This window comes from Microtus oregoni, unplaced genomic scaffold (assembly GCF_018167655.1).
Source record: "Microtus oregoni isolate MIOR12 unplaced genomic scaffold, Mior012 000003F_ref0000135, whole genome shotgun sequence".
Classification (NCBI taxonomy): Eukaryota; Metazoa; Chordata; class Mammalia; order Rodentia; family Cricetidae; genus Microtus; species Microtus oregoni.
The window spans coordinates 61,053,958-61,125,653 of NW_024543062.1; the positions used below are offsets into that span (position 1 = coordinate 61,053,958).

The following is a 71,696-nucleotide window of genomic DNA, read 5'->3' on the forward strand; positions in this document are numbered from 1 at the left end:
GGGAGTGACTTAAATATCTGATGACAAGGAAACCTTCCCTGTGGGTTAAAATTATCTTTTGGAAAGCTATTACATAATAGTATGGCTATGCACTAATAAGGCCCACCTAGCAGTTCCCCTACCTAGCAGTGCCAAGGTGCTTGATATAACCGTGCAGCTTACTTTGTGAAGTGAAATAATCTCTACCCATTTAAGATGTTTCTAGATTCAAGACTAGACAACTCTTCTAAGAACACTGGACACCGATTAACACAAGGTTAGAGACAAACCATTTATTTTGATGATTATGACTCTGGACCCCAAGACAAAGAAACATGTAGTGTGCCCCACCAAAACTTCGCTGAAATACTTAACTGTGCTGAGGAGCCTGTACCATAAAAGATAATAATGAAGGGTTATTTCAGAAACAATACTTTCTAAGTGGAAAAAGGGCACACCAGATACAAGATTGAGGTCAGTGGTGCAAAAGTGGCCATGGAACTAAAGCAGAAACGAGAAAAAGATCACCCAGCCATATGAAGCAAGGAGCTCAGGGATGTCTCTTCTAGGGTGGTTATATTTAATGTCACACACTCATAATCCCAGCGTGAAGAAGGTTGAGGCCAGAATCCTTTGAGTTCCCAGGCCAACCTATATTACATAGCAAGACTCTGTCTCAAAAACAATAATTAAGATTTCTATGTATGGTGACAGACAAGGCCTCTATGAGACCTAGTTAAAGAGAAGCATCAAGATAAAAATGACTAGAATTCCTGTGAGTTAAATGAGAGAAGATCAGAAACACACAAAGGACAGGTGACACAGGATAAAGAAACAAGCCGTGGCGACATCTACAGAATCATCATGGTGAAATGAAACAGGCAGGAGCAGCCAACTGGCATACAGCCACTCTACAGTGCTCGTGCCAGGCTGGAGTCAGGGGTAGCTGGCAGGGAGGCGCTGCTGCCTGCTGAACACAGCAGCCATAAGTCTGACAAGCTAAAGAGAGACCTACTGGCTAGACTACAGAGCTGCAGTCAGGAGTTAATACAAGCTGGACAAAAAGATAACCAGCGCAATGCGGAACTATGGGGACCGTGGTAAACATACCACGTGAGAGTCTCAAGCTGAGTCTCCCTGCAAGGTCCAGAGGGACACAGGAGGACGCCCCTCTGCCACTGCCTAGTCAAGAGAAAAAGGCAGGAATATGAGAAAAGTGCTTAACCTGGCCTAATGCTACTACTGAACACAAGAATTCCCAGACAAGAGCTATCAGAGAAGAGGAGTAAAAACAACAGAATGTAGAAGGAAAGAGAGTGCCCAACAGCTATGGTGAGCACAGTATGGGTATGCCTTCCACACCCCATCACAGAACGCCCTACATGCACACCAGAGATGAAGCTGCAGCCGGCAGGCAAGGGGCTGAAGAGAGGAGACTTCTATACAGTCCCCTTTCAGTAGGGAAGACACACTGGGCGACTTTGTTTAAAGTCCTTACCCCACCTGCAACACTGCAGTGAAAGATGACCAAGGGGGACAGGGAAAACTGTCTTCATCTCTACCAGCAAGAAACACGGGCTACTATTCCATGCTACTGCACAGAAACACGGGCTACTATCCTGTGCTAGTGCATAGAAACATGAAATACTATTCTGCATTTTATTTTATAGTGCATTTTCATTTGAACCTTTAATATTTTCTTTGGCACTTTAGCTGCTTAGTTTTTGTTTTAGCTTCTGTCTCATCCAAACAGACTTCTACGGCTTTTCTTTTCCTTCTTTCCTTCTTCTCTGCACCTATTCTAGAACATGTTCTCCACTGTTTCTTATCACTCTCTGCGCCTACTCTAGAACACGTTCTCCACTGTTTCTTATCACTCTCGGCACCTACTCTAGAACATGTTCTCCAACTGTTTCTTATCACTCTCTGCGCCTACTCTAGAACACGTTCTCCACTGTTTCTTATCACTCTCACCCACACTTACCTCCTTTTCAAACTTAACTCTATGTTTTCCTTTCCCTTTCCTGTTACTTCTTAATTATTTATTTCCTCTCTTTTTATTTCTTAATTTTTCTCAACTCAAAAAAAGCCTATTCATTGTGTTTTTCCAAGTCAGCACTGTAGTGCCACTGTCTCTGAACCCTACTGGGAGCACAGGGGAGGGCCAAGTGTCCACTCCTGCAAGTTCACACCCAGACTGCTGCCAACTCTGCACCTGCTGCTGTAGTCAGCATCCCTTTCAAATTGTCCAGGAAACATAAGCACCAGCAAAAACAGCTTGCCCGGGGACTTGCAAAACATCAAAAGAGGGTGGAGAAAGTGAAAAGGAAAAACCAGGGCCACAGTCACACCAACAGAAGCGCAAAACACAACAAAGAAACAGCAAATATAAGAAAACGGCCACAAGACCACAGTTCCCCCAAACAAGAAACCAAGGGCTATGACAGATGAAAGGCTGGAAAACATGGTTCAGGGTCCTGCTTTGTAAAGAATTAATAACTACACAGGAGCCTCAAACAAGCAGATGCACGAAGTGAGAGAATCAGTTAGATTCTAGAAATCAGCTACAACAGAAAGCTAATGAAACAGATGGACAGGTGATCAATGTGGATAACAAACTTAGAAAAATAGGGAAACTTCGGCACCTGATTCCGAGCAGCCAAATAGAAATGCTGGGATCAAAGAGACCATCAATCAAAGGAAAATCACTGTGAAAAGGACCAACAAACAAAACCATGCTGCCAAGGAAAGATCAAGACTATCAAGGGATGGACAAAATGAAGATGATAATTCATTCAGATAAACAAAAGAAAAGTTGGTCAGCATGACCAAAACCCAGGACATGTTTACGAGACTAAGCCCAAGAATCCTCAAGAAAGAAGAAAAAGTTGAGGTGAAATCTAAAGGTGTAGTTCCTTTGATGCAATTACAGTAGCAAATTTCCCATAGTTCCTTCAATGCAATTACAGTAGCAAATTTCCCAATCCTCTAGAAGAAATGGATGGACAAACATAAGAGGGATTTAGAGCCCCAAATAGGAAGAATAGATTATAGTCAACCCTTCAAAACAAAGGAACTGTATTATAACGCTAAGGGGGAAATGCCAACCCACCTGCAGAGGCAAACACAATAGAGTAACGTCAGGTCTATCACTAGCAACACTAGGAACTAGGAAGCATGGGATATGGCAAGCGCTGAAAATACACATCTGCCAATCAAGATGGCTACATCCAATAAAGCCAGCCCTTGAAACTGAAGAAGAAATAAGGACATTTGCAAATAAAAGCAGTTCATGACCACTATGCCGGCAGTGTAGAAAATATTTAAGGCTGGCGAATGGACCAGCTGTCAAGTGTGTCCCGCTCTTCCAAAGGATCTAAGTTCAACACACTGCTAGCAGCTTACAACAGCCTATAACTCTAGCCCCAGGGCATCTGACACCCTCTCCTGGCCTCCACATGTATGGAATATACTCTCACACACATACACACATTGATATTTTCTAAATCTTGAAAAAAATTTAAAAATAGCATATTAAAAGAAAATCCTATTCACAAAAACAAAGGAAAGAATGATTTTTAGGCAATGAGTAGATGAACCAGGGAGAGCTAGGAAAGAATCCATCCCATCCAACACAGTAAGCCAGGAAACCTCCAACAGTAACATGAGACAAAGAACTAACCGTAGAATAGCCCAACCAACCAGAACAACTAGCAAAGTCACAGGCACTAACAAATGTCTCTCATTTGACACAAATGGCCTACGTGGCCCCTTTAAAGATTTAAAGGCTATCTGAACGCATTGAAAAGCAAAGGGCAGCTTTCTGTTATCGCCAAGAAACACATGCACTGTGAGATCAGAATATCAGAGGCAACTCAGGAAGCAAATGTCAGCTGTCTGAAAACTTCCTTAGCTGGTCTGATAGCCACTAAGGCTGGCCTCAAGCCAGCTAGTCCAGGGAAGCAATAAAGAAAGTCACTATGTCACTATCTTGGTGATTCTCAACCTGCGAGTCACAACCCATCTGGGGTCACATGTCAGATAGCCTGCATATCAGATAATTACATTAGGATTCATCACAGTAGCAAGGTTACAGCTTTGAAGTAGCAACAAAATAATCTTATGGTTGGGCGGGTCATCACAACATGAGGAAGTGTATTAAAGCATTAATTAATTAAATTAAAGCATTGTCAAAGCATTCAAAAGGTTGAGACTCACTGTACTGTATGTTAATAAAGCAAATAACCCATAAGAAGGTATAAAACACAAACACATATACATATGTGTATATATTATACGTGTGTGTGTGCACCAGATATAGGGTTTGTAATTTCATAAAGCAAACACTAAAGCGCTTGAAAAGTCTGATGTAATAACAGAGAAGACTTCAATGCTCCATTCTCATCTTCAGCTACTTCATCCAAACTAGAAATTAACAGAGAAATTCCAGAGCTAACCGCACTTAACACCTATCTACAAAATTCCCACTTTCCAGTGAGAGTGCAATGGTGGCCTCTTTGCGGTGTTGGAGATTGACCCTCATGACTTCATGCATTCAAGGGAATCACTCGACTATTGAGCTACAGATTCAGCCAATGACTACTATTGATTGGCTGGCTGATTTATATGTCCCTGTGGAAAGGACAATGAGTCACAAAGTCGGGGGTGGAGAGGTGCCTGAAGTGGCGGCCCTGCATTTGATCAGATTCAGGCCTAAGAGTTTGGATCTCTCTCGTCATTCCTACCTGGCAGAGTACAGACTTGTAATTCTTTTGTTTAAGATTTATTTTTTATTTTATATGGTTTGGTCCTATGCAGGCCTCATACATGCTGCCGGTCTCTGTGAGTTCGTATGGAGTCAGTCGTGTTGTATCTGGAAGATACTGTCTCCTTGGAGTCATCCACCCCCTCTGGCTCTCACACTCTTTCTGCCTTCTGCCTAACTCCCTGCACCCTGAGGGGAGGGGACTGATGGAGCCATCCCATTCAGGACTCAGTGTTCCAAGGTCTCCCTGCACCCTGAGGGGAGGGGACTGATGGAGCCATCCCATTCAGGACTCAGTGTTCCAAGGTCTCTCGCTCTCAACAAGTCGCACAGCTGTGGGTCTCTGTGTTAGGTGGCATCAGCAGCAGGAAGAGGCTTCTCTGAGAAGGCTGAGCACAACCTCAAGATATCCAGCAGAGTGTCGTCGGGAGTCACTTAGTTCCAGGGTTCCATTAGTAGGACAACAGGATCTGTTTTTCCCCCGGGCCCATGTTCACTCTAGTCTCGGGTCCCTGGCCCCCAGAGCAGTGCCAGGTACAGGCGCCCTCTCACGAAAGGGGCCTTCATTCCAGTCAGATACTGGTCGGTTACTCCCCCGGTGTTTATGTGCCCGGTACAGGCGCCCTCTCGTGAAAGGGGTCTTCATTCCAGTCATACTGGTCGGTTACTCCCCCGGTGTTTATGTGCCCGGTACAGGCGCCCTCTCACGAAAGGGGTCTTCATTCCAGTCATACTGGTCGGTTACTCCCACGGTGTTTATGCCGCTGTCATACCAGCCTATCAGGCAGGCAGGCCACCACTGCGGATCAGAAGGTTTGCAGATGGCCGACTCTCCACCCGCAACATACGGTAACTCTTGCTCTTCCCCTCATACGAGTTCTTAAAGGGAATCTGCATAGGTTGCACATGTTAAATGCTCTGCTTTCATTCAGCCCTGACTGACAGGCTCAGCCAGCAAATTCCAGAACTTCATACACACGCAGAAATTACATACCAACTATCTATAATACACACTTACAGCCACACCATCTACTCGCAATACACATCATGTACCACAGAACACACATCACATGCCCACATACCACACCACACCCATTTACATATGCCACGCTGCTCATTTGCACAGGACACTGGCTTCACATGTCCACGATGCACTGACACCCACACTCTCACTCCCACCATCACGCTTCGTACATTCATTCCTATTCTCCCTCCTTTCTCCCCCTCCCCCCATTCCTTCCTCTTGCCTGCCCCAGGACTCCAAGGCAATCGCAGCCAACCGAGAGCCCAGCTAGCTGCCTGGCCGGTGAAGGCCACTGGGAAGAGCTCTCTAAGTAGGAAGTGTCAACACTGATCCTAGCTGAAGCTGACCTGGGTTAGCCACTCTAACCAGAAGCCTGAGGCTGCCCTCAGACAGCAGGCCAACTTGCTGGCCGAAGGCTATCACATGCCAGTTGCTCTGAGCTAGAAGAGACCGGGAGAGAGATGGCCAGGGCAGGGCAGGGCACAGCAGGGCAGGCTGCTCACGCCCACATGTTTCCTCTTTCTTCTTCCTCTGCACCTGCTCTGAGCTCACATTCAATCTCCAGGGCTGAGGAAGTGATTGCATCGTGTTTTGGAGAGCATGTGACAGCTCTGGTGTGTGGGGGTGACTGGGGAGTGGCGTGCAGTCAGCCATCAAGGAGCCTGAAATAGGATGGGCACAAGGCTGGAGAGCCTAGACCAGGGGCCCTGGGCACTGTGGTTAACCAATGAAGCAGCCCTGAAGGAAAACCTGGGAACCCCCCACAGCTTTGCACATCTCCATGTTAAAGGGCTTTAATAGCATTGCCACAGCAGCGATTTCTGCTGTGCACCAGGCAAGACCAGTGACTGTCCCCACGTTATTATCAGTGAGAACACCGGCTCAGGGCTCAGGGACGCTTGCCCAAGGCTAAAACGTGTCAAGTCTGGGCAAACCCTCAGGCATTCTGCCTTGAATCCAAAGTTGTTTTCATGAGCTTTCACGGACTCGGCTTCTCTCTTCCCTTCATCAATGGCCTTATTCTTGTCACTAGGTGTCCTGAAGACTGGCTCTCCCAGGCTGCTGGGACGCCAGGCGGAGTTGCTATGTGACTTGTCACACCTGACTCTTAGCATTGCCCTTCTCTTACCGGTCAGTGGAGTGTGCCTCTGTGAGAGGGAAGACCATTTTGGAGACCGCTGTGGGAGAATAAGGGACGAAGTACAGCTGGGGCACTGGGCAGGCTGTGGCTAAGACCCCCGAGGAATGATTATCTGCCTGGTGGGGTGCCTGAGGCTGTGCTATCCCACTTTCATTTATTCTCTAGAAAGAGTGCAGAGAAAAATAATGAATTGCTCAAAATCTGTGGTTAATATCACTACAAATAGTAAGGTGTTCACAAGTATTCTTCGGAGGAATTAACTGACAGCCCCTTAAGACTTCAAGCAGCCGAGCTTCGGCCCACAAAGCCTTTGTTGTCGGGAGAGAACTGGAGATGAGTCTGTGTTATCCTGAAGACAGAGAAACAATAAATGACTTTAGTCCAGGAACCAGTCAATGCAAAGGAATCCTGGGAGGCCTCGCTGAGAAAGGTGTCAAAGCCCGGTAGCTGCCCAGAGTCCTGAGTTTCTTAGAGACCCTTTGAACACTAGTCACCCATTTTTATGAAATACATGTTTTCTCAACACTCGATTTCCGCTGTGGTTTGCTGATATTTTTTTTTTAGACAAAGGCCAGTTAGCAAACAGGACAGATTATCATTTCCTCATTTTTAAACCCCTACCCCTCAGGGGGGCCAGACTCTCTTTCAAGTACCCGACTGTAGAAGGCTCTCCCAGGTGATCGCTGCCCAGGCGATTGTTGTGTCTCTGCTTACTCCAGGGGCTCCTGTATGGAATCTGGCCTCCAAGGAACCATGTGCCTTTGGCTCTGGTTACTTTGCTTCCTGCCAGGTGAGTACTGTGGGGGGTGGGGGGTGGGGGGACACTCCCGGCTAATTACCAGGTTTGAATTAACCAGGGCTAATTCGCCGCCAGCCACCTCCAGCCCTAATGTTTCTGCAAGGATTGAGTTGTAGCCTGAGCAAGAGCAGGCCCTTGGAGACAGTGAAGTCCTGGCCCCTCCCAACTCGCATAGCATTCTTCCCAACTCCCATCCAGGGCAGCTGCTAGGTTTTCGAAGGCTGAAGGTGTCACGTATCCTAAATAGTCCCGTATGAGATCTGAAAATAGGTGTCTCCTAGGTTTGATCTTCTTACATCTATTTTCTCTTTCCTTTGATCTTTCTTTTCTTTTGTACGCTTGAATTGACAGCTATTGAGTTCAAATGAAGACTGCCTAACCTACTCCCTAAACTTCATAGCTCAGTTTACAACCTCCTACCCAGCACCCCCTTAAACAGTCACCAAGATATGGAGCTCAATGTGCCTGAAGCCTTGCCTGAGAGACTTCACTGCGCCATACAAACCAGCTATCCCATCTGTCCTAACCATCTCTAACATTATACTGTCATCCAATGGTTCCAACACCTACTCTTATCTTCTAAATGCACCACACTCCGTTGTATCTTCCAACCAAACAGGCTCTTCTTTGAACAAATGCTACAGATCCCTGCTCTCGTGCCCTCGGTCTGGCTGTCCCTGCTACGGGAACACCATCCCTCCCAGTTTACAGTTCACTGTTTCTTCCCATACCTACTTACCTCTTGTTCGTCAGCGCCTTCTGAGTCCAGTCAGTCACATCATAATTTGGCTCAGTGTGCTTATATCTTACTTGGTCCATCAATAACATCCTCTTTGTGAGAGCTAAGCTTTGTTGAGGATCTAATTGGATTAAGAAACGTGCAGGTATTAGTCAGGCCTACCATTGGATGTGGTGGTGAGGATGTTTCCAGAGAAAGTTAACTGAGGGAGAAGCTCTACCTTGCCTGTGGATTGGACCATGGGCTGACTTCACTGACAATAACAACAGGAAAGAGAGGAAGCTGCTGAGCACTGGGATTCACCTTCCTTGTTGATCCCCCACACCATCCCACCCTGTGATATAATCCAGCAGCTTCATGCTTCTGCTACCATAGCTTCCATCCCATGGCGGTCTCTACCAGCTCTTAACCTTCCTCACGCTGCCACCCTTTAATACAGTTCCTCCTGCTGTGGTGACCCCCAACCATAAAATTATTTTCATGCTATTTCATAACTGTAAATTTGCTACTGATATGAATGGTAGTGTAAATATCTGTGTTTTCTGACACACTTAGATGACCCCTGTGAAAGGGCCATTCAACCTCTAAAGGGGTCGCAGCCCACAGATTGAGAACCACTGGTCTACGCCCTCAAACTGTGAGCCCATGCAGACCTTTCCTTACTGAAGTTTCTTCCTGTTGCAACAATAAGAAAAGTAACTAATCCAGGAACTTTATGTCAAGATGTGGGACCCCTGCTTGAGACATCTGACCTGGGGCTTATAGGCCTTCAGAACTCATTTTCAGGAGGCGTCTTGAAACAGGAATGGTTAAAGAAGGTCTAGAACGCTGTAAGCAGAAGTTAATTCGAGTATTCTGGTGTGAGCGCATAAGACCAGAGTCTCTCACACAGGAGAACAAGGACTCCATCAGAACTTGGAGTAGGAGCATTCGTGTTATAACACGGTGAAGAATCTGTCTGCATTCTGTTTGGACCTCCATACGCTGAATGACCCTGAACTCAAATGGACTAAGTTGTTTCACAGGAGAACTGTAAAGGTGGCGTAGCATTCACTCCGTGGCGTGGTTATGGCTCCCTGTGTTTACCCAGATTTACAGTGAGAAAGAACAGAAATGTGTGGCAAATGCTCCGCTCGGCAAAGAAAGGAGTGCGAACTCAGTTAAAGACGCAAATAGAGCGAAGAAGTGTGGTTCATTAAGAGATTGGTACAGTTAGGGGCTGTCTTAGCTAGGGTTTCTATTGCTGCAGTGAAACACCATGACCAAAAGGCAAGTTGGTGAGGAAAGGGTTTATTTGGCTTGCACTTCCATGTCATTGTTCATCACTGAAGGAAGTCAGGACAGGAACTCATCAGGGCAGGAACCTGGATGCAGGAGCTGATGCAGAGGCCGTGGAGGGTGCTGCTTACAGGCTTACTCCCATAGCCAGTAAGCTTGCTCAACTTCTTTTCTTATGGAACCCAGGACTACCACCCAAGGGATAGCAACACCCAGAAAGAGCTGGGCCCTCCCCCCATTAATCACTAATTAAGAATATGCCCCCACAGGCTTGCCTGAAGCCCAATTTGGAAGAATTTTCTTTTTTTTCTTCCATTTACTTTTCTTTAAAAAATTACTTTTCATTTTACATACTAACCCCATTTCCCCTCCCTCTCCTTCTCCAACCCGGCCCCCCTCCTCCCCTTCCCATCCCCAACCCACTCTTCAGAGGGGGTAAGGACTTCCTTGGGGATTCAACAAGGTCTGGGATACTAACTTGAGGCAGGACCAAGCCCCTCTCCCCGTATCAAGGCTGAACAAGGCATCTCACCATAGGGAATGGGCTCCAAAAGCCAGTTCATGCACCTGGGATAGGTCCTGGTGTGACTGCCAGCCCTCCCCCCCCCCCAACAGATCAAGCCACATAACTGTCACCCCCATTCAGGGGATCCACTTTGGGCCCATGTAGGTTCCCAAGCTCTCAGGCTGTCAGGAATCTGTGAGCTCCCACTAGCTCGGGTTAGCTATTTCTGTAGTTATCCCCATCATGATCTTGACCCGGCCCCTTGCTCATATGATTCCTCCTCCCTCTCTTTAGCTGAAGTCCAGAAGCTCAAGGAAGCATTTTCTTAATTGAGGTTTCCCTCCTTTGAGGTGACTTTAGCTTGTGTCAAGTGGACATAAGACATCAACCCATCACAAGGGGAAACTTCCAAATCTGCAACGGGACAATAGAAAAGATGGCTTGAGCTTGGTAATTCACCTCTCGAACTAGAGGGTGTAGTGATAAAAACCCAGCACGTATGTGGGCTTCAGAGGGTGACTTTGGAGACACTTCACACCTTCTACCTACTAAAGGCAGGGTCGCTCGTATTGTATCTGCTGCTATGCTACATACTTTAAGATAGTTGGCCTGTGAGTTTCCAGGCAGTTCTTTTCTCTCTGCCTCCTGTCTCACCATAGGAATGAGAGGATTACAGATGCATATCTGAGATTTTGCATGGGTTCCAAAGACCGAACTTGGATTGTCAAGCTAGCAGTTCACCCATTGAGCCCTCTCCTTGGACCTCCAGCAATTTATTCTTGATTCACTAGCATGAGGATGGGTTTGGTCTTCAGCCCTTGGATGGTAGCATTATTTGCCAAGGCAGAAAACTCTTTTATGAGCGAGCAGGATTAGGAAGAGTTCTCTTCTGGCTGTTGTTAGATATTATCTTAAGTAGTCCAAGGGCCAGAGCCAGTTTGGATCTCAGAGGCAGTAACAAGACTAGAAGCAAACATGTGCTGAGCTAAAACTTTACCAGCACCTGTATTTAAAGGGCCCTAGAATAAATGAGTTAGTGCAGAAAGAGCAGGGAAGACACAGGAAGAATTGGTCAGGTACCGAGCTATGTGTGAGTCCACCATTGAGGGGTAGGTGGAGATGACTAAGCAAGCGAGGAGCCAGCATGCAAACAGCTATGGCAGTATAGCATCAGGGGGTCACAAAAAGGGGTCCTAGAAGGGAGACTCGGATGGGTCAAACAAATGCTGCCAAGGGGACCAGTAAGATGGGGACAAATAAGCGATCAACAGAGACAGCCACAAAGACAGTTGTCTTGACGTGGATGAGAGCAGTGTCAGTGGACTTTTAGAGACCAAATTTTGGTTGAATTTGATCAAATAGAAATTGAAGGAGTGGATATGAATTTGCTGAGACATTTGAGAAAGGAAACAGAAAAGAGCAAACAGCAGGGTTTTCAAGGTGCCACTATCAGGGCTTGTGTGTGAGCTGTTGCGGTGCTGAAGAGAATTCAGCGGATGATGCAGCAGAAAGGGGGATCATTGCAGACAGACATTCTAAATCAAGAGAAGGGTAGAGACTCGGGTTGCAGTGGAAGGAGTGCCCTGGGAAAGGAAAAGAGGGCTGTTTTCCGCGGCAGAACTGAAATCAGGCAACAGGCCTATTCACGTGCAGGTTGCTGTCGATGGGAATGGGACGCCGAGTGGAAAGTTCTCATACTTTTAAATGTCTTAATACGTTTGTTTGGTTTGGTTTTGTACATTTGAGGCATGTACCACAGCATGCGTATGGAGGTCGGGGACAACCTGAAGGAGTCAGTGCTCTTTCTCCATCACGGGGGCATTAGGAACCAAAATTGCCAGGGTTGTCAGCTTGTGCCTTCACCCACTGAGCCATCCTACCAGCCCTCTCATCCTTTTTAAAGAAATTTAGAATTTCACAGTCGGGGCGGGTAGGTAGGGAAAACGCTGGCCACGAAAGCATGAGACCCTGAGCTCAGAGCCACAGCAGGCACATAAAAAGCCAGGTTCAGCGGCTCACACCTAGGAGCCAGAGCTGGGGAACCTGAGGCAAAAGGATGCCCAGGATTGCTGGTGAATGGGTGAGCTACAGGTCCAGGTAGAGAGAGCGCCTGCCCCACAAATACACACTCGTAGCCTATATCCCTTTTGATAGCACACAAATCGCAAGCAGTTGTCTTCCTCCTTTCGAGCATTCTGCTCCTGAGTGGGTTGAATCCCACTGCTGCCTAGAGAATCTCTGGAGTGGCCTCAGCCCTCCAGGCCTGACCTTATTCACCTTGCTCCGCACTGTGAGGAAGCTACAGAGCATCATTCACGTCTCAAATGTGTGTTTTCACCCAGCTGTATACTGACAGTGACTTTTCAGACTACGTCTCTCCCTCTCTTCGATCGCCAGCAATTTAGTCACCAAAATCAAGATTGCAAACTAGATGCCATTTAATTGCCTCTCCAACATTAATACCATATCAGTAGGTTCCCTTAGACGCCTTCTCCCACCTCAGACGCACGTATGTTCATAACCACACGTACGCACTCCCACGCATGCCTACCCTGCTTTGGCTCCCACGAGTTCTCCACACTAGTGATGAATATCACCTTTTTTGTTGCCCTTCATGCCCGTTGGCTCAGGGTGCAGCTTGGATACCACTTCTCTCAAAGCCTTACTCCTAGGACAGCATCCCCTTGGCAGCCTGAATCAGGTGCTCCTGCGTGCTCCCTTTGGGGAGCCCTGAGCGCTCTCTCTCCTGGAATCTGTTCCATGTGCTGTAGAAGCAGTCTGTTGGGATGACTTACCCACATGATTAATCTATGACGGAGGGATGCCCATGAAAGGCATCCGATGGCTCCATGGTTTAATAGAGTTGGAGGGGGGACTGGGTAGAAGAAAGGATTTGAGGAAAAGGGGATCTTGAAAGGGTAAGTGTCACTTTTCTCACCCCCCTACTGAAGTCACTTGGGGGCTGTGTGTCACTGGGCATCATTCTAGGCATACTGTTTCTCTTTGGAGTAGGCACTGTGGTTGTGTCTAAGTCCTTACAGTCTCAGGTTTAATAATGAGGCTGATGCTGACGACACGGGATGGGCACAGAGTAAGCCTGAAAGAGAACAGGACCTTGAAGAACCTGAGCACGTGTCAACAGGCAGAGGTCATCCTAGAGCTGAGCCTGGCTAACGCAGGGATAGGCTAGATCTAGGGAAGCGTGTGAGGATGTCTGGGGTTGGCACTAGGTTTGGAGAGATGCCTGAGGTTGAGGGTGTGGCTGAAGTTGAGACACATCTGGATATAGAGTTTTTTCTGCATTGATTTCTTCTCCCTACAGTATCTGGGACGCTGAAGGTCCTCCCGGAAGTACAGCTGGATGCCGAGTGGGGTGGATCCATTATCATCAAGTGCCCACTCCCTGACCCTCAAACAGGTGTGAGGATGTACCTGTGCCGGGAGATGACTGACCCCAGGATATGTGCCACTGTGGTATCCAACAGCTTCGTCAGGGAGGGGTATGAAAGACGAGCCGCCCTGCTGCCATGGCCGGATCCAAAGTATTTCCGAGTGGAGTTGAGGCGGCTGACCGAAAGTGACAATGGAGTCTATGCTTGCGGTGTGGGTGGACACACAGACCGGGGCAAGACCCAGAGAATCACCCTGAAAGTCCATCCTGGTAGGTGCTTAGGAAACATTCCCAGCTGAGAAAACAGGCAATTTTCTAACTGTGACTGGCCCGTGCCGTGTTAGGCAGCCCAGTGACAATGCAGATCGACACAGCCTAAGACCAACACCCCAGCCTAGAACCTTCTATCCACAGGGGACAATGGGATAAAATGGGTGTTGCCTGTCCTACCCAGGGCATGAGTGGAGAGGCAGACATTAGGCTGAGGGAACCAGAAGAAGGTCCGTGATGATCCTATGTACTTATGAAAAGTCTCGGATGAATGGAAAGGAGAAAGACTCCCTGATCAAACCATATCCAGTTCACACTGTTACTATACTACGGTCGGGCCCTTCATGTCTTCTTACCCCTGACTTTTCCTCTTTTCAGTAACTTCCTAACACGCACACGACTGGTTCAACATTTTATAATCCCAATAGCCCGATGGTCTTATAGGGAATGCTGGGTGGGCTCTTGGGAAAGACCGGTTCCTTGGGGCGGGGGAGGGGGACATGTTCAGTGTCTTTTCTGCTTGTCTCAGGGGACCCTGCTCATCTCCTGAAGGCCTCGCCCGAGTCAGTGTCTACTTGAACCTCCAGTCCTTTCTCCTCCCTGGTGATCACCAGTGTGTATCCCTCTTGCCTCCAATAGTATATGATCCATTCTGGGAAGAAGAGCCTCCCCCTGAGCTTCCACCGTGGTTTCACAGATTTCTGCAGGAGCAGATTTCTAGCCGGCTCCATGAGGTTGAACATGTCACTTCTTCTGAATCCATATCCGAAGGTCAGTCCTTCAAATCAAGATCTACAGAAGAGGGATTTATTTTTTTATTTTTTTATTTATTTTTTAGTTCAAAGAGTGGCTGGCAAAGCGAACATGCTTTCTTTGTCCCTGCCTTAAGAGAGGGCCTTCATTCTCCAACTAGGACACCAGGCCCTAGTTGCAGGAGTCTCATATCACCACCAGGTGGCACCAAACCAAAGTAACAAAGTGCCCAATTGACAAATGCCAGCTCCTTTTTCAAAGTCCCGGTAGGGCAGCTGGTTCCTAGCTGGAGGTCATTATACTTCCTGCTACCTGTAGGGCTGTCTTCTGCCTGCTGGTAGCTAGTGGTTTTAACAACTCTATTTGACACTTAAAAGATGACTGTCACGCTAAGGTTTCCATGGTGTGTCAGCATATACCAGATCAGTTAGACACACTAATTGAACATCATTACACTAGGAGACCCTGCTGGGGCCAAGAGAAACAGTGTAACTGGGCAGATCATAGATCAGTGAGTGTGACTGACAAGGATGGGATGGAAGAGAATAAATGAGCATAGAAAAGCAAGAGACGCCCCACCCCACACCCCCAGCCCCCCACTCAGTACATGGTAAGTGCTTCTGCCTGTGAAGTCAGGAAAGGCTGGTCGGAGAAAATGATATTTGAAAGAAGCATGCATGAAAATTTTCTGTGTATATGGCATGCTATAAAGGCATTCCAGGCCATGAGGACTGCGAGGACAAAGGTAGCATGTATGGGCAAAAGGGGCAAAATGACTGAGCGAGGAAGATACTCCTGCAGACTGGAGAACATAGCTGATCACCACTGTTACCTTTCCCTACTCTCTCTTGAAGTGACCACACCAGGTCCCAGGACCAAGGCCCCTCCAGCTCACCAGCCCTCCAGCACCGTTCCAGTCACCCAACATCCCAGAGTTTCCAGAACATCTTCCATGACAGCTGCTAAGTCCCCAGCCCTCCTGCCAGCTCCCACAGCCTCAAAGACCTCAGCTCAGCCTGCACTCCGGCCCCTAGCGGCCAGCTACAGCCATCACACCAGTCTCCAGGGGCAAAGGTAAGAGTCTGTGTTTAGGGCCTGGCTGCAAAGAGCCTTGGAGTCAGCTTGCCCCCTTCTCGTCTTTGTCTCCAGGAGTCCCCCGAGAAATGCTGTTTTTGAGTGTGCTATGAAAATGCATTAGTTTCGTTTACAAAGATGGGCTTGCCAACAGCCATTTCTGACCTTATAGAAAGGCTTGGGTCTTTCAATCATACAGATTCATTCAGGTCTGTTCTAATGAATAACTAAATGAGAAGAACTTTTAATTAATTTAATTAAAATTAATTACCAATTAATAAATATTAAAATTACGCTCATCTTTTTTCCTTTCCTTTTTAATGCCGCTAACACACTTTAAATTCCTTATTTAGGTCCTAAATATCGGACCTAAATGAACCACTAGGGGGCAGCCTTATAACAAATCCCCAAGAAAACCCACAAGTATTTTATAGTCTGAGCGAAGATGAACTCCCAGAATCATTCGAATCCTATAAGCGAGGGAACTGGGGCAATGAAGTCTAAGTGGTTTCAGTGAAAACGGGACTCTTGATTCCTATTTCAGAAATCCACGTTAATAAACAGTTTCTAAATGTCAACTACATGCCTGGCACCATGCAGTGTCCTAAGACGTTAAAAAGATAAAAGACTCCAGGTCTGGCTAATGCAAGTCGGCCCGTGAAAAGGTTTCTAGCGGCGGGAACAGGAGCTGTTATAGAAAGTCCTATAGACCAGGCACCTTCAATTCTTTATATCTCCTTTGTTTTATAGCCCTAACAAATTTGTGGCAGGTTTTATGGTTCCCATTTATAAGGAAATATGGCTCAGGGAAATTAAGACTCGCTCAAGACTACATAACCAGTAAAATGCGGAACTTGATTTGAACCCAAGACTCCTGACCCCATAAACAAATCTCCTTGGTGGGGTGATGGAGGGGGTTTTGTTCACAAAGGGTCAACTTTTGAGTCATCTCCAAAACGGGTGACCACACTGGCTGAGTCTTTACGTTTCTTTTCCTCATTTACCTTCTCTGTCTTCCTTTCCCTTTTCCCCCCTGGCCAAGAACACCCCACCACAACCCACAGTATGAGAGAGAAGACCAAGGGCTGCACATCCCCGTCCTAGAATTTCACATCCTGATTCCGGCCTTCCTGGGCTTTCTTTTGCTGGTTCTTTTGGGACTGATGGTAAAAAGAGCCGTTCAAAGAAGGAAAGGTAAGCAGCTTGAGGCTCTGGGTTTTGGTTGGAAGAGCTGAGATACCAAAACAGAGCAGAGCATTCAGATCCAGCTTGAACTCCCAGGGACCGTGGATGGGAGATGGAGCCTAGGAGGGCTTTGCCCTTCCTCCTGCGCTCTGCACCCTGGGCATCTATGCATAGGTCACACACTGCCAGACACCAAAGAGATGTGCAGTTAGGGGGAAGGAGATGCAGGTGGCCACCGGCATCTGATGCCATCCATGTCCTTTTCTCTTTCCGGTGACTCCCTGAAGCCTTTTCCAGGCGCGTGGGCAGAGTGGCAATGAGGATTCGAGGCCGGGAGGCGTCCCGCCAGTTCCCCGCACAGCGCCCGGGTGCCCCGCAGAGACCACGCTCGCAGAACAACGTCTATAGCGCCTGCCCGCGGCGTGCGCCGATACCCGACCGAGTGGGTGAGCGCACGCACGCGTGAAGCGTGGAGACTGGCTCCAGCAGGGCGCAGGGGACAGGTAGCGGCCAGGCTTGGAGATGCCCAGCACTCACCGCTTTCTTCTTCCCCGTAGGCCCAACAGAGACTCCACTCCTCAGTACCCCAGCCTCAGCACCCCCAGCCCCACCGCAGGTAAGCTCCGCCCACCCCAGCCAGTGATCGGTGCTCAGTAGGGCAAGCGTGCCCCTCTAGTCCCCAGTACACCAATTGGTTGTATCCGGTTCCTAGGTTGAAGCCCTCAGGAGAACTCTGGTTACCTTACTTACCTGGGCAAGCATTTCTCTTGGGATAAATGGATGCTGGGTGGCTTTAGTCAAGTAAAGAATGATAAAAGATGAGTCACCCTGCAGCGACCGTAGTGTAAAAGAGACACTTAGGTTTCTAGAAGGCTAGAGGGGGTGGAAGGTACCCCGACAGTTTTAACTCAGTGTGAGGGAGAACATTCTGGAAAACTCATTTAAAATGAGAGGCGGTAATGTGGCCATCAGACTTTATCCAAAGTGACTGGACAGAGATGCAGCTGTTCAAACAGAACAGTGTGTCCTTTTGTTTTTCCAAATTAAAGAAAATATTCTTTAAGTATTCACAACGTCTAAAACAGTGGGGTTTGTAGTCAGAAAAATATTAATAAGGGCACTGTGTGTGTGTGTTAATTAGTGATAATTAATTAAATACAACAGACCTAAAAAACGCAGAGCCCAGGACACAGAGGCCATGTCTTCCTCTAAAGTCAAGGTTCAAACCAGAGGGACCAGAAGAAGTGGCTTAACCCAGGACACCAACCCAGGGATATTTGCTCTAACAGCCCCCACAAACTTCCATGTCCATGGTCAGTATTCAGTCGCCAGACCAAATCCTTATTTCTACCCAGAGGGAAAACGGCTGTTTATGACCATGACCCTGAATTTTCATATCTCACTTCCACTCACCTCCCATTAGCTGTCTGCCTTCAAAGGAGGTTATGAATGCCATGCCTGGTTGGCAATATATTGATTAAATGATCACGTGTCTGGCTAAAATGGGAAGAAACCTGTAGTCACCTCCAACCTCTTGAATGTGTCCTCTCACCCACATAAACCCCCCAAGAATCCCCAAGGCTTGGGGGTGACTGGCCCAGCAGAGTCTGTCTTCTCTTCCTGTGGATATGCCCTATGGTCATTACAGAACTTGTACCCTGTCGGAGTCTTGACATAGCCTTGTCTTCTGAGAACTAGCTGCCATGAAGGAGAAGTCCTAAAGCTTCTGCCTGGCAGAGAGAAGCACCCTAGTGCCCACATGATCTGCAATCTCCCTTCCTCGGCTGCCCAGCCCTTTTCTGGAATGCGGTCTTGTGCCATGTCATGGCCTCTCCAAGTCCTTGCAGAGGTCTAAGAAATGACTCACCCTACCTCTGAATAGTTGCCGGAGAAGGTGCATATTTTTCCTACATGTCATATCCCTCTGTCCCCAAGGGGAGACTTCTGCAGGTGGGCCTCCTTCACACCATATGATTTCAGTCTGAACCCCATGTAAAGCATATCCTGCCCACGTTAGAATGAAGTAGTTTCCAGTTATTTGGGGGTGAGACTGCACCCTGAAAAACCCTGGGACTGGCCCACTCAATGGAGTTCAGCCAATTCTGCGACGTTACCACCTGGAACTCGGCAACCATGCCTATGTCGTTCCATTCCCTGCAGCGGATATCCACCTAAACAGATGCTAAAATCACGCAGCCAGAGCTACTGACACTCCTTTGGTTGTTCCCAGGTACTTGAAGCCCCCTGGCCTCACACCCCACCTCTGAAGACAAGCTGTGAGTACGTGATGTTGGGCCACCAGCCTGCTGTCAACGTGGAAGACAGTGATCCAGACGATTACATCAACATTCCTGGCCCATGTCATCTCCCCAGCTGTCCCCCAAGGCCCAGATCTTCGTGCCAATGAGTCCTGCCTGTCTGCTGATATCCAGCACCCTTTCTATTTGTTTATAGAAACCCTGTTACCTCCCATGTCCCACACCCCAACTTGAGTCTCACCTGATTATCTGAACGCCTTGAGAATGGTCCTATTACAATTTAATTTTCACCCCATTGACACCCCCTGCACTCATCGGGAGCACTCTGGGCATACAGAGCATTCATTTGTCATGACGGCACCTGTCCCTTCTGTGCCACCTAACATCCTAGGGGACCTACAAGATGCTTCATCACTATTGGTCACATGGTCTTTGCTGCCTTACTCCTAGCTCATGTGGCATCAGACTGGAACATAAGCCTGGATGGTCTTCCCAGACAACCAAAGGGCATAATGAGCTTCTACTTTTCTTGAGTCCCATGTCAAGGGCAACTTATTTGATATGATGACTTATTCTAAATTTTTAGAACTAAGTTTTCATTAGTGTTAGAGACACCACACACACACACACACACACACACACACAGCACACACGAATCCTCTTTAACTCCCCATCGCTTGGTATAAATAACCTGACTCCAGCATCTCTCTCTTTCAGAAAGTCTTGGCTATCTCCTATCTTCTTCTGTATCTTAGCACCTTCACTTTGATCTTAGCCAAACTATCACCTCTCTCTGCTTTCAGAAATACAGCCATTTCCTTGACAATTCCAGACAGCTCATAGCAAGGCATGGGAGCAAAGCACCCAGGGGGATCCCACGAGGTCAGAACTCTGCACTAGCACTTCCAGCATGGAAGAAGAGACATCCCACCCGCACATGCTTCTTGTCTGATGCTTAGAGCAAGGGTAGAGTCAGGCACTTCTGGAATTGACATCAGCTGCAGAGTTCAGGCATAGCATGAGGCAGGAGAATGCCAGTTCTTGCATTTGAGAAGAAGGCCTTTCCCAGATACACAACACAAGCTCCCTGAACACTTTCCTAGAAATTAAATGAAGTGGCTACCTGTGTCAAGCTGCTTTTCTTTATGAGGAATAGCATCACAGATTGAACACTGCATCCAGGTATGAAGTCACTCTCAGCTTGACACATCATATTAAACAGATAAGGAAAGAATGGTATCATAAGAAAAGAGGGGTACTTGGAGAAATCGGGGAGTGGGGTGGATGGGGAATCAAGGAAAAGGTGAAGTTTTGGGATGAATCGGCTCTGTTTTAGCCCACATTGTAGCTTTCATCATTTAGTCTTCAAATTAGTGTCTTTTGGTGGAGCAATAACTGTAGATGGAAGTCTCTGTCCTGCCTGGTCCCATAGCTGTTCAGTCACAAAGAAACACACAGAGGCTTATTATTAGCTAGCTCTTACAACTTAATTAACCCATAATTCTTATCTACGTTTAGGTACGTGGCTAGGTACCTTTTCTCAATGAGGCATTCTCATCTCGCTTCCTCTGCATCTCACTGACTACTGCATCTCTGTCTTCCCTCTTCCCAGAATTCTCCTAGTCTGGTCGCCCTGACTTTACTTCCTGCCTGGCTACGGGTCAATCGGTGTTTTATTGAGCCAATACGAGAGACAGATCTTTACAGTGTACAAGAGCATTCTCCCACAGTAAATGACTCAGAGGTTAAGAGCAGTGGCAGCAATTCCAGAGGACCTGGGTTGGATCCTCAGTACCCACATGGCAGCTTACAACTATCTTTAGCTCTAGTCCCAGGGGATCAACATACAGGCAGGCATAACACCCATACACATGATGATAAATAAAATCCCAAGTCAGTGCCTTCCTTTCCACCCCAGCACTAAAGTCGACTCAACATCACTCATTGTTCCCCAACAATTCAAAACAGACAAAAATAAATAAATAGAAGCAACCCAGTTTAAATATTTATTGAGCATCCATCCACTGCCCCCATGCTGTAGCCAGATCACAGGAAATACCGTGGAAGCATGGGGCACTACATTCTGCTGCTTTCGTGGAGTGTCCAAGTTCACAAATAAATATGGTTACCACCGAAACATAACAGTGATTTAAATAAAGTTGTAATAAATATGCGAATCCGCCTTGTGGATCAGTTACAGCATTCAAAGGCACCTTCTATGACTGTCATGTGGACTGCTGAGGAAGGAAGTCTAAAGGGAAGCCTGAGCCAACCATGGAGTCAGTCTGTGTCCAAGGGTCTGAGGTCTGAGCATGGGTATAAACAATGGCTTGAAACGACACGGAGGACGAACGAGGACATCATCCTGACAGACAGTCAGAGCTGGTAGAATTTCTGCATCCAGGTCAGGAGAATGTCCACTTCCCCAAAGGCTTTCACCAAAGCTGCTTCTGTGTCCATCTGCAGTAAATGGAGAGAAAGGGGTCAGGGATATTGACTTCAAGAATAGTTTCCTTCCAGCCTGGCTTGCCTGAAAGGGACCTGACTGCAAATTAGCTGAATCACCTGGGGAATGGCCTCTGATAAATGCATCCACCCTTCACTTGTACCCCATCCATGTGTATTTTGTTTCCAGGGTGAGGAAAAGGGGCTGTTGAGTAGTGGGTAAGGAGCCAGAGAAGAACACAAACCTTGAACATAGAACCATGGGATGCCACCTATGGAAGATGTGGTGAGCTCACTGGGCGGATAAGCATGCTTTTGTACATGCCACCATGGATTTTAGACTGGTGTATCTGCTCTCCCATAAAGTGATCAAAACCAAGCATGTTTTCTTTGAGGGTGAGGGTACTAGGCTTGAGATTTGGATTTTCTTTTGTGTGTTAATCTAGAAAGATATAATGTAATCCTCTATATGTTTTATTCAAAATGAGACCGTTTGAACATTGCAGAAACGATGTGTTGGAAAGTCAGTTATCCACCTTCTTTCTCAACTCTGACATTAGGTACCTGTAAAACTTTCTTTTAAGGGAAGTCCTCAATAGTGAACAATCTTGTAAGGAAAAACAATAGCATTTCTGTTTGAAAACTAACAGGAGAGGACACTAAGAGAGACTTACATAGATCTCATCTACATGGGAAGTAGAAAAAGACAAGATCTTCTGAGTAAATTGGGAGCATGGGGACCTTGGGGGAGAGTTGGAGGGAGTAGGGTAGAGGCAGGGAGGAGAGCAGAGAAAAATGTAGAGCTCAATAAGAATCAAAAAAAAAACCCACTAACAGGAAAAGAAATCACTTCTGCAAAGCAGATGCTTATTTTTGCAAATATACGTGTCTCCCTCCCAGGTCAGGTAGGTCTGGGACTAGCCCAGAGGAGGCACCTGCATTCAAGTCTGCATTTGGTCTCTGGGGCACTCCCCTGTGACAGTTCAAGCTTGCCTGCTTCTGTTGGGTGGGCCCAGTTCCAGCTGCTAGCCTCACCTGTTTGTATGCTCTGCGGAACAGCAGAAACCGCCGGCGTGCGCTTCCGCTGATGGGAAGCATGTCGTTGTCCTTCTGCGGATCAGCAAGAAACATTCCTAAGGTTAGAGAAGAGTGGAGGTTCGCCCCTCCAGCTCTTCCCGGTGCTATCAGGGTGGGGCTCCCAGATCCTGTGAGGTCTGCACTGAGTCCCAACATAGGACAGGCTGTACCTTTCTTCCCACCAAATCTCTACAGTAGAAACGTCATCCCCATTTCACAGACGACAAAACTGAAGCCCAGAGAAGTGGAGCACCTTGCATGGGTTATCTCTCTGATCAGAGCAGATGGAGACCTGAACCTATAACCCTTTTCCGTGACACCCAGGACTTGGTGCTGGGAATGGAAGGATTGGATGGGGGAGGGGCGGATTCTCAAGCCCACCATTTCCCAGGCTCCAGTCCTGATCTACTCACACTAGGCTGCAGTTTTGACGTGATGGCAATAAAGTTGTTGGCCAGAGTGGAGAACTCCTTCAAGAGCTTTAATTTAGCTATTTTGCTGTAGTAGTTTTTGAAAACGGTGTCCAGGTAGAACTTCAGCAGACTGTGGGCAAGGTAACAACTCTCAGCATCCTGGGGAAGAACCAAATCGTTGAGGCATCTGCCAACCCTAACCCTAAAGAGAAAACCCATGTGCCACTCAAAGCAAGATGAATGCCATAGGGTCTCCTTGGAAACGATGGTGGCACTAGACAGATCTGAAGAAATGGCGAGAGTCTTGTAGAACAAGTGATTCATAGCAGGATCCCAGACCCCAGGAAGAAGATGCCCGCCCAAGGTGACTCAGCCATTCTAGATGCTAGCCTGGTTCCCAGGACTCCTGGCTCACCACCCAGACGATATTCCCTTCCTTTTCTACTGTATGACCTCATTAACGCGATGGATCCTGAAAGGCATTTGGACCGGACTTTGTGATTGAGACAGGAAAATGACTGGAAGGAGAAGAGTGAGACACCTGATGCCCTTGAACCCAGCAAGTGCTGTCTGGCCCTTTCTGCTCCCCGAAGCTTGGTGCCCTCAGGGAGCATTCCGTGCATGTCATAGACTGTCTGGAGCACTGGTTCTCAACCTTCCTAACGCAGCAATTCTTTAACACAGTTCCTCGTGTGGTGACCCCCAACCACAACATTATCGTTGCCACTTCATAACAGGAATTTTTGCTACTCTTACGAATTGTCATTAAATATCTGTGTTTCCTGGTGGTCTTAGGCAACCCCTGTGAAAGGGCCATTTGACTCCCAAAGAGGACACAACCTGTAGATTGAGAACCACTGGTCTATGCATATGGTAAGAAGATAGTAGCAGGTGAGAGAAAAGGATGGAGGTGAATTGCCGACTGACTTCAGTAAATGCCCGCTGTATTTCCATAAGCAAAAGAAAGATGGCTGGCAAGGGCCTGACTCAGTGGAAAATGATGCTTATCAACCCCAACCCCCACCCTTTCGCCTACCAACAGAGTAGTAACACCAAATAGAGACCACCCTGCCTCATGTCCTGCCCTGTCCTGTGTAGGGTCACCTCAGAGTAGAAGGGAAGGGCTCCCATCAGCCCCTCTTAGAGAGCTATCCCATTCCCCACTATCTGATTACCGAGACATCCTGAAGAACCTGAGGCTTCAGCAGCCGGATACTTGTGATGCCATCCTGAGTTTGCTTTGGGAACAGAAAGAAAAGATGTCTCCAGGTTAGGGATCTGCGTGTAGGAACCAATCGTGCTAATACACTGTTCCCCAACTCCAAACTCTATCCCATCTGTGAGCTTCGGAGGCCAGAGGGAGCAGAGGAGGACCCAGGAAGGGACATAATGAGCTCGCTCCTGGGGAGGTGGTACAGGTCCTGTCTACAGAAAACCACTAAGCTTACTCATCCCAAAGGGGCATATGTACCCCCAGGGGTCCTTAGAGCCTGACCACAAACTTGAAAAGAAACCTTTGCTTCCTTTAGTCCTATGAGACACAGGAAATGGAGCCTTTCAGGGAGCCACAAAGGGTAAGGTTCATCTCCGTAGTTCACATGGGAACAGGTGGCTGAACCTAGGAGCTGCCTCTTACTCTTGGAGGACTCTCCAAAACCCAGAGCCTCTCACCCTGCTCTTTAAACTTGAGCCAGACTCACCCAGGATGAAGAAGAATCACTCAGGGTCCCTTTTACGCCCTTTGGACTCTGATTCTTTGACTGGTGGCTGGCCACAATGACTGGGCCTCAGGTTCCTCATGTATGGCACTAGGCATATGGAGCCTCCTGACCTCATCAGGGTTCTCTTTGTTTGTTGTTTTGTGCTTTTGAAACAGGGTTTCTCTGTGTATCCTTGGCTGTCCTGGAACTCACTTAGTAGACCAAACTGGCCTCAAACTCACAGAGATCTGCCTGCGGCTGCCTCCCAACTGCTGAGATTAAAGATGTGCGCTACCACCGCCCAGCTCATCAGGGTTCTTATGTATGAAACCGAGAGCTGGAAAGGGATCCATTGTCCTGAAAAGATACCCCCTATAGGGGGAGCACCATGAAAGGATCCAGGGCTAGCCTCTACTTACCACAGCATTCTTCACAGCCCGGAAGGCCTCCCACAGTTCTGGGAGAACGACCCCTTCAACTCGGCAAGGCCCAAATCGGAACTCATGACCCTGGAGCCCTGGCACTTGGTTCCAGAGAAGAAGGATGAGGGTCAGACAGGACAGAGTCTGTAGAGCTGAGCTCATCTGGGTAGAGGAAAGGGCAGGTGCTTCTGCTGAAGGAAAGGAGGCGTTATCCTGAGCCAACCTCTGACCCGGAACCCACACCCCCAAACAACGTTCCCAGAGGTGATACAGCCGCCCTTAGGAGCACACAAATGGGATGCCTGGGGCTAGAAAAATGCTGTGGTTTGCATGTTTCCACCAAACTCATATTTAGATCCGCTCCCTCCTGTGAGGTACATAGAGGCAGGACCTTTAAGAGGATGAGGTTACCACATCTTTGTCTTCTTGAGTGAATTCATGATAGTGTGGATTACTGGTCTATGGGATAGCTAGCATTCAAGTGAGTTTTGTAAAAGCCAGCTCAGCTCTGCCTTGCCTGTGCCTTCTTGTCCCATGATACCAGACACTGTCTGGGACTGAGTATGCAGGCTGTGCTTTGGGATTATCAACCAAAAGGGTTGAGGAAATGTCACCCCGACATTAAATTTGCCAGAACTCTGAGACAAGCATCTTTTCTTTATAAACTATTCAGTGTCTGACGTTCCATTAGAACAACAGAACAGGTCCTAAGACAGGTGGGTTTCCAGGTAAGAACACAGCAAGCCATGTAGGATGCCCCGGAGTGGAGCAAGGGTCTTGCTACCCTCCAGCTCATAGCTGCTGGCGGTGCTACCTCTCTGCCCTCCATCACCGTGTTCATCCACCTCCACACCTGCATCTCCTTCCTTCTCTATCCCAGTCCTCCCGGCCACCAACAGAAATGGGACCAAGAGGAAGGAAGAAGAATTTGGCCAAGAGCACAAGAGACCCCAGACTCAGGAGAAGAAAGAGCTCACTTCATCCTTTGGTTTCTAGGACCCGATTTTGAGTCCTAGAGCAGCTTCTACAGATCTATTTCTTCGTCAGGAGGCAAGCAGCCTTCACCCCGTAACACAAGGTAGCCCAGGGTTGTTAACAGAGGCCCACAGGGAGAGGCACAGGAGGCAAGTCTGGGTCACACGCTTAAGTCTGCCACCTCAGTTGGCAGACGCGCTCCTAAGAACTGATCTTTCCAGTAAGCGAAATCAGAAGAAAGGGCATGAGTTCCAGGTGAGTCATTCTCAAAATGCTTCTCTGAAGGGCCCGTTAGGAATGACTGTGTGGCAGCCCCTCAAGCGGGAGTCAGCGCCGTGCCTCCATGACTACCACAGAAAACTGTTTGCCGTGCCCCCCTGGCTCTTTGCTTCTCTTCTCTCCCCTCTTTACTCCTCTGCCCCATTTTCTACAACCATATAGGAGCCGTCTTAGTCATGTCCTTGCCTGACACCTGAAGAAACTGTCTCCCAACCCCAGAAGGGCAGAGAGGGCAGAGAATAAATACCTGGGATAGGGAACAGGTGCCCAAGGCCAGAGCCCATTGTCAAAAATCTTCCCATTCTCTTCTAAGTGCTATAGGCTTCCCAACTCCTCTTGAAGTCCATCTCTGGGTCTCTTATCCCCCTGGCCTTCCTCCCATACAACCCCAATCCTCCTTGGTGTAAGCTGGAATAATCAACTCCTCATTCCGTTATTTCAAGAGGTCGGTATCTGCCAATCAGCCCTTAAGCCGGCATTCCCAAAAAAAAGGCCACAGCCTAAAGCTTCAGAGCAAAGGCTACGGGCAGCCCCCACGGCTCACCTCAGGTCCTGAAGTGATGCTAGAGGCTGCTGATGAAAGTGGCTGGTTCTTTTTGTGGTGGAAAAGTTGGGCAAGCTCCTCAGCATTCATCGGTAGAGGATATCCTTGTAGGTAGCAAGCTCCCGTCTCAGTTGTGTATGCAGGCAAGGGAGCTTGGAGAACTGTATATAAGGGGTCTGGCAGGCAGGGGCGGGGGCAGAGAGGAATGCAGAGGAAGGGAAATTGGTCATGCTTCCCCAGAGAATTACTTCACCACCTAGTCACCCTTTGCTGGGAGACAAGGAGGGAAGTGCAGACACCAGTCCCTCAGGTGACCTCACTGTCTGGGAGCAGAGGCAGTCACTTTCCTAGCATCTCTGAACTGTAGTTCCTACAGCTACAAATTTTTATTTTTAAAGATTCCAAATTATGCCCAGTGTTACATGCATGTCATCCCAGCACTTGGGAGGTAGAGGCAGGAAGATCAGAAGTTCAAATTCATTCTTGGCTACATAGTCCATTTAAGACCTGTCTGAGTACTTGAGCTCCTAGTAAAATAAACAGAAGCAACAACAAAAACAAAACAAACAAACAAACAAAATAGTCTATCTGATCTACTTTCCCAGAGAAAAGGTGTGAGGAGAAAATGTAAAAGCAATACAAAAGTACTCTGTATATTCTCTATACATGGAAACTGTAGTGATATTTCATTTGTTTTTTAATAAATAAAGTTATTTATTTATTAAAGTTCAGGAGTAAAAAAGCTGCACTGATCAGCTTTACAGACCAGGTAGTAGTGCATGCCTTTAATCCCAGCCCTAGAGAGGAATATAAGACGGGAGGAGATAGCTCTCAGACACAGTCTCATTCTGAGATTCCTGGAGGCAGGATCGCCATTTCAAACTGAAGTAGAGGTGAGAGCCAGTGGCTGGCTGCTTTGCTTTTCTGACCTTCAGGCTGAACCCCGATTTCTGTCTCTGGGTTTTTGTTACTCATGCAACAGTAAACTTTGCATTACTATGCAGATTACCAGTCTGTTATACTATATACTATCAAATTCATTCAGCAATTATGCTCTATCTGTGTTGGAGCAATAGCCCGGAGACCAAGGCTAGCCCATAAATACCTTTCTTTAATCCTCAGGGCCAGGCATCTTAGGAGTTTCCTGACTTGCATCCACCCAGTCTCCGGGGTTACAATTGCCCTGAGTATATCTCTCCTTAAGCACTAGGAAAAATAGTAATGTATGCAGGGACAGGCCCACAAATTTGGGGACCCTAGTACCCCGATAAGCTAGCCTAGGCCTAGGGTGAATGATGGAAGTACCAGTGTAAGCAAGAGACCTGACCGTGTCTCTTCCACGCTCACAACAAGGGCATCGCCGAGGTTATGCATCTCCAAAGGCGTACCCAGAACTTGGGCATGTAGAACGGCTGACTGAAAACACACACGGAGCAAGAAAAGCACAACCAGGTTGGCCACAGAAGCCTGGGGTATACAGGTGTGTCGTGGGAACTGAAACTGTCCCTGAGAGCTGTGCAGACTGAGAAGACCGGGGTAGGGGGGCGGTGATTAAATTGGTTTAACACTTCCTATAGGTTTTTGCCCCTGTCCTGGAGGAACACAGTCTGGGAACCAGTGGGCTAAGAAGTCAAAGGTTGGCCATCCGCAGGCCGAGGACAGATCCAGCATGTCACTGCTCAACTACAAGCAGCTCGCGTCTTGAAAATAGCTTTACGCTTCTTAGATCAATGGCAAGAGGAACCAGAAGAAAAATTTTATTTTGTGACAGTTGAAAAACAAAGTGATATTCAGATTTCAAGTATGTGTGAGCAGGTCACAGTTACACCTTGACGGGCTGCTTTGGAATCGCAGCAGAGGTTACACGGCAGCGAGTGAGACCGTGAGAGCCACAAGGCTTAAAACATCCACTCTGCGGCCCTTTGCGGAAGTTCACCACACCCTGCTAGAAATCACCCTCTGCACGGTCCAAACATCTCCTTAGGCCCGGTCCAGGCAAAAGACATGGACAGTAAAGTAACAGACAAGAGGTGGAATGCCATCCGCTCAGAGGGAAGAAAGGACAGGACGTGGCATGGACCGTTGACAGAGCGGGAGGATGGTCTCCTGCTGTGTGTGCCAGCAGCAGCCTTCTCTTCACGGCACACACTGCTCTGCTCTATTGGCATTCTTGACCAGCAGCCTGCTCTCTGTTGCTCTGAGTCCTCTTGTTTCTGGAGACGCTGAGTGTCACATTCCTGTCAAAAGAATTCAATAACCATGCCCTAGTTGTAATAGGACATAGATCTCAGAACTTAAGGCTAGCCCGTAGTTACCTTTCCATCCATCCCTACATCATTCCTAAAACCTACTTTCTGCTTTTGGGGAAAAAAAAAAAAACAGGTTAAGGAGTAGGGCAAGAGGCCAAGGGGAGGAGAGAGCAACTAGGCAGCGAAGGCAGGAAGCTGAGAGGCAAGGACCTCAGCTTAGCTGCAGCTCTAAGCGTCTGCTGACGGACTGAGAACTGACTGAGGAGCTAGGCTGGTTCCAGGGCAGGCAGGAACAGTGCCAGAAGGCTGATGATCCTGGCACGGCTCTGTCTGAGGAAGGGAGCACGAAACTGTGACAGTCTGCTCTCGGGTGAGCCTCTCACCATGCTGCCCTAAAAAGGAAGATGAGAAGAGAAAACAGAAGCCCTGGCCCAGATCCCTGGATTCTGACTACAGGCTCCATCGGTAGCAGAGCTGGCTTCCTATGCAAGCTGTTCAGGTGTTCCCTCAGCCTTGTCTTCATCTTCATAACAGAGGCCCCAGTGGGCCATGGGGACAGAGTGGCACACAGTTCTGCCCCAGAGTATGGTCCATGAGCAAGCACTAACTCTGTTGATTGAGTGCCAAGCCTTCCCCAAAGCTACTGAATCGGAGTGTTCATTTTAAGAGATGCCTAAGGTGGCTCTCATTACATTGTGAGACGTGGATTCATAAAGCACCCGAGGGGCTTCTCCCAGTGCAATCCACATGGAAAACATTTAGGACCCAGGGGGTCCAAGTTGAAGGAGAAAGAGCTAAAACAGGAGTTCTTGGTGGATGGTTTTGTCACCAGGCAACTGTGGGCAGCGTTTGGGAACACTTTTGGGTGTCCTGACGATGGGCACTACTGACATGCAGTGGGCTGGACTGGAATGCCACTGAGCTCCTGCCGTGCTCATCTCTGCCGTCTCCGGGGAGACTCATGTCATCCAAGACATGAGCAGTGCTGTCGTGTAGCGCTCAGTAGAGGGCAGATTCCACACTTACGCAGATTTCATTCCCCCCTTGAAACTCCTCTAAAGGATCTCAGCCACGCTGGAGCTGAGTTTCTCTCTGCTTCAGGAGGAAATGGAAAGCTTACTAAACCTGAATTGCCCCTTCCTAAGGGGTTGGAAAATACCCAGCAATAGAGGAGCAATGAGCATGTTAGTTATAATTTCTTGAAGGCCAAAAGATAGGAGAGAGTCATGACATCACTTTTCTTCCAACGAATTGAGCTTAATCTTTATTTTAAGAGATGTTTATCTCCCCACGGTGGGGAAAACCCATGCCGTAATGATGTGGGACACCTGGGCATTCCATGAGTCCTTTGCCCTAGCAGCGGAACCAGTGAGAGAGGGCCAGTCTACCCCCCCTCTCCTCCTCTCCTCTCTTTCTAAATAGAGTTTCACTAGGCTCCCCAGACTGGCCTTAAATTATTGATGTTTCTGCCTCAGGTTCCTAAATGCCTGAATTAATATGATACAGTTGTGTGACATGCTCAGAAAAGGCAAAGCTACAGGGGCAGAGAGCAGGCTAGCTGCTGCCCATGACTGGGGTGGGAGCAGAGCGAGTGTGGGCAATGGGAGTGAATGGTAAAGCACACACTGTTCGCGTAGGGGATAACCAAGTGTTCTCAGGCAGTGGTCCTCAGCCTTCCTAACACCACGACCCCTTAGTACAGTTCTTCATGCTATGGTGACCCTTCAGCCATAAAATTGTTTTGTTACTACTTCATAACTGTAAGTTTGCTACTGCTTTGAATCGTAATGTAAGTAATATGATATCCAGATGGTCTGAGGTGACTCCTGTGAAGGGTTGTTTGATCCTCAAAGGGTAGTGATCGAGAATTACTGTTCTAAAGTTATAGCGTGGTGATGATTGCTCAACTCTAAATATATTTTAAAGCTATCAGATCCTATGCTGTAGCAGGTGACCACAGGGATCACCTTCAAGTTTGCTTTTTCTAAAGAATAGGAAAGAATGAAGGGAGGGAGGGAGAGGAGGCCTCAATGGTAATAAGATGTAGCTCATTCTCATAGTCACTAAGGTCAGTCCCAAAATGCTACCCTTTTCCTTGTGTCCCATCCATCCTCCCCACCTACAAGTTACTTACTAGACTTACAGAAAGCATTGCTTTCCCCTTGCCTTGCGCTCCCATGACAACAACGGTCTGTTCTTGTGTCATCAACGCCATCCTTCAACCCTGAATTTTATCCATCGCAGAATTCCCTTCTGGTACATGACAGGAGTTTAGTCCGCACTGTTGGATAAGGGGATGTCATATGACTGATGTGACGTCATTCCTTCTCTTCTCTGGCACACAACTCTTAAAATCCTTGAAATGACAATTGTCTTTTTTATGCTACTAAGACAGGCTTTAGGATAGAGTCTACTTGCTGTGGAAGCAACCAGGTCTCTAGAGAAGTGAAGTTCAACCCCCTGCCCTATGCACACACCTCTAGGTAGGAAGAGAGGCTGACGATTGAGTTCCTCACTGAGGGCCTATGGCTCAATCCTTCTTAGGGACTCAGAGTTAGGCACACTCCCAGATAGGCAGATAGAGAGAGAGGCCATGGCTAGGTAATAAAGGTGACAAACTTCCGATTGGCTGGCTTCTTCCTCACTCTCCTGACCTGAGACAAAAGCCTGGCAGCTTAAAACAAAGGCATTGTGGGCTTTTTCTTCTACCAATAGGCCACTTCTAACGGACTGACCCAACAAGTTCAAAGCCCAATCAGGATACACAGCTGGGCGGTGGTGGCGCACGCCTTTAATCCCATCATTCAGGATGCAGAAGAGGCAGGAGGATCTCTGTTAGTTTGAGGTCAGTCCGGTCTACAGAGTGAGTACCAGGACAGCCAGGGATACATAATGAAACCCTGTCTCAAAAAATCAAAAACAAACAAAGATACATCTACACAACAGTTGTGAGCCCATCAGCCATCCTGTCTTTCTTCAAACTGACAAACCCTAAATTGGGGGAGGAAGACGCTTCTGAGACTTTATAACCCGAGCCTTGGAGAAGAGGCTGCATTTTTGATCCCCCAGCCCCCATCTGCTTTGTGGAGGGTCTTCTCCTCCATGTGTCTGTTGGATGCATGTATTCCCCCAACACACAACAGATGCCTTTCTTCAGCCGCTGATTCTCTTGCTCCTGTTTGCCTTGTGAAAATGTCTTTGCTGCTACCTTCCTTTTAAATCTTTAACTGGCAGAGAAAACAAATCCATTCAAGACCCCAGGCGACAACACTTCATGCCTATGCAATGAAAACCCCAAAGGGCAGGGTTCAGGAAATTTCCTGGTGGCACCAGAAGGCAGTGTGCTCAGGCAGGCTGTGGAGGCTCTGTGAGCCTTGGCTCATGCCTCCTCCCCTCGTGTTTCTTCCACTTGGCAGTTACTGAATAAATAAGCTGTTTTCCTGATTTCTACGGGTGTTTCAAGACTAAGACAGAGGTCATAATAAGAACCTTCAATTTTCTAGTTGTTTGCTCGGAAGCAGAGTGGTAGCCTGGACTTGCAATTAACGGTTGAAGTGAGGATGGTCCCCCCACACATACCCTGCCACCCCATCAGGGGGACCTACCTTGAGAAGGTTAGTGTTCACTGTCTACCTCACGAGAACTCTACTCACCTAGGAGGCCAGCCTCCAGGCACACCTGTGAGGGTTGAGTCACCCTCTGGACACACCTGTGAGAGAGTATCTTGTTTGGGTTAATTCAGGTGGGACGACATTGATGAGTTCCCAGTCAGCCTGGGAAACAGTACAACTATGTCTCCAATCTTAACTAACTCCATATTTTCAAGGATGCCTCTTAAGATTTCTTATCCACATGAATGTGTGATGGACATTTCACTCATTCCCACATGTTTACATGTTTCCTCTTTTTAGATGGGCAGGAAAAACTATACACCGCCATTTCATTGGCGTTAGTTATGGCAGCGTGATGGCGAGACCAACGAAGGACTGGAAAGGTGTGCCATGCCAGCTGAAGCCCATGCACAACTCCTCTGATCTCTCATGCCTGCTCTTATTGAGTTGGTATCCCATGCTCCCTCATCAGCCTCCCACGCTGATATCTGTCACATGGCTAAGAAAAGTAAGACATGATTTTGTTGTATTAAGCTCCTGAACAAGGTTAGGGATAGCTCCTGCTGCAAAGTTGCCCTAAACTAACTACTGAAGAAAGGATATCAGAAAGGAGACAGACAGAAGCACTCCTAAAGCATCTCAATGGATTTCAACACCACCACTGGGAAACAAATTTAGATGGCTATAAACAATGCCACAGCCTGCTCCTACAGGGGACGTGGCTCTGTTGTAGGCAAACCTGTATTTCTGTGTGCTATTAACATAGATTGGTGTGAGTCAGAGATTCTCAATTCCCTCTTTAATGGCAGACACTGGTTTCTCCCGGAGCACAGTGCCTGGTGGTGCATTCAGCAGCATGAGGTCACAGAGCGTATGCCTTGATCTAGCAATTGCCTGGGCGGTTCACTCAGGGCCACAGAGTGGGTACAGCAGCTCCACAGCTGTTAGCAGAAGACTGAGAGCTGAGCCCCAGAAGAGCCTTTGACTCATGGTGAGAGGGACAAAGGGACACACTTAAAGAGGCCTTGGATGATAACAGAGGCTTAGCTCAGTCAACAGAGAGAGACTCTTAAAACAGACAAAGAAAACTGGCTAAGGCTCAGCAGGTCTGTTCTTGCCCCAGAATAAGAGAAACTAAAGATCCTGCCCTGAAAAGCTTGCATGTGAGGCTTGAAATGCAGCCTTCTCGTGGATTCGTAGCCAATATGGTTCCCATTTTCTTTTGGCTCCTGAGCTTTAGCTTTTGTCCATAGCTCTGTGACCAGGCACAGGAAATCAAAGAAAGGATGAGAAACGAAACAACCATGGATGGGGCTTTCTCTATGCAGATTTCATCTTCCAGAGAAAGTCCTCTTGTAGAACCCCTTTAGCCAGGAAAAGGAAGAAAGGGTGCTTTCCTCCGCTGGGTCTGTCCTGCCTGGAAAAGTGACCACCCCTCGCCCCAGGCCCTGGGGATGGCGCCACAGCACACTGGATCTAGTTGCTTCATCTGCTCAAGTGAGTGTTTTCCCACAATAAAGCAGAGATGCTGCTGCTGATGGTGGCGGCGGCGGTGGTGGTGGTGGTGGTGGTGGTGGTGGTGGCGGCGGCGGCTAGGGTAACTTGAATGGCCCTGTTTCTGTAGCCTGTGATTAAATTTAGAGTTGAAGGCTGAAGAACTGATTTAGTGGTTAAGAGCACTTGCTGCTCTTCTAACTCTGACTTTAGGATCTCCAACATCCTCTTTTAGCCTTCCCAGGTGCATGCATGTGCATGTGCGCGCGTGTGCATGTGCACACACACACACACACACACACACACACACACACACACACAAAGAGAAATATTTTTTAATTAGAAATGAAAAATTTCCAGTCTCTGTGGTCCATCTATTCTTTTAAATACATCAGGCTTATGCGGAATTTCCTGGAGAATTCCCAAAGGTGTGATCCTCATAAATCCATGAACCTGCCTGTGCTTCAGGGCCAGTGCCCCAGTGATGGTGAAAACAGGCTGCACTCTTCAGCTTCACACCTGATCAGCTTCACACCTGATGCAGACTCAGTGCCTCAGAGTCGGCGAACCAGCTTTCCCCACTTACACTCAGCGCTCACATGTGGCACTATGAAGTTGGGGTTGGTGTGGTGGTTTAAATAAGAATGACCCTCTTAGGCTCAGATATTTGAACACTTAGTTACCTAGGAGTGGAACTCTTTGATAGGATTAGAAGGGTCAGGGGGTATGGCCTTGTTGGAGGAAGTGTGTCGCTGAGGGTGGGCTTTGTGGTTTTTAAAAGCCCACACCCTGCCCAGTGTTTCTCTCTATCTCTGTGTGTGTGTGGGGGGGGGGGGTATGCTCATGCTTGCGCGTGTGTGCATCTGTTTGTGTGCCTGTAGACCAGGATGCATCTCTCAACTACTACTGTACACCATGCCTGCTGCCAGGCTCCCCACCATGATGATAATGAACTAAGCCTCTGAAACTGTAAGCCAGCCCTCAATTTAAAGGTTTCCTTTCATAGAATTGCCTTCATCATGATGTCTCTCCCCACAGCAATAGGACAGTGATTAAGATCCTCAGTAACCATGGCATTGGTTCCTATTACTGGATCAAGACCACAGTGCCAAATTTGTTTCCCTTTCATGGTAATTCATCCTTGAAGATTAAGGTTGTCACCAAGCGCCTTTCAGTCTGGCCCCTCTCCACGTCTATGAGCCATGTCTGTGGGTGCCTGAACCCTAGGTGTGACAGATTTCAAGTTCTTTGGTTGCATTGTAACCCAGAGGAAGTAAATGACAGCGTTGCCTCCCTTGCTGGCAAGGTAGGGAGGGTGGGTGGGACTCTCTGCTCTACTCCAATAAACCAGCAGTTATGCAACACTTTACAAAATACATCTTACAATGTGATAGTCACTGAAGCCCTGTGAGATAGATTAGACGGATTATCTCTGTCTGTTTGGATTCTGAAGCCAAAGCAAGGTTTAGTTACTATCCTAAACCCATAGAACAAAAACTACCTAAAACAGTAACTACCTGGAATAAATCCTATTTGAGGTTCAGTCTTCATATTTGGAAAATCTCAGAGCTATCTATATTGGTATCTGAACATATATGTATATATAGATTATAGATAGATCAATAGAGATACATTTTTAAATTTAGTATGTGTGTTTGTGTATGTGTGTGTATGCATGTGCGTGGAGGTCAGAGAATAGTTTGTGGGTTTGTTTCTCTTCTTCCACCATGCGAGTTCTTAGGATCGAACTCAAGTTCCTTAGGCTTGGTGACAAGCATCTTAACCCACTAAGCCATCTTGCAGGCTCACAAAGATAAAATCTAAGCTCAGCTTGATCTTCTACAGCAAACCAGTTTTTGCCTCTGGAGAAGGTCAGGAGATGGGGAACCATAAGTCACCTTATTCTACAGCCTGAGACTATCCAGAGCTCATTTTCTCATCCTACTACAGTTGGCCTACTTCCAAGTCATTACTCCTGGGGCTTAGGTCGTTAGGGTCTCCTGAAGCCCAGCCAGGAGGTTGTCAGGGCTCTTCTTCAGTAGGTTCTGAATATGTTGTGTATTTGTTGTCTTAGGTCTGTCAATTCTTAGAAAGGTCTCTGTAGCTTCTCAGTCTCCTAAAATTGTATTCGCTTTTGTGAATTTAAACTGCATTCCTATGGGAAAGGTGGTCCCCGGTGCAAGGCTCAGTTTGTTCTCTGGCATTCCCTCCTCTTTTTCACCAGTGTCAAGATAACACACACATACCCCACAGCTTAGCCATTCCTTTATGGGTGTGCACGTAGGTTGTTTCTGATAATTCATGATCTAAAATGAAATTTAAATAAGCAACCAGGTGCAAGTCTTTGCATAGACATGCACTTTGTTTTCTCTTGGATAAATACCTAGAAAGTGGGTGATCAGGCGTGTGGAAGAGGCTTGCTTGACTTTTAAGAAAGTGCCTGGAATATGCGCTATATTGGTAACTTATGGCATGCTGTTGAAGCCCCTTGAAAGCAGACTATAAGAGCAAGGAGGACCCCCTTGTCACAGACTCCAGAATCTTTAACTCTAGTGATGTCCTGGGTCAGGTTAGCCACCTCCACCTGTTAACAAGAAGAGAGAAGAACAAAACAGCCCTAGGGTGCAGACGCTGTGTCCCTGAGAACAGCTAAAAAGTAAAACACTGCCAGCAGGGGTTACTAAGGTTTGTCCCAGATATAAAATGCTCACTGTGGGGGGGAAGGGCAGCAATGGAAGCAGAAAGCTCATTGCCTGGAGGCCAGGGAGGCCCCCTACCCAGGGCAGTCTTCACAGGAACTCTCAATTCTGGTTCTGCTGGGTGTTTGGAAGCTCCCATTGCTTTCCACTGGCTCCCTCACTTGGGCTACTCCAGTTCCTCTACTGAGTGTTGAATTGCCATGAATTGGATGGTGTTTGGTTCTCTTTTGCTTCCTTCTGTCTGCTATTTGTTAAATATACTTTTACTTTTGCTTGCCACAAACTTAACAACTTAATATACATTCAAGACCGAAAACATGGCCATTATTGTACAGAACGTCAAACTACTTTTTGAAGCCATTGTATTTGCTTCACATCCCCCAACACAGTGAAGGGTTACTTCTGTTCTTCCACACCACACCCACTCAACACTTGGGATAGTCTCTTCCTTCCTTCCTTCCTTCCTTCCTTCCTTCCTTCCTTCCTTCAACAGAACCTCACACTGTTTGAGCTGGCTACCCTCTCACCTCAGCCTTCAAGGACAGGGACTGCAGGCCGATGCCGCTGTCCCCAGTGCAGACAGTCTTAATTCTGTTTTAAGGGCAGTGCTGCGTCATCTGTCTCACTGTTAAGTTCGCAGTTACGCAAATGGGAGCAATGGTGAGCGCCTCTTGTGCGCCTTTCTGGCACCTCTTTATCTATTTGGGGTTTTGTTCAAACCTTTTGCCTAATTTTTATTGCACTGTTTTCTTATCGTCAAATTCTGACTGTTCTGGACTTCTAGGATGTAAGTTTCTTCAGATAGAAAGTGTTCAAAGAGGGCCTAAGCTCTTTCAGATAGAGGGCTTCCAAATATGTTCTCTGGACAATGAATTTTCTTTTCATTTTTTAAAAATGGTTCTTTTTTTTTTTTTGGTTTTTCGAGACAGGGTTTCTCTGTGGCTTTGGAGCCTGTCCTGGAACTAGCTCTGTAGACCAGGCTGGTCTCGAACTCACAGAGATCCACCTGCCTCTGCCTCCCGAGTGCTGGGATTAAAGATGGTTCTTGCCGGGCGGTGGTGGCGCACACCTTTAATCCCAGCACTCGGGAGGCAGAGGCAGGCAGATCTCTGGGAGTTCGAGGCCAGCCTGGTCTACAAGAGCTAGTTCCAGGACAGGAACCAAAAGCTACGGAGAAACCATGTCTCGAAAAATCAAAAAAAAAAAAAAAAGATGGTTCTTAATGAGCAGCCAAAAACAAAAACAAAACCGAAAGACAAAACAAAACAAAAACCTTTGATGAAGTCCAGATTACAGATGTGTTTTTTCATGGCCGGTGATTTCAGTGTCATGTCTGAGGACATTAAGCAATTCAAAGTCCACAAAGGTTATCAAAACATCCAAGTGTCATTTAGCGAGGCTTACAGTCGTAGGATGTCCACTTAGTCCATTGCGATGAAGTTTTAAAGAATGGAGTACAGGCCTTTCCCCGACTTGCTCGTCTGTCCTGGGCTCTGTCTGGCCTCACGCTTGTTTCACCTTGTCTTGCTTGTTAGCATTTTGTAAAAGTTCGAGGTCAGATAGTATTAATCCTTTCATTTTCTTATTTTCCAAATCCCAATATTTCATACAATTATGATCTGTTCTGTTATGTTCCATGGTAAGTGTTTTATTGTTGTTTGTTTCTTGGTTTGGGTTGTTTGCTTTCCAGGCAAGGTTTCTCTGTGTAACAGCCCAGACTGTCCTACAACTCACTCTGTAGACCAGGCTGGCCTTGAACTCACAGAGATCCGCCTGCCTCTGCCTCCCAAATGCTGGGATTAAAGGCTTGCGCCACCTCTGCCTGGCTACTTTATTCATCCTGTCTGAGGAGACTTGCGGGATTTTCACTGTCATTGTAATGCACTGTATAGATCACCCTGGGCCATTCTGGTGTCTTAACACTGTGGAGTCTTCTCGCTCATGAACGTGGCAGACTCTCCTCCTCGGCTCTGCCTCTTATTTCTCCCGTAATTGCTCACAGCTTTCAGCACAGCTCTCAGGCTTTGAAAGAGAGATCAGCAGCCGAAGAGGCAGCTGTGAAAGCCTGAGGACTGGAGTTCCAATCCCCAGAGCCTACAAGATGCCTGGTGGGTATTGCTTTCCACCTGTAATTCTAGCCTGGAAGGTGGACACAGGGGATCCCCAGGGCAAACTGACTCACAAGACAAGCCACGCACCAGCAAGTTCCAACTTCACTGAGAGACCCTGCCTCAAAGAACAAGGTGGAAGAGCAAGCAAGGAAGATCCCCAACACCAGCCTGGGGTCTCCACACACATGCATACACACACAGCCCCACATGTCTGAGCCCACACATGTGCAGACATGCATACTCACATACGTGTGTACCACACATAGAAAGATGAAAAAATAGATCCTTCAAACTTAAAAGTTTTTAAAAGATTTATTTATTTATTTTATGGGCATATGTGTTTGTCTGTGTGAGTCTATGCATAACCCCATTAGGCCAGAAGGCATATGATCCCTTGGAACTGGGGTTACAGGTGACTGTGAGCCCCCATGTGAGTGCTAGGAACTGTTCACAGGTGTAGTAATATAAGCGGCGGGGCTGCGTCCCCAGCACCCCGGCTGCCTGGCTAGCTTATGCTCTGAAATAATTACATGGACATTGTATTCTTTTAAACACTGCTTGGCCCATTTCTATCTAGCCTCTTCTCGGCTAACTCTCGCACCTGGACTAGCCCATTTCTAGTGTAGCCCACGAGGTGGCTTACCAGGGAGATTCTAGCCTACGTCCATCCTGGGTTGGAGCTTCATCGCGTGTGCCTCAGAGAGCAGAGCTCTCGCGTCCACCCTGGAGATGGGAGCATGTCGTCTCTGCTCCAGAGCAGAGCTGTGGAGTCTGAGCTCACTTCCTCTTCCTCCCAGCATTCTGTTCTGTTTACTCCTCCCACCTATGTTTTAACCTATGAGGGCCAAGCAGTTTATTGCTTAACCAATGAAATCAACAGATTGATATATGACACTCCCACATCACCGAGGTCCTCTACAAGAGTAGTAAGAGCTCTAAACAAACCACTGAGATTTATCTCTAGCCCCACTATTTTAATTTAATTTAAGTGTGTGTGTGTGTGTGTGTGTGTGTGTGTGTGTGAATTTGAACAACCCTGAGTGCAGTGCCCAAAGAGACCAGAAGAGGACATCAGATGCCCTGATGCTAGAGTCAGGCAGTTGTGAGCCACCCACCCGATTCAGAGTCTGGGAAGGGAACCTGGTCCCCTGCAAGAATAGTATGTATTCTTAACCACTGAGCCGTCGCTCCAGCCCTGTTCTTTCAAAAGTTATCTTCAAGTATTTCAAGTCTTGGTATTACTATAATTAGCAATTTTTGTTTAACTTCGGTTCCATTAGGGTGCTGTTGAGATGTAGAAACACAGTTGGGTTTTGTATCTGCTTTGTAAGTTCTGTCTTCTCACCAAGACTTCTTATACTAGCAGCTTGTGGTGGCTTTCGTTGGCCAGTCCGACCTAGATAAGAAGTCCTTCACAGACACGGAGAGCAGCCCATGTTTCTAATCTGGATGGCGTTAGTTCATTCTTGAATGAATTGAGGTTACATTTACTGGAAGCACCAGGACTTTAACTGCAGCCCCACCTCTGCCACAGCTTACTGTGCAGCCTTTGACAAGCCACTTTCCCTCTCTGAAACTCGGCTGCTCTCTGAACTGATCAGCACGTTCTCTGTGCTGGGTTAGTAAGACAGAGAACACGCTCTGAGTGGCACTGGGCTCCCCTGACTCATGCCTCCTGGCCTCTGAGCGTGCTGCATCTTCGCCTTCCCGTTAAGGGTTGAGTCACTCCTCTCATGAGAGCTGAGGTGAGTGTGTCACCTGTGTTCTCCTGGCCTTCCAGCGAAACAGGGAGTGGCCGTAGCTCATCACGCCTTTGCCCTTTGCTGTGCCGCCTGCCGTGGGAGAAGCCCAATCTGCGGAGCAAAGCGGAGTTCCCAGCAGAGGTCCAGCTACGCAACAAACAACAAACAAAATGGAATTTGGTTTTGTTTGTTTGTTTTTACATCTTAATTTTTTATTTAAACACTGTCCCCTCTCTTACTTTTGGATTGAGTAGTTTCTGACAACATAGTATTGGGTGAGGTGTGCTAAGACGGGTGGAGCAGGGAATATTTAGAACCTGAGGAAAAAACACAGTCTGTTCCTCTAGGAACCAAAGGTTCCAGCTAGGAAATGAAGGTCTTGTCCAACTACATGGAGGCGAACACACACAAGTCAGAGCAAATTAGGCTGGAAAGGCCTGACTCTGGAAAAAGAATTCGGACTGCCACAAAGTCATGGTGGAAACGAGGAACAGAGCGGGTCCTTTCTATTGTTAGAAACACGAATCTCTGGCCCTCTTTTCTAGGTGGGAGATGTTATGCCTTCTGAAAAGGAGCCCGTCTCTCACCAGAGGGAAAGTGAATCCAGGCTTCCCGGCATCCAGAGCAAGAGGCCATCCGTTTGGCCCTCCTGATCATATACACCCATTCCAGGAGCAGAACCACACAGGCTTCTCTGGGCTACGAAAGGGAAGATAGCAGCAGACTCTTCTGCTGCCCTGAGACGTGGTGAAGCCAGCGTGTGGAAACAAATCCAGAACCACCTATATGATACTACTGCTTCCACGTTGATAGAGTTCTGTAGAAATATTTCCAACAGCAACAAAAACAAACTCCCAGGTGAAGACAGGGAGAGGCCCTTTCAGAGCTTGCTCCCGTTTCCTGTGTCTTGCAGAGACTCCAGAGTGGGCAGAAGTGTGGGGAGTTTTGTTGTGGACAAGATGGACACCATCAGCTGTGCTCTGGTTTGAGGCAATTGGCCTGGGGAGGCTGTAGGGATCTAGGCCTAAACCAGGCATCCTGTGGGATTGATTGGGGATTACGTATTAGGATTTCTGGGTCAGTTATTAATAAATTGGTCATTTGGAGCCAATTGCTTGCAAGGGTTATTGCTTCCTGAGTTTGTTGCTGGAGAGCACAAGCTACCTAAATAGCAGGAAATCTGACTGAAGGTTAGCGGTAGGCGACTCCTCAGGCTGAAGATGCCGAGCTGGTTTCCTGGGGTGACTGCTGCAGGCTGCAGGTCAGAGTTTGGTTTTGATGTATGGTCTAGCTACCATTTGTATATCAATTTCTCATCAGAGAATAAAGCAGAGAGGGGATGTGGTTCATCCACAACCTAGCAGTTCATTGTGGCCAGAGCTGGTAGGTCATTCCGAGTTAAGCATATTTCTCCTGCAATCTGCAGAGAAACCCACTGCAATTTTGCTTGTTGAGGAAGCATGTCTAGAAAGGGAGGAGACCGAAATTCAACAGAGATGCTATACAGATAGGTTTCACCGGGAAATCAATGGGTAGTTTCACACCCCGGCAGAGCCACCGTCGGGTCAAGTGCTGTCTCCGTCCTGGTCATTTCACCCACCCACCAAAGTGACTCTTCTCTACCTCCTGTCTGCAGGCGTACTTTACCCGTCACCGGTGGCCATGTGAACTTGGACTGTAGGTATCAGGAGGCAGTTCTCTACCCCCTGCCTGCAGCCATACCTTAGCCCCATCATCAGTGGCCGTGTGAAGGAAATCAGGCCGCCTTCGGCTCTGCTGCCTGTGAGCATCCCTGACACATCTTCACTTGTAGATGGTGATGAGCCTGCCTTCCTCACCGGGCTACTCTAAGAAGCACGTAACACGATATATATGAAGTTCCCAATACCGAGCCTCCCATAAGTACTTAATGACAACACTCGTTTTGGCTAGAGTAGTCCCCTCCCTCTGTTCTAAGTCTTCCATTGGATAACCGAAGCTACCATTATTATGACCCTTTATACAGTCCTTCTGTTTTCGTGGGAGACTGTTTTCAGGGCTGTCCTCTCTCCACATGGACATTCAACTCCATGGACATCCAACTCCCTTATATAAAATGACATAGTGCTTACACACAACCTACACATCCTTCTGTGTACCTTAGCCATCTGTAGATTACTCATAATGTTTAATATGATACAAAAGCTATGTGAATAGCTGGGAGACTGTTAGGGAATGAAGAAGAAAAATATCTATGCAGGTTCAATACAGATGTGATTTTTTTCAATTTTTTTTAATCCAGAACTGGTTGAATTTGCATGTATAGAACCCTCAGACAGAAGACTGGCTACATTACATTTTCTTCTATACACATATACATACATACACACCTATGTTAAAGCTTAATGGATAAATTGGGCATCATAAAAGACTAGCAGCCGTAACAACACACTATAACTAAAGTCATGGATCATTGCTTTCAGAATTTCTAACTTAACATTTTCAGACCATGGTTTACTCAACTGCACAAAGAAGAATTGAGAACGGGGAGGGCACTGATTCCTCCATTGCAGCTTAGGGAACCCCTGTGAGCCCCTCATTAGTGTGTGTCCTCCAGTAGCTCACCTTCCTGGAGTTCTCCCTCAAGCCCTAATCCACTGCTGAATTTCTCATTTGTACCATATAAGCCAAGTACAACCATACGAAGAACCCAGTGAAGATGGATGGATCCTGTGGAGAGAATGAGAATTCGGTCATGTAAACTCAACCAAGAACGGGATGAAGAGGGAGAGGAAGGGGTGAGAAGGGAGAATAAGAGAGAATGAATATTTAAAAATCATTTTCTATGGTTGTGAGGATAAGTGTGATTATAATTTTCTTCTTTATATTTATCTCCATTTTTCCAATTTTCTCTATTGGCTAGTTGTTACTTATATAAAAAATTTTAATTCTTAAAAGTCTGTCAAGGCAGAAATTGGAGGCAGAAATTGGATTGGGAGGATCAACATAGTAAAAATGGCAATTCTACCAAAGGCAATTTATAGATTCAATGCAATCCCCATCAAGATCCCATCAAAATTCTTCACAGATCTGGAGAAGACAATAATCAACTTTATATGGAAAAACAAAAAACCCAGGATAGCCAAAACAATCCTATACAATAAAGGATCTTCTGGAGGCATTACCATCCCTGACTTCAAACTTTATTACAGAGCTACAGTAATGAAAACAGTGTAGTACTGGCATAAAAACAGAGAAGTCGACCAATGGAATCGTATAGAAGACCCGGATTTTATCCCACAAACCTATGAACACCTCATTTTCGATAAAGGAGCTAAAAGTATGCAATGGAAGAAAGAAAGCATCTTCAACAAATGGTGCTGGCACAACTGGATGTCAACCTGTAGAAGAATGAAAATAGACCCATATCTCTCACCGTGCACAAAACTCAAGTCCAAATGGATTAAAGACCTCAATATCAGTCCGAACACACTGAACCTGATAGAAGAGAAAGTGGGAAATACCCTACAACAGATGGGCACAGGAGATCGCTTCCTATGTGTAACCCCAGAAGCACAGACATTAAGGGCAACATTGAATAAATGGGACCTACTTAAACTGAGAAGCTTCTGTAAAGCAAAGGACACTGTCACTAAGACACAAAGGCAACCTACTGACTGGGAGAAGATCTTCACCAACCCCGCAACAGACAAAGGTCTGATCTCCAAAATATATAGAGAACTCAAGAAACTAGACTTTAAAATGCTAATTAACCCACTTAAAAAATGGGGCACTGAACTGAACAGAGAATTCTCAACAGAAGAAGTTCAAATGGCCAAAAGACACTTAAGGTCGTGCTCAACTTCCTTAGCAATCAGGGAAATGCAAATCAAAACAACTTTGAGATATCATCTTACACCTGTCAGAATGGCTAAACTCAAAAACACCAAGGATAACCTTTGCTGGAGAGGCTGTGGAAGAACGGGTACCCTCATCCATTGCTGGTGGGAATGCAATCTTGTGCAACCACTGTGGAAGTCAGTGTTTCGGTTTCTCAGGAAATTCGGGATCAACTTACCCCTGGACCCAGCAATACCACTCTTGGGAATATACCCAAGAGATGCTCTATCAAATGACAAAAGCATTTGTTCAACTATGTTCATAGCAGTATTATTTGTAATAGCCAGAACCTGGAAACAACCTAGATGCCCTTCAATGGAAGAATGGATGAAGAAAGTATGGAATATATACACGCTAGAGTACTACGCTGCGGTAAAAAACAATGACTTCTCGAATTTTGCATGCAAATGGATGGAAATAGAAAACACTATCCTGAGTGAGGTGTCCCAGACCCAAAAAGATGAATATGGGATGTACTCACTCATAATTGGTTTCTAGCCATAAATAAGGACCAAGGAGTCTACAATAGGTGAACCTAAAGAAGCTAAGGAAGAAGGTGAACCGAAGGAAAAACATATAGTTGTCCTCTTCGCTAAGGGAAGTAGACCAAATTTCCGGGGAGAAAATGGGATCTTGGGGGGGGTGGGATGGGGGTAAGGGGAGATGGGGAGAGAAAAGGTAGAAGGGAAGGAGGGGGGACCTGGGAAACGGGAGAATTGGGATAAAGGAAAGGTGGATAGGGGAGCACGGAACCACAATTCTTAGTTAAGGGAGCCACTTTAGGGTGGGCAAGCAACTTGACCCTAGAGGGGCTCCCTAGTGCCCAAGATGAGGTTCCCAGTTAGTTCCTTGGGCAGCGGAGGATTGGGAACCTGAAATGACCCTATCCTAGAGCAATACTGACGAATATCTTGCATATCATCATAGAATCTTCATCTGGTGATGGATAGAGATCGAGACAGTGACCCACACAGGAGCACTGGACTGAGCTCCCAAGGTCCCAAGGAGGAGCAGAAGGAGGGAGAACATGAGCAAAGAATTCGGGACCACGAGGCGTGCATCCACCCACTGAGACAGAGGAGCTGATCTACGGGGAGCTCACCAAGGCCAGCTGGACTGTGACCGAAAAAGCATGGGATAAAACCGGACTCTCTGAACATGGCGAACAATGAGGGCTGATGAGACACCAAGGACAATGGCATGGGGTTTTGATCCTACTTAATGTGCTGGCTTTGTGGGAGCCTAGCCAGTTTGGATGTTCACCTTCCTAGATATGGACGGAGGGGGGAGGACCTAGGACTTAACACAGGGCAGGGAACCCGGACTGCTCTGTGGACTGGAGAGGGAGGGGGAGAGGAGTGGGGGGAGGGGGAGAAGGGTGGGAGGAGGGGGAGAAGGGTGGGAGGAGGGGGAGAAGGGTGGGAGGAGGGGGAGAAGGGTGGGAGGAGGGGGAGAAGGGTGGGAGGAGGGGGAGAAGGGTGGGAGGAGGGGGAGAAGGGTGGGAGGAGGGGAAGGGAAATGGGAGGCTGGGAAGAGGTGGAAACTTGTTTTTTGTTTATGTTTTTTTTTCTTCTTTTCGCAATAAAAAAATCATTTTCTATGGTTGTGAGGATAAGTGTGATTATAATTTTCTTCTTTATATTTATCTCCATTTTTCCAATTTTCTCTATTGGCTAGTTGTTACTTATATAAAAAATTTTAATTCTTAAAAGTCTGTCAAGGCAGAAATTGGAGGCAATAAAAACAGGCAACAGTAGACTCCAAGGAGCCAAGCTGACTTGGGACACCGAACATTACAAAACTAGAGGACACCGTTCTGAGGGAGGGGAAAGAAAGAAAGGACCCGTGCCAGGTCAGAAGCTAGCTCCTGGGACCAGGAAAGCTCAGCCTGAAGAGCACTTGGAAAGAAAACATTTTGATTAAACAAAGACACAAAGACAAAGACTTGATCCAGCAACAAACTAGCCTGAATGACTGGAGAAAATCCAAATGGGAGGGCCCCGGGAGATGACTCGTACCCTTCCCTGGGAAGACTCTGGAGCAATAATACATACACATGTTCTAAACCTTTGTCCTAGAACCTGAGCCCACTAAAATTAGTGACATAATCAAGGTACCTGATACAAGAGTGTCAACAACCAAGGGTAAGAAAAAAAAAATAGAAATGCCCAGAGGGCAGTGCTCAGGGCTGGAGAGCTGGGACCCAGAAGGCTCAAGCCCCTCATTCCGTGTCATTCACTGAGGTCAATCACAGGATTGGAGGTGGCAATGAATTAGGACATGGAGCTGGAGATGGATCAACAGAAGAAAGAAGAAAGGAGCCCAGATCCTCACCCATCTTCCTTCCGAGGGAGCTAGAGGATCCTGTGTGAAACTGAGATTCAAGATCACCCTCAATAGTTTCCCTCTCTCGGGGTATTTCCAGCTTCAGGCAGCTATCACTCAAAGAAAACTTTATTTAGAAATACATACGGGCCAAGGCATCCCTAGCCAGAAGATATGCACATCTGAGTTTGGGAAGTTGTGTTGGAATGCTCAGTAATTGTGAGACACTTAACGTTTCCTGTCTGATATCATCTTCCAAAAGTAATTTCATATCTTATGTCTTCTCCCAAAATTCATACCAAGAAGCCTTTGGCTCACTTGACTCATTAGGCTTCAGCAGTAAGTATGCCCTTAATTAAACATGAACTCCCATAGCCGCTCTTCCGGAATTTAAAGGACTCATTTATTATATGAAAATACAGCACTTGTTCTGGGCAGGTTATAAATATAATCTTTTTAATGTTTTATGTTTAAATACAAAATAGATAGAAGTTCAGTAGAAAATAAATACAATATTAATAAATAAATACAATCATCAGTAGAAAAGACAGAAAATTTTACAAAACTACAATGTAAGATAATATTGGGGACACACAAAGGCATCCACATAAGGAAACCAATAATATATAAATAACATACACTGTGACCAGCAATAAATTATATGACAAAGAGGTGGTGTTTGAGGTCATGTCCTCATCATACTTAAGACCAACACTCTTGGGTTCCAGTGTTCTCAGCAGCATCTGGGACCATGTCTTCCTGGTAAGGAGGACTGGGACTCTTGGGTACCAGTGTTCTCAGCAGCCTCATCACTTCATCCATGTCATCTCCTCCATCCATCTCAGAAGGATGCCTATTTCCCCCAACGCCTTTACTACCGCGGCCTGAAACTCAAGCTGAAGGAAGGGAAGAGTAGATGCCTGCTGTCAGATATGCAAAAGACATTTGCCCAAGGACAATCCTCCCTCCTATCATCAGGTCAGCTGGGCTAGTGACAAGAGCATTCTTTTCAAGATGAAAAGACTGCAAGAGGTGACAGCATATCAAATTTTCACAGAAGGAAGGAAGACTACTGAGCCCACTGCTCTGGTCTTACACAGGGAATGGAGGCTCAGAGAAAACTTGACTCAGACAGACCAAAATAATAAGGCCATTTCCTCAAGAATTGTGTGTGTGTGTGTGTGTGTGTTTGTGTGTGTGTGTCTATGTGCATGTCTGTGCTGTCTGTGAGTGTTCCCTACTGTGCATACTTAGATCTAATAAATATTGACATGCCAAGCACTGGACCAGTTCAGAAGTAAATGGCAATCCTTGCCCATAAGGAATTCTTGGTTGAGGACGGGAACAAGCGGGAGCAGTAACTGAGATGCAGCCTGATGACTGACTGGATGATAGGAGTAAGAGGGAGACAGCCCTGAGAGAAGCATCCGCTACCTTTCTGGAGGTAATGCCTAGGCTGAATCCTGAACGGGGAAGAGGGAGAGAAGGAGGAGGAGGAGGAAGAAGAAGTCAGTGAGGAGTTGACTTAGGATTTCTAGGCAGATGTGCAAAAGTATCAATGTGAGAAACAGGACAGATGGGTATATATGATATTGTAAGTGAGTGGTTTTGAAGGTATGCATGTGTGCGCATAGTGAAAAATATTGTTTCTCATTTATGTCCCTCAGAAGATCCAGGTGTCTCTGGATAGACATTTTTTTCTTCACTGGTAGGGCATCATGTAGAGAGAGCATCCTTCTAGAAATGGTACCTGAGACGACAGTGAACTATTAACCTGCTTTTTATCAACGTGAATATACCTCCCACGTATCTATAGTCTCAGTTCCAAAAACACACCTACCACAGTCCCTACAAAAGTGGGGCATACCTCTGTGAAGTGACTCAGAATCTGGTTGTATTTCTTCATTGCTTCTTCCCCACAATGGCATGCCATACGGGAATGCTGAAAAGGACCCAAAGAATGGTAAGGTTTGTTTTTTACCTTTTACTGTGTATGGCACTTTCATACATATAGATATGTGTGCCACATTCATGCCATGCCAGTGGAGGCCAGAAGAGGGTGTCAGGTTTCTAAGACTGGAGTTAACAGAGAGTTACAAGCCACCATGTGATTGGTGGGAATCCAGCGTGGGTCCTCTGTCAGTGCTCTTAACTACTGAGTCATCTCTCTGTTTCTAATTTTATTTTAAAACTTGGCTTTTCTACCCTTGCTTGGCATAAGCAGAGAATTTGGTTTGTTACCTATAATCCTGTAAACAGTCATTTCTACATTTCTGTAGGAAAGTTTCTTCGTGGGTCATCATTTGAAGGAGCTTCTGCTTCCTGTGCCCCACTGGCTTCCTACCAAAGCGCCTGTCTAGGAGGCTCCAGAGCAAACCCAGTCCCTTATGGAAAGGATGCAATTCTAACACAACCCAAGATCTCGTCCAATAACCTATTGACTGACCACCTGAGCACAAAAATGCCCTAGTAAGATTGTAGAATGCATTACCATAGGGGGGAAATCTCATTTCATGGATACTAGATAATAATTATAGACATCACACAACCAGCATTTTATATTTCTTCAGACTTTTTAAAGTGGTTTTTTTTTGTTTTTGTTTTTTGTTTTTTGGTTTTTCGAGACAGGGTTTCTCTGCGGCTTTGGAGCCTGTCCTGGAACTAGCTCTGTAGACCAGGCTGGTCTCGAACTCACAGAGATCCGCCTGCCTCTGCCTCCCGAGTGCTGGGATTAAAGGCGTGTGCCACTATCACCCGGCTTAAAGTGCTTTTTGAATAGAACATGTATTCGATAAAATGGAGTACTTCTGAAGAATTACATAGTTCAACACTTTTTTGTTTGGTTGGTTCAGTTTGGTGTTCTGTTTTATTTGTGATGCTGGATTCAACTTCTCTACCCAGTCAACGGAATAGGAAAACAAAGCTTGGTTGCTACGTGGTTTAAACTATGTACCCAAGGTCTACTCACGCAGATCGAGAGGTCCTTCTTGATGATCAGAAAAGAATTAGCGAGGCTGCTGGTCTTTCGGAGGATGTGATGGTCAGGGTTCTGATAGAATTTGAATACTCGGTCCAGATAGAATCTCACTAAGTGGCGGAGGAGACAGCATCTCTCCGAATGCTGCAAAGAGCATCCAAGAAGTGAATGAATGAGAAGGAAGACAAGACCAGGCCTGATGGAGGAGCTCTGGCTTTATCTCCTCCCCAGAGTTCCCCAGATCAAGTCCATACCTCTGTGTCTTGCAGAGACTCAGTTTTTCTTAAGATTCTGATGTCTATGTTTTCATCTTCGGCTTGCTAAATAGGAGAAAGGACAAGAAAAGACAGGTCATTGGCTGCTGCCAGGGTTTTAGCTATCACAACCTTTTGCCTATCCTCCACTAGGGACACATGAGAGGCATTTTTAAACTATTAAGTACAGGCATCTCTTGGAAATACATTGTCCAGGACTGGAGTCTCTCCTGTTTCCATTAACACACTATCAGAGATACCGAGAAGACAGACAGACAAAGGAGGAAGAGGACAAACAGACAGGAAATATGGATCCCTCCTTTACGTACCACACTATCCTGAATCTCAGAAAAATCCTTTTGTATTGCCTGGAGGTTTGCAGTGATCGCACAGCTTCCCAAATGGAGAGTCTTGAGCCCAGTCACAGGAGTCCAAAGGAGAAAACCCACAGCGGAGAACAGAACAAAGGCAAAACTGAAACCTCTCATCTTCTACCTAGATCCTGGAAAGCAGAGGTGGAAATTCAAAGAGATCAGAACTATTGGCTGCTCCAGTCAATCCAGCAAGAATCGGTCGGCACCAGGTGTCCCCTGGGTGGGAACTAGACAGCCTTCCCAGACTGCAAGCAATGCTAGGTGCTCACACAGCGTCCCAAGAAAAGCTGCTTCAGACAGAAGCCGTCCCGGACCTTCTGGGCCTAGGTGCCCGGTAGTACCACAGGTCATGGCTCCTTTATTGTGTCACCTTCCCCGTTCTGCAGTCACTGCCAGCAGGGAAGGCCTGGAGCAGCAGACACTTGCATCGACAGACGATGACATTACAGAAGAGATGTCAAAACTTGTTTGAGGGAATTGACGCAGACACCCGCCCCTTCCAGAAAGCCATTGCAACTCCTTTTGTGGTCCCCTTAGACCTACAGGGGAAAACAGTTTCACAGAAGCTGTGACCATGCCACCAAAAATACCTAGGGGAAAATTATCTAGACTTTATAGACACCCACGGGGCAGAGAGCCTGGCTCTATCATGATCAGAGTGCTTAAGTGAGCATAATATACTCACTGAGGCCCTGAAGCCAAAATACAAAGTCAATTATTTTGCAACAGCCCTACAGCCCATGAAAGGCAAGAACTGATGGGCAACTGTTAGGGTTCCGCCTCAAGGTCTCCTTTTAGAGGCTCTTGGAGCTCCACAGCGCCCTCTGCAGGGAAGCCATGGTCGGACATGCTTGGGATAGATACAATAACAATGTGCTTTTTCTCTGGTGGGTATCTCAGGACTTAGGCAGAAAGAATGAGACCCGGCAAAAAGCAGAAACACATTTAAAACAGTTCGTGTATTCTTGGGGTGAGGTTATTCAACTAAGAAGGCAATGCTTACTGAGTTAAAATTCAATAATAAATAATTTTTAAAAATGGACTATTGTAACGTTATCTTAAAAGATAAAATTAGCATAGCCTAAGATAAGGAAAGTAAGTCTCGCCTCTGCCACAAAATGATGCAACCCTCTTGACATTTCTCCTGAAATACCGTTCTCTGTTAACTCATGGCCAATGCCTGCTGCTCCTTATCTGCTGGCCCTGACAGTGAACCTAGGATTGGGACAGACTATTTTAATGCTACATCAAGCAAGAAATTTTCTGTAACAAACAATATCAAAATCTTAAATAGTAACAGAATTTGGCAGTGTCTTATAGGGCCCTTGAAACAGAAGGAGACTCATGCACCCTTATATATGTATTTTCATAATTAAAAGTTTTCTCAAAAGTATATGATGAAAATATTATTTATAGATGTTCTTCCCTCAAAATAAGTCAGGTAAAATTATAATAAAATCTGGAGAGTCTAAGTAAAATATTTGAATTTTAAGTGTTGATGAGGGACTGGGGATGGCTCAGTCTGTAAAGTGCTTGTCACACAGGCGTGAGGACTGGTGTTCACTGTCGACCCCCGACCTGTGTGAAGAGCTGGGGCACACCTGCAGTCCCAGGGCTGGAAGGGCACAGACAGGGAGATGCTGGGATAGTTAGCCCTCTAACCTAGCCAAATCACTGAGCTCCATGTCTCAGTGAGAGACCCTGTCTCAAAAACAAGACGGATGACCTCTGAGGAAGGACCCTCAACGTTGATCTCACACAGACACATGTACATATACATGAACACACAACTCCTACCCACACACACATACACACTCCACGTGCACATACACACAAGTCCTACCACACACACATACATGCTCCATGTGCACATACACACAAACACACAACTCCTACCCCCTCACACACATACACACAGAGACTGCTCATTCATTTCCCAACTGCTCAGACCTGAATAATCACACAGAAACTGTATTAATTACAACACTGCCTAACCAATGATTCAGGCATATTCTAGTTAGCTCTTACATCTTGAATTAACCCATTAATTAATCTATTAATCTGTGTATCGACATGAGGCTGTGGCTTAGCAGTAAGGTTCCCACAGCATCTGTCTCCTTCTACAGCTACATGGTGTCTCTCTGACTCTGCCTACTCTCTCTATCTCTGTTCTGATTTTCCACCTGGCCTTTCTCTGCTAAGCCATTTGCTGAAACAGCTTCTATTAACTGATGACAATAAAACGTATTCACAGCATACTGAGGGGAATTCCACATCACATACATAAATATATATGCACTCCACATGCAAATCTACATGAACATACAGCCCTTCCTCCAACACACAATCATTGAGTAGTGTAATAAGCTTACTTAATGTCCCAATATGTTTGGCTGCTTTTAGGGGATTTGGAGGGTAGGAAAAACCATAGTATTTCTGCCCTAGAAGCTCCCAGCTCTGTCAGTTGTCTCAGTTTGCTCAAGACTGGGGGCATAGACTGAACTCGACATTTTTTTCAATAGGAATTCACAAGGAAACCAGAATGAGTTGGGCACACTATATCTGTATGTCAACTCATCTCTCTGGGTTTCATTTTCTTATCCCAAAATGGTGGTTATTAAACTTACTCCAAAACTTATCTTCTATTTAAGTAAAACACAGTATCTATACCTAGCACACAGGGAGAGACTGACTCACTTTAAGTTGAGATTGGCATTGTTGCCTGAAACATAGTGAGTACAGAGTAAGTCTATTGTGAAAAAGAATCCCTGAAAGGAGCTGTGTCTGAAGGGACTGACTGATAGGATTTCAGTACTGTGGTGAGACCGGAACATTGCAGGCCTCTAGGCTAGTCACTGATCCTGGGCTAGTTCTCACCCTCTGGAGGAGTGCTTCCCTGCCCACCTCTGTGTCTGAACTAACATTTTGAGACTGATATATGGAAACCTTTTGGAATGTATTAACTTACACCACTAACTTCCACCAGCCCCAAAGCTAAGAAGGTATCAGAGGGCATCTTGGTCCTCTAGAACAGCATTCCCCACTGTGCTGGGACTGCCTCTTTGGGGTACCTACCAATGTATTTTAAACTTATCTTGATTTATGTCTCGATTTGTGACTCTCTTTTTTTCTGTAAAAACCATAAAAACTTCATGAAATGACTTCCTCGTCACAAAATGAAATTTGGGGTAACCTAAATCTGTTGCAGTCCAGAATAAAATCTCTGATTTTTTTAAAGATGAGAGCTGTGGTTTTTACATGGACAATTAAGGTGTCATGATGTGGGACTCCCAGATTGATCCACTTTTTCTCAAAGGAGTCACCTGACCGGAAGCCAGGCATCCGGAAGGACCCATCACGCTCAGGCCACCTGCTGTTACTTCCTCAGGTGAGTTGGTGAGGTCTTTCCAGCGCTCCAACACTGTTGGCTTGCTGGATAATTGCTCCATTGTGCTTGCCCTGAGTTAGTTAATTGTCCTAATTTGATAGACATCTCACGACTCCCTTGGGAGTCAAACAACCCCTTCTCAGGGGTCACATATCAGATATCCTACACATTAGATATTTGCATTATGGTTCATAAAAGTAGCAAAATTATAGTTACGAGGTAGCAGTAAAAAAATTTGAGGTTGGGGGTCACCACAAGGTAAGGAACCGTATTAAAGAGTCGCAGCACTAGGAAAGGTTGAGAAGCCCTGGTTTAAGGTTATCTCGTTTGTCTGCTGTAGAAGAATTTAGTCTAAGCATTTGCTTTACTTTTGTGTGTTTGCTTTCTTGCTACTGGGTCTCTAACGGCATTTGGATTTTGTTTGCTTTTGGAACTTTGAAAGCAGTTTGGTTTTTCTTTTGTTTGTCTTGGTTTTCCTCGTCTTTGAAATGCTTTGCTTTATTGTCTTTTGGCCGTTGTCTCCTGACTCTCCTTAAGCATAATTCTGTGCAGCTTTTACTGATTCCCGGGACCTTGCCAAGCTTTCAGCTTAGGAATTTCAGAGGCACCTGTCACCCCCTGACACCCCCATCTCCCCATCCTCCTTAACCCCTCCTTCACCACACTCAGAAGTGCAGAGGTGTCAAAGGGAACGTCCCAGACAGGCAGCAGCTCCATACAGAAAAACAACAAATATACCCTATTCCTGGGGCAGAGGCATGAAGGACTGGTCACCAGAGTGCTGCGCACCCTTGTGTTTGCATAACCAAGATTCAGTGGGAGAAGACGATATCTGGGTAAAAACTGAGAAAGTCATTCCCCAAAGCAACACAAAAAAAAACTGACTCAAAACACAAATTCACTCACTAGTATAGATAAAGAGGCAATTTTCCAGGAGGAAAGGAAACACACACACACACACACACACACACACACACACACACCTACCTATAATCTTTCGGAGAGAGAAAGGGAGAGAGAGAACTCCACAAAAAGGTTTGAAGATAATTTACCATCTGGTACTCTACCCGGCTTTATGTGTAGTAAGTACTAACTTGCAAGTAGTTGGAAAAATGAGGAGAAACATTTACTTCCTCCAAACTGGTTTATCTTGTATCCTTAACAAAGTCCTAGGTGATGAAATGAAAGTAAAAAAAATTTAAAAAATCACAAATAGGCAACCTGTCTTAATTAAAATGTAAAGTGATCTGCAAAAAAACTGATGAAATTGGTAATTCATAATAAAAAGAGCTCTTTGAGAAAGCTATATGTAGTTAAGTTAGATGCCAAAGTAAAAAATTAATTTAAAACTTTTGAAGTGTTTTTATCAAAACTAAAGATGAATTCTGAGCTAGCTCCCTACTTTCCCCTTTCTCTGACCTTGTTCCTTTATCCCCTCCCTGAGTACAGCTTTCCTTGAGCGCTATTTTCCTTTTAACGCTCATATTTATATCAAAGTGTATTTATTATACAAACCAGTCCTGAAATTTCTTCCAGCCTAAAAGCCAACCGTCTCAGACCCTTACAGAAACTCCTCAGTTATTAAAGATAACCAAATGAGCTGGGTGGTGGCGCACGCCTTTAATCCCAGCACCGGGAAGGCAGAGGCAGGTGGATCTCTGTGGGTTCGAGGCCAGCCTGGTCTGGGAGTGAATTTCAGAACAGGCTCCAAAGCTACACAGAGGAAACCTGTCTCAAAATAACAAAAAAGAAAGAGAGAGGCGGGGGGAGGAAAGGAAAGGATAAATGAAGCTCCATCTGTGACTGTCCCTCCCCGACATCCCTGGAGGTTTATCCTGACACCACCTTCAAGCCTGGTTGGTGAGCTGCCCTGTCTGTCATTTGACGCATCCGTCCTGCTAAATACGGCTTCTGTGTTCCTTTGCTTCTGTTTTCCTAACCAGGAACCCACTAAACGTTTGAGTGCCATTGACACCAGAAATAGATGTTCTAGACCTTTCCATACTCTGCTCCTGGTCATAAGTAACAACACATGGCTTTTTCTGAGGAACATCATTGTAAAGCCCGGTCTCTCTCTCTCTCTCTCTCTCTCTCTCTCTCTCTCTCTCTCTCTCTCACACACACACACACACACACACACACACACACCACATAAGTGGCCTTGCAGAAATAAAGATATTTTAAGGAGACACTTGTGTCTCTCAATCAAACCATCAGATTGTTGAAATAATGGACCCTAAAGATGGGAATTTGCCAGAAATCTGATCCTGGGGAAAGGAAAGTGCACAAGCCAGAGAGAACATCTCTCTCTCCCAAAGCGTCTCAAACAGTTCTAACAACTGTACCACCATACAGGATGAGACTGAAGCCCGGACGATGGCAAGTCAGGATGGCATGACCACACTTTGACCTGGACAACCCAGGTATGCACCCCTTGGTTTCTCTACTTGAGCTTTGCTCTCTGGAGCTTCAGCCCCTCCAGATAGACTTGAGAGGTTTGCTGGGTCTCTTCGTCCATCTTCCTAATGTGACCTTATTGAATAGATGTTCTTTGTCACTTTCCACTGTGTATTTGGCTTTTAACTGCCCTATTAAGGAAGGGTGGCCCTGGCACAGGTTGTAACCTTCAAGTTAACTCCTGGAAAGCGGCCTGAAATACACTCACAAAAAAAAAAAAAAAAAAAAACCAACAACAAACCACTCCCTCCTCAGCTGTTCAGCTAGAGAAAGAGAGAGAGGGGCTGAGGGGAGTGGGAGGGAGGGAGAGAGAGAGAGAGAAAGCTCACTTTTGGTTCTTCTGCATCAATAAGGCTTTCTCACATCTTAGAGGAATAGAGATAAACTTTCTACCCTTTTCTTCTAACCTAGGTTCACCTAATTCATATAACTGTCCATGAACATTATTTTAGAATGTTTTTGATTGTCTTCATAAAGTCATATCAAAAGGATGTTTTAACACACTATGCCCACTTCAGTTCTCCTTTTCTGTAAATTCATTTTTTTATTATGTGCTAAAATTATTTTTTGGCATGCCCATTTAAAATGCCCATGTGATTTCACAAATGGAGGTGTTGTGATCGTACATTAAGGCCTCAGAAATAGATACCACTTTATAGATCTGAGTTCTCTAGACAGTTTAGCCTACTAAGATGATGTCATTGGAAATACTAGATGTTCCACAAACTTGAAAATGCTGTTTACACAAAGCATTTGTTAGTCATAAGATTCCATTCAACTAAAATTTTAATGTTATATTCATAGATTTTGATAAGGACACTCTTTTAAAAAATTATAACTACATACTTATATAATTTTAATCTCATATACTGGCAATAATATATTAATTATGCAATAATATATTTTAATTTTGATATTATAATATAATTAATATGTTCTAATAATATAATAACATAAAATTCATATAATTTCTTCAAAATATTCTTAATATAAAACTGTTAAGTATTAGCTTTTTATTAAGGCTAAACTATATATAAATTAATAGACATTTGTTTCCCTTTTTTGTTTTGTTTTGTTGACACAGGGTTTCTCTGAGTATCCCTGACTGTCCTAAAACTCTGTTGACTAGGCTGACCTTGAACTCAGAGATCCACCTGCCTCCGCCTCCCAAGTGCTGGAATTAAAGGCATGTGCCACCACCTTTTTTGGCTGTTATTTCCCTTGAGGATATAGAAAGTATAATCCCAACAAACAATAACACTCAAAATCTTGATTTCTTAAAATATATCTGTTATGGTTTTGGTCCCTTTAAGAGACAAGCCACACCCATTCCCCTCCCCATCCGCTGAGGCTGGCTGATCTTCAGCTTCTGGCCTGAGCTCGCTCTCTTTTCCATCTTCCTCTCGGAGAGGCAGCCTCGCTTCTACCTCTCTCCCCACTTCTCTGCTTCCCCCCTTCTCTGTCTCTTTCTCCTCTTCTTTCTCCTCTTCTTTCTCCTCTTCTCTCTCTCCCTCTCTCTCTGTCCCCCCCTTCACCCTTCCTCCTCCATAACCCCCTGAATAAACATTCAACCTCACCCTGCATGTTGTGTCTATCCATGTTTCTGTCTTCTGCCCGCCCGCCATGTGTCTCCCTGCCTGGAACCAGCCATTGCTCAGGGACCAGCAGCCTACTCTGCCTGGGGCCCACTGCCTGCTGCCACATGGCCTGCCACCACTGCTCTGAGACCAGCAGCCTTCTCTGCCTGGGACTGGCTGCTCCCAGGGCCCGCTGCCTGCCGTCACCATTTGGGACCCACAGCATTTCTGCTGCCTACTGCCACCGGGGATCTTGGAGCATTTTTAAAAAAGAACAACAATATCTTTCATGTGATTATATATGTTTGTATCTCTACAGTGTCGGTATGTGATTTTTGTTTCTTTGATTTTTAACATAATTTACTTAGTATCAAATTGACTTTTAAGTAAGTGCTCATGTGAATTAATGCTATTTGCTTGGCCCAGCTTCCTTTGGCTTGCAGTAAAACTAAAATTTCATAAAATTAAATTTCAGAAGCAAATAATGATAAAAGATAAAAAGTATATTTAATTAATGTGACCACACAGGTAAAGAAACAGAGAAAACTAATGGTCCTAAACCTTTCAGAGAAATGACATGAGATTTTAAACTTACAAAAACTTAAACTATTTTTAAGAGCAAGACATACACAATCATACAATTCTGGTCAAGGTGTGATCTCCCTGGTCCCTATCCCTATTCTGGCTGTACAACATGGTCCCTATTGTTTGGGGTGGTAAATTCACTGTGAGATGACTACTCTTACCCCAGAGTACATTTTTCCTATTGGGTAGTTGCTCTCCCTTCAAATACTAAACTCTTTATTCCAAAGACTAAGAGGATAACATATGTCTGTGCTTTTAGATAGATTCTATATATATGGTAGTGCACTTTGAGGATTTTAAGAATATTTTTTAACCACTATTGCCTCTTTAAAAACAAACATGAACCAACAGGTCTTTCGAGACCCTTATTTTAGCCAGGCCTATGTAAAAGAAAGCCTTAAATATTTTTTTTTTTTTTGAGACAGGGTTTCTCCGTAGCTTTTGGTTCCTGTCCTGGAACTAGCTCTTGTAGACCAGGCTGGCCTCGAACTCCCAGAGATCCGCCTGCCTCTGCCTCCCGAGTGCTGGGATTAAAGGCTTGTGCCACCACTGCCCGACCCTAGCCTTAAATATTTTTAATTATTATTTTTAAAACCTACTTTCTTGGTTCTGTGAAAATAAAAAACTTCATGAAACGTCTTCCATGTTGGAACATGGAATTTAGGGTAACCATGATTACTTATAATGGCTCCCAAATAATTCTCTCCCTTTTCGATTTAAGATGAGAACTACAATTTTTGCATCAACACAATCACAAATTCAGACCAGCATCTGTCAGGCACCCACTTGTTTAAGAGATGTGCCACCATCACCTACAGATACAGAGGTAACAGTGAAACTTCTTGGTCCCCTAAGAGACCTCATCATTCCGGAAAATGTTACTTTGGGCACGACTTTCAATCTATCTGGGTAAATGATGGGGTGGGGTGGGCTCATCCCCGGAATTATTTGAGGAAGTCTCTTACCTGAGTTGAAAGGCTGCTACCTCTGGTCTCCTGGGAGTCTGTCTCAGACAGAGGCTCCCAGTGAGTTATATATATGGCACATGGAGGAAATGAGCTGGTGGAGGTGAGATTGGAAAGCCCTTAGGACCTGTCGAATGGCACCCCATTTCCTCAAGGCCCTTCACTGTACCTGGGTTCCTGCCAACACCTTCCTCAACAAGTCCTGCCTGAGGGGATGACTGGATGGAGCTATGAATAGGGCTGTGACTTCCTCTGGTTGCATGTTCCCTCTGAACAAAGGTAGTCGCACAGAGAGCAGAATTACTGAACTGGATTGGAATTCCCTGGAAGTACTCCACCCTCTCCCCTAATCTCAGTCCCCCCTTTCTCTCTCTTTTTGGTAAATGACATCACAGAGTGGCTCCGGAGGTGACTCGCAAAGGTTTAGGATCTGATGAGGGAAAACCAGATGTCACCAGGATTGCTTGAACTAAAGTTTCTAGTTCCGAGAAAATTGTATGATTAGGGCAGGAAAGGGAAAAGACCTTAAGCAAATGTCGTTAATTATGTTAGGATTCTCGACTCACAGCTGAGAGAGGCCTCCCAGGCTGAGGGGCGCCTTTTTCTTTTCATATCCATAATTTTCCCTGTCTTTCTATCCTAACTCACATTTCATGTGCACATCAATTCAATTTAGAAGAACGGGGTTTCTAAACTGGCTGTGAGCATCTATTCAGAGAAAAACAAGGGGGAGAATCCCCTCTTATAAAACAAACCTGAGTTCCCTAGCAAGTCACAACAAGAAGGAAACCTAGAGATTCCTTCTCCCACACTGGATTCCGAGTTTCCCACTCAGGGTTTTCCTGGTCCATGATGTCATAACTGCTGACATCTGGGCTTCCTGCCCTGTTGCATCATTTTGCAGGGAAACACACGGATCTCTGCGTCCAGAGGAAGAAGCCTAGCTCACAGGGTGCCCAGGCAGGAAGAAAGAAGCCTCTGCCACTCCCTTGTCTACGCGCTGGGAATTTTGCTGCAGACTGTTGGGGAGACAGGCAGGGTGGGGATAAAGAAAAGAGCTGACTCTGTCAGAAGGGCACTTTCACTTCCCTGTCCTCCCACTGCCAACGTGAATGACGTCATTTCCCCTTCCTGCATCTTTACGTCATGCTGCATTCCACCAGTTCAATTCACTCCCTCCCTTTCTACGTGCACAAACCCTCCTTCTGGCATCGCCTCTCAGGTTCCGGAGTTGGCTAACCCCTTACACAACTCCACCTGCAGGTTTGTCTTTGGGAAGGATCAGGCAGGAGTCAAGTACAAGGATTCAGAGGAAGTTTTGAATTAGGTTTCCGCACCAGGAAGACTCGGGACTCACACAATTATTTTCCTTTTAGTTTCGTAAAGGAACATGGAAAAACCTTTTAGGGGCAGTCACTGGGATTAGATCACTCTAAATGATACCTAAATGGGCAAGACAGGGTCCTGGGAGCTTATCTTCCAGCGAGTTCTTACCCTGGGAGAAGGCGGGTGGGAAGAAGGACATTTATACACCAACCTTCAATCAAACATCATTTTCGTCGGTGACAGACAGCAAATACAGTCACCACATCACGGCGGGACTGAAACTTTGTCCCTGGTGTATCTCATGATAATGCTCACAGATATCTCAAAATATGATTCATACTCAGGGCTTACCAGGGCTGCTCAGCTGTGTGCATGTATGAACAAAGAAGCGGAACTTTATTTTTATATCCCATAGATGTATTTTAACATGATTGGTTTCTTAGCTCATGTGAATATTTAGAAATATTACTCAGAGTAGAATTCATAAGTATCACTAATATGGCAGCAACTTCATGACACACAGAGTTAAGAAGCCTGGTTTAAGAACAGAGGCATAGACCCCAAGGTATGTATGGTGACACACCTCCTAAGGTACATTTATTTTCATGGAAATTTAGGGGTTTTCTTCACACCTGAATAAAATTCCCTCACAGAGACATCACATGCTCATTATCCATTCATGTAATGATGGACATCTAGGATGGATAAATGGTCTTCGTATCATAAATAGAGCGTTTATAAGCACGAATGTGCAAGTGTCTCTGTGGTAGGGTATAGAATTCCTGTGTACATAGTACAGAATCCCTGTGTATATGGTACAGAATCCCTGTGTATATGGTACAGAATCCTCTGTGTATATAATAAATAATCCCTGTGTATATGGTACAGAACCCCTGTGTATATGGTACAGAACCCCTGTGTATATGGTACAGAATCCCTGTGTATATGGTAGAGAACCCCTGTGAATATGGAACAGAATCCCTGTGTATGTGGTACAGAATCCCTATGTATGTGGTACAGAATCCCTGTGTATGTGGTACAGAATCCCTGTGTATATGGTACAGAATCCCTGTGTATATGGTACAGAACCCCTGTGTATATGGTACAGAATCCCTGTGTATATGGAACAGAACCCCTGTGTGTATGGTACAGAATCCCTGTGTATGTGGTACAGAATCCTCTGTGTATGTGGTACAGAACCCCTGTGTATGTGGTACAGAATCCCTGTGTATGTGGTACAGAATCCTATGTGTATGTGGTACAAAACCCCTGTGTATATGATACAGAATCCCTGTGTATATGGTACAGAACCCCTGTGTATATGGTACAGACCCCTGTGTATATGGAACAGAATCCCTGTGTATATGGTACAGAACCCCTGTGTATATGGTACAGAATCCCCTTGGCATTAGCATTTTTGGGTTGTGACGGGAAATTGGATAATCCAGAACAAAGACAGGGAAGATGATTGGTTCCCACCACAGACTCACTCCGGTAGGAGATTTGAAAGGCCTACTGAATAGTACCCTTGGGCAGAGTGGAAGCTGGGGTGAAATCCCACCAAGTCTTTGAGGAGGTAGCCTCAAAAGTTTAAATGAAAGGTACATTAATGTGCCAGCACTTTCTTCCATCTGTGTGCCTAGCAGGCTTTGACTCTCTTTCCTCAGAGTGGCCCCTCAAAGTAGTTTCAGTTTTTCTCATGCATAGGGAAGCTGAACACTCATAAAAATACGTACTGGCCTTTGTATTTCTTATTTTTAGAACTGACAGTTTATTGAAGTATCAGTCCATTTATTGAGTGACTGTTTGGTTTCCTTGGTTCTTCTGTTTTCAGTTTTTGTCAATTCTGGATGTCAACCCCCTACCTGAAGTACAGCTACAAAAGATTTCCTTCCATTCTGCAGACTATTTGTTCTCGTTGTGTGACACACTTCTTCTGGAGAGATGTGGACAAGTGTCTATGCCCCTTGGATAGGGAACCAATGAGAGGGCAGATTATAGAAACCATCAAAGTCCAACTGGTTGAACCAATGAGTTTTATAGGGGTTTCTTATAGGAATATGGGCATGGGGCTACTTACAAGAGCAGAAATAACCCACAGACAACTCCGTCACCAGTCTGTGGCACACTGCACAGCCTTCAACGGGTTGGAGAGTGTCCTTCCACGTGCCTCAGTTGGTCTGACCCTCTTGCAGGCAGCTGGGCTGGTCTGTTTCTTCTGGACAATTTAGCTGGTTCCCAGGTTACTGCAGAACCTTCTTTGCAACTTGACTTGTCTGAGAGTGACCTTCAGAAGTCTTTATTATTATAAACTCTTAGGAGAGAAGAGCCTCATGCATTTAGTCAGTTTCAGGGACTTTCTGAAACTATTTAATGGAGCTTCCTCCCCTGAAGGATGGAGAGTTTGACCTCCCACTTAGGACATCAAGCTATCTCACCTCCCTGTAAATACTCTGCTCCCTGTTGTTTTGCTTCCCTTTATAGCCTACGTCTTAAGAAGTTTCCTTCCAAAATGGAAGGCTTCAACTTCAGAGGAAACTGCTACCTAAACAGCCAAGCTGATAGTTTCTCTTGCTTTATAGAAACTTTTTAATTTACACAATTCCATTTGCGGATTCTTGAGGCTGATTTCTGCTTCGGTTCATTTTTAGCAGACTTTCTTTCTAAGAACTTCACAAAATGCAGAGTCCTTCACGAATCTGCACATCATTTCCACAGGGGCCACGCTAATTATCTTTGTATTGTTCCACTTATAGAACAGTATACATGGTGCCCGAGTAAGCACATTAGCAGATATTTCTCAAACAGCAACTCTACAAAACAACAAAATAAAAAAATCACAACTCCACCGAGTGTACAGTTAATAAAACAAACCACAAATCAGAATGCATTGATGGAGTCCGAGAGGTGAGATGTGAGGTAAGTGGACACAGCATGGAGAGTGCAATAAAATGTTAGCTGAGAGGAGAGGAGAGCTCTCTTTCTCCTCCTCCTCCTCCTCCTCCTCCTGCTCCCTTCACTCTCCTCCTCTGCTACCACTTCTGCCACCACCGAAAGCAACAGCATTTCTTTCCTGCAGATCCAGGACATCAATCAGTAAAGCTCCCCCTCTTCCAGGTTTCTCCTCATCACTGTTCAAACCCCAGGATTGAGGGTCCTGGGTGTGGAGTTTGAATTACGATTCTACAGTTCATGGTGCTGATTTTTGTCTTATCACTAAAAGAGTTGGTTAATCTGAGTTCTTAGATAAGGGCCTTAGAAAAACATAATAAAAATATCACAGGGATATTCAATCCAGACAGAAGAATTTAATGGAGAGCCAATTTCAGCATTGAATAATAGCAATAGAGAAGAATAGCTTAAGGTTTTCAGACAATCAATCCAATAGCTTTACAGGAATTGACAAAAGGCAGAGGTTCTATTATAGTTAACTGAACTCCTGTGCCAATTTTAGATTTAAGGAGATTTAAGGAAGCAATAGTCTCATATGGCATGTGTTCACCTTTTGTAAGCAAATGTTAAACTCGTAGTCAGTTTGTAATAGAACTATTTCTAATGAAAAGATAGATTTGGTTAAAGGTGTAGAGCCTGGCCCACAATGACAATGGAGCACCTGGTTCTGAGAAGAGGATAAGATTATTCAACAATGGAGTAAAGCTAGAGGTAGGGAAATCATCCAAGATCAAATTCTTGGAGAAGGAGACTACGCTACTATAGAAAGGCATGCTATATATGTTGACCACAGCTTGGATATATGCCATGGAGCAGCTTTGAATGGTTGGGACAGAACTGGAGAAATAGGGAAGAAAATTGGGTCATTTCCTGAAGTTATACAGGGCCCAATGGAAGCCTTTATGGATTTCTTACAAACATTGACTTCAGCTGTAAATAGAATGATTTGGAATCTAGACAAATAACAATTGAATCTCTAGCTTTTGAAAATGATAATTATCTATGCAAAAGGATAATTAGGCCATTAAAAACAAAGTCAGCACCTTTGGAGAAATGAATCTAAGATACAGTCAATATTGAATCTCATGGATATGATGATGTATGAATAGGAGAGGTGATTTCCCAGAGGTTTGAGGAAAAAATTGAAATGTCAGATGTTATAATTGTGGCAAACAAGGTCACCTTAAAAGGGATCATAGATAGGACATTCCTAGAAACAATGTTTTTTCTAAGAATAATTCATTCAGAATGCCCTTCCCTTCTGGATTATGCAGAAGAAGTGGCAAAGGCAGGCATTGAACTAATGAATGTAGGTCATTAAGGAATATTTATGTTAATCCTTTGATGTTGGGAAACTCTGTGAGGGGCCTCTAACAGGCCCTTGTCCCAAATCCAGTTCAATCGTTCTCTGCCATCATAGAGGAAACTCCTTCAAAGCAATAAATAAACCTAATATTTATTGTAAGAAGCCATACTTCTCTGGATGACAGAACAGCTATAGAGGAGAGGGCAAAAAATTAAGGAGAAATCACGAAGTGATTATTTTGGCAAACTTTTATAAATGAACAAAATTTAAAAAATATGAGTGAACGATGCTGTCATTGAAGGTCTGGTAGACACAGGTGTGAATGTAACAATAATTTCATCAGAATCTTGGCACTCAAACTGGATTCTTTATGATGTAAATATTCAGTTGTTAGGGACTAGAACTTCATCTTGGATAAAGCAGAATGTGAGATGGGTCAAATGTATAGGGCCAGAAGGACAGAAAGGAATATCAAAACCATATGTGGCTAGCATAGCAATGAATTTATGGGAATGTGATTTGTTATAGCAATGGAATACTCAGATTAACATTCCCCCAATCTTAGAAACAAACCATAAATTAACGTATGTTCCTGGGAAATTTTTTAGAAATTGACCATTCAGGTTGTACAAGAACTGGGCATAACAGCTGCTTATATTTCAAAGGCACCAACAGCCCTACCTTTAAAAGAGTTGACAGGCAAACCTGTATGGGTTAAGCAATAGTCTTTAACAACAAAGATACTGCAGGTTTTAGACAGTTAGTACAGGAGCAACTCAGTCTCAGCATGTTGAAGAAACAACCAGACCTTGAAGTTCTCCTGTATTTGTTGTTTTAAAAAAAATCTGTAAAATGGAGAATGGTAGCAGATCTAAGAGCTGTTAATAAGATGTTAATAAGGTGATTCAGCCAGTGGGTTCCCTGCAGTCTGGCATTCCTTTGCCTTCTCTATTACCTAAAGAATGGCCTCTAATAGTTACTGATTTAAAAGATTGTTCCTTCATTATTCCTATATAAGAAAGAGAGAAAAATTTGCCTTCAAAGTGCCTACTTATAATAATCCTCAGTCTACTAAATTATATCAATGAAAGGGTCTCCCATAGGAACTGTTAAATAGCCTCACCTTGTGTCAATATTTTGTAAATCAGCTATTGGAAATGATGCATAAACAATTTCCTAAATCTATAGTAACCATTATGTGGATGACATTTTACTATCTAATTCAAACATAGATACTTTAGAAAGAATGTTTGAAGAAGTAAAGAAAATTTTGCCTTGTTGTGGATTCCAAATTGCTCCTGAAAAAAATACAAAGAGGAGATTCTACTAATTACGAGAACCCTGGCAAAGAGCTTGTAGTAATTTTTTGGGAGAGACTATGACTTATAAAGAGAACAGATTGGACTCTTTCTCGCATTATATGACACACACCAATAACTAGAGCACCTACATTCCATACTGATACAAATAAATCAGGAAAGGCAGGTTACAAATTAGAAAATCTAAGTAAAGTAGATCAAAGCCCTTATGATTTTGTCCAAAGTAAGAATTATATGCTATTCTTGTGGTACTAAGGGATTTTTAAAGAACCAGTCAACAAAGTTACTGATTCACAATAAGCAGAAAGAATTGTTTTGCATATTGAAACCACTGAATTTATACAAGATGATATAGAATTGACTTCACTATTTATTCAGTAATAAGATATAATCACAAGCAGGCATCATCCCATATATATAACACACATCTGATCCCATACATTCTGCCAGGTCCTCTAGCACAAGGTAATATGGAAATTGATCAATTATTGATTGGAAATGTGCTGAAGGCCTCAGAATTTCATTTAGAAAACATCATGTCAATAGCAAAGGTATTAAAAAAGACTTTTCATCACATGGCAGCAAGCCAAAGAAATTATAAGGAAATATCCTACTTGTTCTTTATACAACCAAACACCACTAACTTCAGGAAGTAACCCAAAGGTACTCAAAGGAATGAAATCTAGTAAACAGATATATTTTATTTTGTAGAATTTGGAATACTAAATATGTACACCACATCATTGATACCTATCCAGGTTTTTATTGGGCAGCTGCTTTGAGTTCAGAAAAGGCTGATTCAGTAATCATACATTTGCTAAAAGTTATGGCCCATAATGGGTATACCTGTACAAATAAAAGCAGACAATGCTCCAGTGAATGTCTCTAAGAAAATAAAACAGTTATTTTTTCTTTATTATAATATAAAACATATTATAGTATACCACATAATCCTATATGACAGAAAGTTATAGAAAGATCAAATCAAACTCTAAATATGTTAAATAAACAGAAAGGGACGTTAAATGCCTCCAGAAATAGATTGCATAATGTTTTATTAACTTTAAATTTTCTAGATGCTAATGAGAAAGAAATAAGAGCTGTGGAGAGACATTGGATAGTAGAAAAATACTATGGCATTAAGTCAGCCAATATACTTTAAAGATGTCCTGACCTCAGAATGGAAACCAGGACATGTGTTATGTTGGAGAAGCGGTTTTGCTTTTGTTTCCACAGGAGAAGAAAAGCTATGGATACCATCAAAATTGTTAAAAATTCAATTTGAACAAGAGACACCTCTTAGTTAGAAGACATGATATCTCATCAAACAACATGGCCCATTTAATCTAAACTAACCTATAAAACTAACAAATGGAACCCTGATTGCTCTTCGAGCAGATGAGGGAGGGGGACTTGATCGGGGGAGGGGGAGGGAAATGGGAAGCGGTTGCGGGGAGGAGGCAGAAATCCTTAATAAATAAATAAATTAAAAAAAAAGAAAACAAAACAAAAAGTAGACAGACCTCTTCTCGAGGCAGACCTGTGTCACGTCTGTACAGGTTTCAATAGGTAGAGGGTAGAAGGGTGAGGGATGTATTTAAATCTGAAAAATAAATGTTCCTGTGTCAGAAAAAAAACCTAACAAATGTTTTTCATTTGATCATATATAACTTGCCAAAAGAGAATCTCCCCAAAATTAGGGTTGGAGGAAGGGTTTTGTTTCTGACTTTTCAGAAGAAAAAGGGTATCCACTAATCTCATAATCCTTTGGTTTTATATTGACTCTTTAACCGCTTTTCTTAAGGTATAAGATACGTGTGTGTGTGTGTGTGTGTGTGTGTGTGTATTAAACTTTTTGTAGTGATATTGATGGTCATATAGAGTAGTGCTAACTAATTCTAGAAAAAGGTTTCATCTACATTCCTGTACATGATTTTAGGTTTGAGTCCCTATCAGTTTTCTGCAGTGAACCATGAGCACACCTAACACTGACCTCAGGAAGTCTCCATAAGGAGGATGGGGCCCCACAACAACAATTCCTTCAGTACTATGATAACACCACTAAGCTGAAAAAACACCACCTGAAGATCAGCTTTGGACTACAAACTGTTCAGAAGAATTTCAAGATGTCTAGTTGAGATGATCCAGTCTAACAGACTACTCCAGCCAGGACTTGAGACAAGGCCTGCACTTTCCCATTATGCAGAGACTAGACAACAAATGATACAGCTACCTCTTCCAGGACTTGACAATTGACCAAAATTTTTCTTTTCAGAATCCCATAAAGATGCTGTTGCCACCAGACAGCAGGAAGTAAATTTAAGAACATGATACCATGAACATTTACTAAAAGTAGGGTGGGTGATCTTTGGTCATTGTTTAGGGGGTTGGTTACAAGTTGTTATTGGTTATAGTTGGAAGAAAAGTTGAACAAAAGAGATTAGATTCAGAGTTCTTGTTTTGAAAAGAAAAAAAGGATACAGATATGATAGGATAAAAGGGTAGAATCTACTTTGAAAAAAGGATGGTATAGATATGATAAGATTAAAAGAAGTAGATTATTAAATCTACTTCTAGAAAGCAACTACTAGTTTTAAATGTTTTACATTGGATTGGACTTTTGTATATTGTATACAAATTTTGTATTAATTTTGTTAAAACATACTATATGTATATATGTCTCTAATCCTGTTCAAGGTATTATACCTATAAAACTCATTTAACAATATAATACAAATTTCCAGCCCTTGAATGTAATTATTACCAACTATTTAGGTTAATAACCTGCATTTCCTTCATATAATTATCTTTACTACTTGCTTTCAGTTAGGAAACTTTTATAGCCTAGCTTCATGCTCAGCACTGGTATGGGAACGCTATGAGAATTAAAATACATTTATAGTAAAATATACTATATATTTAGGGACTATTGCTAGCATACACAAACACAATATAAATGTTTGTTGTTAGAATTGCTTTAACTCATTTATATCATTTACTCAAGAATTTAACACATACTAAATATCAGAGAGTAAATAAAACAAATGCCCCCTGATATTTATGGAGCTTACCCTCAAGTTGGGAAACACAATAAGCAACATAGGATGCTAAGGAACCATGAAAGAGACATGAGATCGATGACGGCAGGGCTGGATATAGGCTAAAATCACATTCTGTGGTGTAAAAGTTTGAAGCTCTGATGCAAGTGATACAAGTCTTAGGGAAAGTCCGGAATAGTCAGAAAATACCAAAAATGTAGGAACTACTCAGCCAGACATTTCGGCATGTGTTGTAGCTCACAGTCACCTTGAAGAGGCTAACTATTGTCCAAACACTTTTGCTGCTTCTTAGGAGTCTATCAGTCCTGTTAAAAAATAATGTGTGAGGTGAAGGGTTAAAATCCTACTTTGCTTTACAGGTGTGTGTGTGTGTGTGTGTGTGTGTGTGTGTGTGTAACACACCAGTCTTGAAATAACATCATGCCTGTGAAGGCATAAGTCACAAACAATGCCACACCAGTTTGGAATTATGATTAATAGGGTGGTATTTATTTAAAACGGAAAAAACTTACAGATAACCGTCCCAGACAACAGCCCTTTTCGCAATCAGGAAGAAGTCTAGTTGCTGGTAACAGAGCAGGAAGTGAAGAGAGCAAGAAAGGAAGTAGCCGCTTTTTTAAAGGGAGAGAGACCACGCTCCAATGGGCTGGTAACTCAGTGGCTATAGGCTGGAGGAGCAGAAGGACCTCCCACAACACCTCCCCCTTTTGTTTAAGTAAGAGAGTTCTAAACCTACTATGAAATTATATACAATAAGTACAAATATACTATTCTAACTAGCTTAGGTCTTGTATAATAAATAACTTGGCCAAGTCATGAGAGAAAAGTAACTACATTTATATAGTCTTCAACCCCATCGAAGATCTGAGAAGGGAAATAATGTTACCTGGGTAATTAGAAAGTTCAGTAAAACAACTTCCAAAACATGCAACAGATCACAGAGACAACTAGCTACCTGGGCAATCACCCAAAGTCACATTTGCAGCGTTGAAGCAACCAACTTTGGCTAAGGCCTAACATAACTGACATACCATTTTCAAAGGCAGGCAACTTTTCAAAACTATCTTACCCTGTTTTGGCAGGATATGACAGTCCTGTTTTATCCATTGATGCAAGCTCTGTATCTCTGTCAGTGATTGAGGTATGGGCATTTCTTTGCCCCAAGGCCAGTTCTGCCTAAAAGAAGGCTCCAGGTAGAATGTCTTTGGTGCTCAACATTCTCTCGGGAATAGATTGGTGCTGCCAGGAGCAATTGTGTCTCACTATCACAAAACTCTGAGTTAGATTAAAGGCCATTTTCTACAGCTCTTTGAAGAAGTTGAAGATTATCTATCTATACTGAGTATAATCTCTATATATTTAAAGAACCTGATTAGTCTAATTATAAATGACAAAGTTAGATGACTATTAATCTATATAATTCTCAATATCTATCTATCTTAAAGACTAAGACAATAAACAACTGTGTAACAAATGAAGATAATGACCTCCAAATATAAACACTGTACAAATATACATTGCAATATGGTAAATATATATCAATACACAAACATTATATAAGTATCTTAATCAGAGGTAGAAATGTACACTGCAACATGGTAAATATATACAAATTCCTCCCCCAACCCTCAACCGTATACTAATTATAATCAACCCCTAAATGATGTCCCTAAACCCAAGGGCAAACTTTACTGGGAGAGGGGACGTCGTCCTCTAGAATTACTTCCAGCTGTCATGGGAGCGACCTTCTTTCTGGGGGATCCTGTGAAAGTAAAATGATGGTTAAATTTCGAGATCAATGTCTTTTAAAATTGAAAATAGTCTCTGAGTATTTTGTGCAGGTCTGGCCAAAATATTGTATAAGATGTGCACCATTTCAGCTAACCAAGTTGGAACTGTCTTGTGCAGCTGGTACCCAAAGCAGGTCTTGTAGTAGCGCTATCAGTATCATGACGTCATATCAACCAGGTGGAGTTGTTGTTATGGGGCCCCATCTTCTTCCTGGAAACTTCAAATGTCACTTCAGGAAAA

At 45.0% G+C, this 71,696-nt stretch overlaps 3 protein-coding genes across 3 annotated transcripts; 1 reads left to right on the forward strand and 2 right to left on the reverse strand.

The window, feature by feature from the left end:
* Window positions 1-7,577: 7,577 nt before the first annotated feature.
* Fcmr (Fc fragment of IgM receptor) lies at window positions 7,578-20,383 on the forward strand. The gene is made up of 8 exons (XM_041648885.1): window positions 7,578-7,699; window positions 13,553-13,891; window positions 14,531-14,662; window positions 15,499-15,718; window positions 16,761-16,912; window positions 17,191-17,349; window positions 17,461-17,519; window positions 19,134-20,383. The coding sequence occupies exons 1-8, from the start codon at window positions 7,639-7,641 to the stop codon at window positions 19,308-19,310; spliced, it is 1,299 nt and encodes a 432-aa protein (XP_041504819.1). The 5' UTR covers window positions 7,578-7,638; the 3' UTR covers window positions 19,311-20,383.
* Window positions 20,384-21,406: 1,023 nt separating this feature from the next.
* Il24 (interleukin 24) lies at window positions 21,407-27,106 on the reverse strand. The gene is given in 7 exon segments (XM_041648676.1): window positions 21,407-21,621; window positions 22,642-22,716; window positions 23,097-23,255; window positions 24,272-24,334; window positions 25,216-25,409; window positions 27,017-27,049; window positions 27,052-27,106. Coding segments are annotated over 7 exon segments (663 nt in total). The 3' UTR covers window positions 21,407-21,537.
* A 20,829-nt stretch (window positions 27,107-47,935) lies between these two features.
* Window positions 47,936-50,845, reverse strand: Il20 (interleukin 20). Its single transcript, XM_041648677.1, has 5 exons — window positions 50,687-50,845; window positions 50,358-50,423; window positions 50,095-50,247; window positions 48,994-49,068; window positions 47,936-48,022 (listed from the first exon to the last, which is right to left on the reverse strand). Exons 1-5 carry the CDS (start codon window positions 50,843-50,845, stop codon window positions 47,936-47,938), a joined length of 540 nt encoding a protein of 179 aa, XP_041504611.1.
* Window positions 50,846-71,696: the final 20,851 nt, after the last annotated feature.

Bases quoted from the DNA above. Each gene is read 5' to 3' on its own strand.
- Il20 (XM_041648677.1), bottom strand. From the start codon at position 50,845: ATGAGAGGTTTCAGTTTTGCCTTTGTTCTGTTCTCCGCTGTGGGTTTT. The intron at 50,248-50,357 runs GTATGGACTTGA...TGCTCTTTGCAG, and splicing joins AGTCTCTGCAAGACACAGAG to CATTCGGAGAGATGCTGTCT. The intron at 49,069-50,094 runs GTGAGTAGACCT...GGTCCTTTTCAG, and splicing joins AGAAGGACCTCTCGATCTGC to CATTCCCGTATGGCATGCCA.
- Fcmr (XM_041648885.1), top strand. From the start codon at position 7,639: ATGGAATCTGGCCTCCAAGGAACCATGTGCCTTTGGCTCTGGTTACTT. The intron at 14,663-15,498 runs GTCAGTCCTTCA...TCTCTCTTGAAG, and splicing joins TTCTGAATCCATATCCGAAG to TGACCACACCAGGTCCCAGG. The intron at 17,520-19,133 runs GTAAGCTCCGCC...GGTTGTTCCCAG, and splicing joins CACCCCCAGCCCCACCGCAG to GTACTTGAAGCCCCCTGGCC.